Source organism: Salvelinus sp. IW2-2015, linkage group LG26, assembly GCF_002910315.2.
Source record: "Salvelinus sp. IW2-2015 linkage group LG26, ASM291031v2, whole genome shotgun sequence".
In the NCBI taxonomy this organism is placed as follows: Eukaryota; Metazoa; Chordata; class Actinopteri; order Salmoniformes; family Salmonidae; genus Salvelinus; species Salvelinus sp. IW2-2015.
The window spans coordinates 46,700,438-46,772,526 of record NC_036866.1 but is presented as its reverse complement, the minus strand read 5'-3'; the positions used below and the strand labels follow the sequence as shown (position 1 = coordinate 46,772,526).

General features: G+C 43.0%; 3 protein-coding genes across 4 annotated transcripts; 1 reads left to right on the top strand and 2 right to left on the bottom strand.

Annotated features, from left to right (window-relative positions):
* Positions 1-15,906: 15,906 nt before the first annotated feature.
* Positions 15,907-25,570, top strand: LOC111952292 (potassium voltage-gated channel subfamily A member 1-like). Its single transcript, XM_023970852.2, has 2 exons — positions 15,907-16,207; positions 16,731-25,570. Exon 2 carries the CDS (start codon positions 16,963-16,965, stop codon positions 18,439-18,441), a length of 1,479 nt encoding a protein of 492 aa, XP_023826620.1. The 5' UTR covers positions 15,907-16,207; positions 16,731-16,962; the 3' UTR covers positions 18,442-25,570.
* Positions 25,571-42,856: 17,286 nt separating this feature from the next.
* Positions 42,857-60,381, bottom strand: LOC111952459 (CCR4-NOT transcription complex subunit 4). Of its 2 annotated transcripts, none has more exons than XM_023971137.2 (13): positions 60,144-60,381; positions 58,686-58,904; positions 53,265-53,462; positions 51,965-52,051; positions 50,667-50,768; positions 50,217-50,342; positions 49,643-49,770; positions 48,797-49,021; positions 48,168-48,225; positions 47,182-47,443; positions 46,377-46,934; positions 45,782-46,027; positions 42,857-45,641 (listed from the first exon to the last, which is right to left on the bottom strand). In XM_023971137.2, the coding sequence occupies exons 2-13, from the start codon at positions 58,857-58,859 to the stop codon at positions 45,259-45,261; spliced, it is 2,547 nt and encodes an 848-aa protein (XP_023826905.1). In that variant the 5' UTR covers positions 58,860-58,904; positions 60,144-60,381; the 3' UTR covers positions 42,857-45,258. The 2 variants fall into 2 exon arrangements, with proteins under 2 accessions (XP_023826905.1, XP_023826907.1); XM_023971139.2 differs by having other exon boundaries at positions 45,785-46,027.
* Positions 60,382-65,930: 5,549 nt separating this feature from the next.
* LOC111952246 (uncharacterized) lies at positions 65,931-69,759 on the bottom strand. The gene is given in 9 exon segments (XM_070435037.1): positions 65,931-66,266; positions 66,377-66,459; positions 66,530-66,557; positions 66,601-66,712; positions 66,715-66,750; positions 67,064-67,201; positions 67,979-68,126; positions 68,306-68,400; positions 69,702-69,759. Coding segments are annotated over 9 exon segments (873 nt in total). The 3' UTR covers positions 65,931-66,091.
* Between the last annotated feature and the right edge of the window lie 2,330 nt (positions 69,760-72,089).

Here is a 72,089-nt window from a genome sequence, read left to right as displayed (position 1 = left end):
AGGCCGGTTGGGCGTAATGACAAATTCCCTAAAATAACATTGGAGGCAGCTTATGGTAGAGAAATTAACATTACATTCTCTGGCAACAGCTCTGGTGGACATTCCTGCAGTCAGCATGGCAATTGCACACTCTTAAAACTTGAGACATCTGTGTTATTGTGTTGTGTGACAAAATTTTAGAGTGGCCTTTATTGTCCGCAGCACAAGGTGCACATGATCATGCTGTTTCTTGATATGCCACACCTGTCAGGGGGGTGGGTTATCTTTGCAAATGAGAAATGCTTACTACCAGGGATGTAAACAAATTTGTGCACACAATTTGAGAGAAATAAGCATATGGAAAATGTTTGGGATCTTTTATTTCAGCTCATGAAACATGGGACTAACACTTTCCATGTTGCGTTTATATTTTTGTTCAGTGTACTTCCCCAGAGTGAGGTGAATTTGTGGATACCAGTTTTATGTCTCTACGTGTAGTTTGAAGGAAGTTGCTAACTAGCGCTGGCGCAAGATTTAGAGTTTTTTTTTTTTTTTACAGGGACGATGCACATTAATCAACGTTTCAGTAAAAGTGCCGGTTTTAGCCAGCCGGCTAATTTTCAACCGCAGTCCCTGGGCAGGATATCATAAACAATTACAATAACGATACAGACAAACAATGAGCAGGGAGCACATGCAAAGCAACATAGAACAAGCAACAAGTAACAAGCAACAAGCAACTCAGACAGAGCAATAGCACAAAAAGCAACAAAACTAAATACATTGCCTTCGGGAAGTATTCACACCCCTTGACTTTTTCCACATTTTGTTATGTTACAGCCTTATTCTAAAATGGATAATAATAATAAAAGAATGATCCTCAGCAATCTACACACAATACCCCATAATGACAAAGCGAAAACAGGTCTGTAGAAATGTTTGCAAATGTATTAAACTTAAAAAACAGAAATGCCTTATTTATATAAGTATTCAGACCCTTTGAAATGAGACTTGAAATTGAGCTCAGACGCATCCTGTTTCCATTGATCATCCTTCAGATGTTTCTACCACTTGATTGGAGTCCACCTGTGGTACAATTGATTGGATTGATTGGATTGATTGGACATGATTTGGAAAGGCACACACCTGTCTCTATAAGGTCCCACAGTTGACAGCGCATGTCAGAGCAAAAACCAAGCCATGAGGTCAAAGGAATTGTCCGTAGAGCTCCGAGACACAGATCTGGGGAAGGGTACCAAAAAATATCTGCAGTATATTAAAAATAATGGGTCAAAATACCAGCAACAGTGTGTGAAAACCTTGTGAAGACTTACAGAAAACGTTTGACCTCTGTCATTGCCAACAAAGGGTATATAACAAAGTATTGAGATAAACTTTTGTTATTGACCAAATACTTATTTTCCACCATAATTTGCAAATAAATTCATAAAAAATCCTACAATGTGATTTTCTGGATTTTTTTTTCTCATTTTGTCTGTCATAGTTGAAGTGTACCTATGATGAAAATTACAGGCCTCTCTCATCTTTTTAAGTGGGAGAACTTGCACAATTGGTGGCTGACTAAATACTTTTTTGCCCCACTGTAGGTCAAATAGGGGAGAGGTGTTGTGCTGTGAGGTGTTGCTTTATCTGTTTTTTGAAACCAGGTTTGCTGTTTATTTGAGCAATATGAGATGGTACGGAGTTCCACGCAATAATTAGGAAGTGGGATGGGAGTGTCCTTACTTTAAAGTAACTAGTTAATATTGCAAACGACTCCATTAACTTAATTGAAGTGCGACAGTGATATATTAAGTGTATGATATTAATTCATCAATATGGTAGGTCCACTAGCAGCACATCTTAGCAGAATAAACTAAGCAGAGAGAGTGTGGGGGAAAGGGAGGGAGAGAGATAGATAGAAAGACAGAGAGAGAGAGAGAGAGAGAGAAAGAGAGAGGAATTCAAGGAGATCCGTTGTGTAGATAGGGAGGGTTGGAAAGACAGCCCATTCTTTATTAATGATACTAGCAGTTAAGAGCTCACTCCACTTGCTGTTTGGCCCCGAAAATGTCTATCAACGGATTGTCAATGGATCATGTCCAAAAATACCTTCTCTATTGTTGAGTACCCAGTTGACTGTAAAAACGTAAATGGATATTGATTATTTACTTTTTTGGGGGGCACAATAGGTAGCCTAATTGATAAAAAAGTGTAGTAAGCCTAAACTCACATAACACTATTTGGGTTGTAGCATTAATACTAGACTCGTTCCTAATGTCTCATTCATCTCATTAGGTGACATCATTGGTGTTTGCTCACAACTTGTAGACTTGTTTACGTGTTTCTGTGCGTTTTGTTGCCAACCTTACTTTGCTACCTGACAACTTTACGGTTTTTATTTCCGTTTATATTTTTAGTTTTTCCCTCACTCAACTTTTTTACTCCGGACGCTTTATCTGGACATGGTTCGTTAGGACCTCCAACAGCCGAAGCTAAGTAGTAACATTAACATGATGCCTTCTAATTGCAGTCGCTATACAGGAGAACGATCGCCTTACGGCGAGGATAGCTGTGCTGCAAGCCCAGCTTCAGACGCAATCGTTAGGCAAGGGTAATTTCAGTGTAGGAAAGGATGAAACAGCGTCTGTGCCACAGTAAGTACAGATAGTAACGAGTATAATCCCTCGCACGGTCCCGCAGCCGTACAACTTTCTCATGGCTTCTGGAGGAAATGCTGTAGGAAGCTCAACCGGTGTCGCTCATTCAGCCGACAGAAACTTTCAACCAGTTTTCCTCATTAAGCAGCGAGTCGGAGTCTGAGGCCGAGCCTCCTTGTCTCTACTCCTCCGTTACGGTGTCTGAGACGCCGAAGGCTCCCACCATTAGCTCTGACAATTGAAAACCCTAGTCATTGGCGACTCCATTACCCGCAGTATTAGACTTAAAACGAATCATCCAGCGATCATACACTGTTTACAGGGGGCAGGCTACCGACGTTAAGGCTAATCTGAAGATGGTGCTGGCTAAAGCTAAAACTGGCGAGTATAGAGATATTGTTATCCACGTCGGCACCAACGATGTTAGGTCACCAAGCGCAACATAGCTTCAGCGTGTAAATCAGCTAGAAAGATGTGTCGGCCAGGGGCGAAAATCTGATATCAACCTTGGAGGGACAATTACATGACATTTTCTCAGGAGCAATTCCTGAGGGGGACACCAAAGTAGTGCTGTAACACATAGACTATGTTGTATATGTTAAATGTATATTGAGGGACCATAATCACTACTATTGGATAATTGTTTAGGTACAGTAGTTAACTGAAGGGTGTCTCCAACTTGTTTAAACAAAATACTACTAATAATATAATGTTATAGCAGTGTTCCTACTCAGTGCAGTGTTCTCTCTCTTGAAACGTCAACACTCTGTTTGCAAGAGTTTGCGGTTCTATAAATTGGTGTGGCTGATATGGTTCTGTGTCATCACTGAGGTAACTGGACGATGCTGTGCCACTGTCCCCTATACTGGTGCTGCTGGCAACAAGGGTGACACCTGGTCCTGCCGTGGCTGTGACATTGTTCTCTGAAGTCTCTCTCCCTGGCTCTTTCCCTTTCACCACCCTCACTGACTCAGTCTGTCTCCTAGAAAAGAAATAAGGTGTTTGCTGTACTCCTAACTACCGGTACCCAAAACTACACAATTAATCACAACAGCAATACCATTGCCTTAAACAAATCTTAGTTTAGTCACCAGTTTAAGTTGAGAGCTGGGGTATCCATAGCATTTTCCAATTATGTCCCTATTTTACAAGTTAAAAAAATGGAGAACCTTTCATAATGTTGCCAAACAAAGACTCAACAAACTTACCTGAGACTCCCTGTCCCTGCCAGTCTGTCCCTGCCTATCTGTCCACAGCTCTGCTGTCTGTGTGCCATCTGTTGCCTGCTCTGCCTAATGACATCATTGTGAAACATTCCATTAGCATTTCACTTCTTTCTTATGAACATTTTATCAACTGGTCTTTGAGATATTAGGCTACTAGAGTTCTTACTTTGCGTTTTGGTGTCCTGAAAATACTCTGATGTCCGTCTTTTTTCTGACATTTTTCTACCTGGCTGGCTGGCTGGCTGGCTGACCGGTCTAGCTGCACACACACACATTTACACAACACATGCTGCAACGTTTTGAAATTTTAACCTAGTTTGTTTCATATTGGCAGGCTTCCAACAATAGCTGAATTTGCAAAGCTAGCGAGCACCAATTCCGTTTCTGTGGTGTTTGCTATAATCTTTGCTACCTGGTTAAAGGTGGAAAAAAAAATAATATTCACTAGCGACAATTTTGCTTTTGCAACGAGACCATTTAATATATTTAAGACAATGGTATRAGAGAGTGTAGTTCTGTTCAGTTTGGACTTCAGTTTATCGCTAACCTTATCACGGGGACTTTGAAGCACTACAGCTGCATGCTAATCTTGGAATAAACTCACGATAGCAAATATTCCATCTTTGACGACGCCACATAAATGGAATAGGTACTAGCTAGCTTGATAGTTAATGTTTGCTTTAGTTTGCGCGCTAGCTCTGCAAATTCAGCTAGTGTGTGAACCCTGCAACATTAAAAAAATATATACATTGCTATGGCGCGATTGACTGGATTACCTCACGTCAGTTACGTACACTGAGTGCCTTTCGGACAGTAGATACGAACCCTCTATGTCACGCCCTGGCCTTAGTATTCTTTGTTTTCTTTATTATTTTAGTTAGGTCAGGGTGTGACATGGGTATTTATGTGGGTTTTGTAGTGTCCAGGGTGATTGTAAGGTTTAGGGGGTTTATTTAGAGTAGTTGGCTTTATGTTTAGTATAGTTGTCTAGCTGTGTCTATGTCTGAACGTTTGTAGCCTGTGTATGTGCACTACGTTTATTAGCTTCACGGTCGTTTATTGTTTTGGTTAGTTTGTAAGTGTTTTGTTTCGTTTTTTCCTTCTTCTCAATAAAAGGAAGATGGCTTATTTTCCAAATGCTGCGTTTTGGTCCGTCTCTCTTCCACACGAACTTGACACTCTATTACCTTGCAAGCTAAAGAACTGGCAGTGGATCAAATCATTGTGGGGCAAAGGGCGGGGGGGTCGCAATCTTGTGAAACTTAAAAACGCGCTATTAAGTGTCTATAATCAGCACAAGTGCTTTCATTGCGTATTATTAATATTATTGAAATTACATAGTTATGTTTACAGTGATATATTGGGGGGGACAAATCATATTTTTCCCAGGATGGGGGGGTCGTGTCCCCCCCGTCCCCCCTGGGATTTCCGCCTATGGTGTCGGCATCGAGTAATTGTCTCTGTCCCCCTCCCAGTTAGGGGGATTGATTAGCTCTACAGCAGTCTCACAACTCAATCACAGTTTGAAAGCTATTTTCAGCCCCTCCCAAAATATAGAATTTGTAGATAATTTTCCCTCTTTCTGGGACTCACCCACAAACAGGACAAAGCCTGGCCTGCTGAGGAATGACGGACTACATCCTAGCTGGAGTGGTGCTCTCATCTTATCTACCAACATAGACAGGGCTCTAACTCTTCTAGCTCCACAATGAAATATGGTGCAGGCCAGGCAGCAGGCTGTTAGCCAGCTATCCCCATTGAGACGTGTCTGTGCCTCGACTTAGGTTGGGCAAAACTAAACATGGCGGTGTTCGCCTTAGCAATCTCACTAGGATAAAGACCTCCTCCATTCTTGCCATTATTGAAAGAGATCGTGATACCTCACATCTCAAAATAGGGCTACTTAATGTTAGATTCCTCACTTCAAAGGCAGTTATAGTCAATTAACTAATCACTGATCATAATCTTGATGTGAATGGCCTGACTGAAACATGGCTTAAGCCTAGTGACCATATCCCCTGTGCACACTAGTGACCATATCCCCCGTGCATCCCGCAAAGGCGGAGGTGTTGCTAACATTTACGATAGCAAATTTCAATTTACAAAAAAAAGAAGTTTTCGTCTTTTGAGCTTCTAGTCATGAAATCTATGCAGCCTATTCAATCACTTTTTATAGCTACTGTTTACGGGCCTCCTGGGCCATATACAGTGTTCCTCTGAGTTCCCTGAATTCCTATCGGACCTTGTAGTCATAGCAGATAATATTCTAATTTTTGTTGATTTTAATATTCACATGGAAAAGTCCACAGACCCACTCCAAAAGGCTTTCGGAGCCATCATCGACTCAGTGGGTTTTGTCCAACATGTCTCTGGACCCACTCACTGTCATTCATACTCTGGACCTAGTTTTGTCCCATGGAATAAATGTTGTGGATCTTAATGTTTTTCCTCATAATCCTGGACTATCGGACCACCATTTTATTACGTGCAATAATATTTTATTATTGCACAAATTTTATTATCGCAACAAATAATCTGCTCAGACCCCAACCAAGGAGCATCAAAAGTCGTGCTATAAATTTTCAGACAACACAAAGATTCCTTGATGCCCTTCCAGACTCCCTCTGCCTACCCAAAGACGTCAGAGGACAAAAATTAGTTAACCACCTAACTGAGGAACTCAATTTAACCTTGCGCAATACTCTAGATACAGTTGCACCCCATAAAACTAAAAACATTTGTCATAAGAAACTAGCTCCCTGGTATACAGTAAATACCCGAGCTCTGAAGCAATCTTCCAGAAAACTGGAACGGAAATGGCGCCACACCAAACTGGAAGTCTTCCGACTAGCTTGGAAAGACAGTACCGTGCAGTATCGAAGAGCCCTCACTGCTGCTCGATTATCCTATTTTTCCAACTTAATTGAGGAAAATAAGAACAATCCTAAATTTATTTTTGATACTGTCGCAAAGCTAACTAAAAAGCAGCATTCCCCAAGTGAGGATGGCTTTCACTTCAGCAGTAATAMATTCATGAACTTCTTTGAGGAAAAGATCATGATCATTAGAAAGCAWATTACRGACTCCTCTTTAAATCTGCGTATTCCTCCAAAGCTCAGCTGTCCTGAGTCTGTACAACTCTGCCAGGACCTAGGATCAAGAGAGACACTCAAGTGTTTTAGCACTATATCTCTTGACACAATGATGAAAATAATCATGGCCTCTAAACCTTCAAGCTGCATACTGGACCCTATTCCAACTAAACTACTGGAAGAGCTGCTTCCTGTGCTTGGCCCTCCTATGTTGAACATAATAAACGTCTCCCTATCCACCGGATGTGTACCAAACTCACTAAAAGTGGCAGTAATAAAGCCTCTCTTGAAAAAGCCAAACCTTGACCCAGAAAATATAAAAAACTATCGGCCTATATCGAATCTTCAATTCCTGTCAAAAATGTTAGAAAAAGCTGTTGCTGCCTTCCTGAAGACAAACAATGTATACGAAATGCTTCAGTCTGGTTTTAGACCCCATCATAGCACTGAGACTGCACTTGTGAAGGTGGTAAATGACCTTTAATGGCGTCAGACCGAGGCTCTGCATCGGTCCTCGTGCTCCTAGACCTTAGTGCTGCCTTTGATACCATCGATCACCACATTCTTTTGGAGAGATTGGAAACCCAAATTGGTCTACACGGACAAGTTCTGGCCTGGTTTAGATCTTATCTGTCGGAAAGATATCAGTTTGTCTCTGTGAATGGTTTGTCCTCTGACAAATCAACTGTAAATTTCGGTGTTCATCAAGGTTCCGTTTTAGGACCACTATTGTTTTCACTATATATTTTACCTCTTGGGGATGTCATTCGAAAACATAATGTTAACTTTCAATGCTATGCGGATGACACACAGCTGTACATTTCAATGAAACATGGTGAAGCCCCAAAATTGCCCTCGCTAGAAGCCTGTGTTTCAGACATAAGGAAGTGGATGGCTACAAACGTTCTACTTTTAAACTCGGACAAAACAGAGATGCTTGTTCTAGGTCCCAAGAAACAAAGAGATCTTCTGTTGAATCTGACAATTAATCTTGATGGTTGTAAAGTCGTCTCAAATAAAACTGTGAAGCGGACCTACCTGAGCCGTTAAGCTGTGGGCCCTGATCTCTCTTTTTGACGAACATATCAAGACTGTTTTCAAGGACAGCTTTTTTCCATTTACGTAAACATTGCAAAAAATCAGAAATTTTCTGTCCAAAAATGATGCAAAAAATGAATCCATGCTTTTTTTACTTCTAGGTTAGACTACTGCAATGCTCTACTTTCCGCTGCCCGGATAAAGCACTAAATAAACTTCAGGTAGATGTTAAATACGGCTGCTAGAATCTGACTTAGAACCCCAAAAAATTGATCATATTACTCCAGTGCTAGCCTCCCTACACTGCTTCCTGTTAAGGCAAGAAGCTGATTTCAAGGTTTACTGCTAACCTACAAAGCATATACATGTTGCTTGCTCCTACCTAGTTCTTCCGATTTGGTCCTGCCGGTACATACCTACTTATACGCTATGTCACAAGACGCATGGCCCTCCTAATTGTCCCTAAGAAGTTTCTAAGCAAACAGCTGGAGCAGAGGCTTTCTCCTATAGAGCTCCAATTTTTATGGAATAGTCTGCCTACCCAGAGAGACGCAGACTCGGTCCTACCTGTTAACAAGATACTACTACTGAAGACTCACTCTCTGATGAGGATAGTCTGGCCGGAGTGTGAAGGTGAACGGAAAGGCCCTGGAGCGCAACGAACCGCCCTTGCTGTCTCTGCCTGGCCGTATCCCCCTCTCCACCTGGGATTCTCTGCCTCTATCCCTTTTACAGGGCTGAGTCACTGGCTTACTGGTGCTCTTTTCATGCCGTCCCTAGGAGGGTGTGTCACTTGAGTGGGTTGAGTCACTGACGTGATCTTCCTGTCTGGGTTGGCACCCCCCCTCCCCTGGGTTGTGCCGTGGTGGAGATCTTTGTGCTATACTGGCCTTGTCTCAGGATGGTAATGTGGTTGAAGATATCCCTCTAGTGGTGTAGGGCTGTGTTTTGGCAAAGGGGTGGGGTTATATCCTCTGTTTGGCCCTGTCGGGTATCATCGGTCCACAGTGTCTCCTGCCCCTCCTGTCCTCAGCCTCCAGTATTTATGCCTGCAGTAGTTTATGTGTCGGGGGCTAGGGTCAGTTTTGTATATCTGGAGACTTCTCTGGTCTTATCCGGGTCCTGTGTGAGATTTAGTATCCTCTCTTAATCTCTCTTTCTCTCTTCTTCTCTCTCTCAGAGGACCTGAGCCCTTAGGGACCCAGGACTGCCTGGCATGATGACTCCTGCTGTCCCTAGTCCACCTGGCGCCGTGCTGCTGCTCCAGTTTCAACGTTCTGCCTGCGGCTATGGAACCCTGACCGTTCACAGGACGACTGCTACCTGTCCCAGACCTGCTGTTTTCAACTCTCTAGAGACAGCAGGAGCGGTAGAGATACTCTCTAATGGACGGCTATGAAAACCAACTGACATTTACTCCTGAGGTGCTGACTTGCTGCACCCTCGACAACTACTGTGATTATTATTATTTGACCATGCTGGTCATTTGAAACATTTGAACATCTTGGCCATGTTCGTTATAATCTCCACCCGGCACAGCCAGAAGAGGACTGGCACCCCTCATAGCCGCTGCCTCTCTGAGTTTCTTCTAGGTTTTGGAGCCTTTCTAGGGAGTTTTTCCTAGCCACCGTGCTTCTACACCTGCATTGCTTGCTGTTTGGGGTTTTAGGCTGGGTTTCTGTACAGCACTTTGAGATATCAGCTGATGTATGAAGGGCTATATAAATAAATTTGATTTGATTTGATGTTCACCCTGTAGGATATATCGATTAGGCTACGGATATTATATTAAATTACAATGTCTGTGGTTATAAACAAACATAACTGTTGTGGGATATTGCCATTGGTGTATTTATTCCTGCTTGTACAGTATGTACAATCAAACCATGCTTTGTAAATTGTCATCAGGGGTTCACAGTGAAGACAATATTTTTGGTCAAAAAGAGTGGTACCGACTGGCCTATAGGTGGCGTTGTTATAAGCAGTCCATTGAGAATGATAAAGGCCACTAGTGGCCAAAAGTCCATATTAGCATGGGCAGCCATATTATCATGGGCATTGCCATTGAGGGCTTCCACCATTTTAATGTAGTCAACTGGCTGGGACTTCCAACTGAATTGGCTGATCCCTCCTGGAGACCCTGTTGGAGACATGTTCAATGGGGTCATCAGGATGGATCAGCCAATCGTGAAGAAGAAAATTGACTACTTCAAAATGGAGATTGCCTCAATGGCTCTGCCCATGCTGTCACAGACACTATAATGGCACAGATACAGTCCTCAATCTATCTCTATGAAGCAGTCTCACTTAAACCCTCATATCCACTGTCCCATTTCACCTAGAGACTTCAAATCAATGTGTCACATGCGCCAAATACAACAGGTATTTCAACCTTACAGTGAAATGCTTACTTACAAGCCCTTAACCAACAATACAGCTTTAAGAAAAGTAAGTGTTCAGTAAAAATAGATAAGTAAAAAATTAAATAACAAATAGCAAATAATTAAAGAGCTGCAGTAAAATAACAGCAGCGAGGCTATATACAGGGGGTACCGGTACAGAGTCAATGTGCGGGGGCACAGGTTAGTCGAGGTAAATGAGGTAATATGTACATGTAGGTAGAGTTAAAGTGACTATGCATAGATAATAAAAAGAGAGTAGCAGCAGCATAAAAGAGGGGTAGTCAAGAGGGGGTAGTCTGGGTAGCCATTGGATGAGCTGTTCAGGAGTCTTATGGCTTGGGGATAGAAGCTGTTAAGAAGCCTTTTTGACCTAGACTTGGCGCTCTGGTACCGCTTGCCCTGCGGTAGCAGAGAGAACAGTCTATGACTAGGGTGGCTGGGGTCTTTGACAATTTTTAGGGCCTGACACCGCCTGGTATAGAGGTCCTGGAAGACAGGAAGCTTGACCCCAGTGATGTACTGGGCCGCTCGCACAACCTTCTGTAGTGCCTTGTGGTCGGAGGCTGAGCAGTTGCCATACCAGGCAGTGATGCAACCAGTCCGGATGCTCTCGATGGTGCAGCTGTAGAAGTTTTGGAGGATCTGAGGACCCATGCCAAATCTTTTCAGTCTCCTGAGGGGGAATAGGCTTTGTCGTGGCCTCTTCACGACTGTCTTGGTGTGTTTGGACAATGATAGTTTTTTGGTGATGTGGACACCAAGGAACTTGAACCTCTCAACCTGCTCCACTACAGCATCATCGATGAGAATGGGGGCATGCTCTGTCCTCCTTTTCCTGTAGTCCACAATCATCTCCTCAGTCTTGATCACGTTGAGGGAGAGGTTGTTATCCTTGCACCACATGACCAGGTCTCTGACCTCCTCCTTATAGGCTGTGTCATCGGCAAACTTAATGATGGTGTTGGAGTCGTGCCTGGCGGTGCAGTCATGGGTGAACAGCAAGTACAGGAGGGGACTGAGCACGCACCCCTGAGAGGCTCCCGTGTTGAGGATCAGTGTGGCAGATGTGTTGTTACCTACCCTTACCACCTGGGGCCAGCCCGTCAGGAAGTCCAGGATCCAGTTGCAAAGGGAGGTGTTTAGTCCCAGGATCCTTAGCTTAGAGATGAGCTTTGAGGGCACAATGGTGTTGAACGCTGAGCTGTAGTCAATGAATAGCATTCTCACGTAGGTGTTCCTTTTGTCCAGGTGGGTAAAGGCAGTGTGGAGTGCAATAGAGATTGCATAATCTGTGGATCTGTTGGGGCGGTATGCAAATTGGAGTGGGTCTAGAGTTTCTGGGATAATGGTGTTGATGTGAGCCATGACCAAACTTTCAAAGCACTTCATGGCTACAGACGTGAGTGCTACGGGTCGCTAGTAATTTAGGCAGGTTACCTATGGTGGACTATGGTGGTCTGCTTGAAACATGTTGGTATTACAGACTCCAACAGGGAGAGGTTGAAAATGTCAGTGAAGACACTTGCCAGTTGGTCAGCGCATGCTCGGAGTACACGTCCTGGTAATCCGTCTGGCCCTGCGGTCTTTTGAATGTTGACCTGTTTTAAAGGTCTTATTCACATCGGCTCCGGAAAGCGTGATCACACAGTCGTCCGGAACAGCTGATGCTCTCATGCTTGCTTCATTGTTGCTTTCCTCAAAGCGAGCATAGAAGTAATTTAGGTCGTCTGGTAGGCTCGTGTCACTGGGCAGCTCGGCTGTGCTTCCATTTGTAGTCTGTAATAGTTTGCAAGCCCTGCCACATCTAACAAGCGTTGGGGACGGTGTAGTATGATTCAATCTTTATCCTGTATTGACGCTCTGTCTGTTGGAGGGCATAGCGGGATTTCTTATAAGCATCCGGGCTAAAGTCCCGCTCCTTGAAAGCAACAGCTCTACCCTTTAGCTCAGTGCGGATGTTGCCTGTAGGGCTCCCGAGTGGCACAGCGGTCTAAGGCACTGCATCTCAGTGCAAGAGGCGTCACTACAGTCCCTGGTTTGAATCCAGGCTGTATCACATCCGGCCGTGATTGGGAGTCCCATAGGGAGGCGCACAATTGGCCCAGCGTCGTCTGGGTTTGGATGGGGTAGGCTGTCATTGTAAATAAGAATTTGTTCTTAACTGACTTGCCTAGTTAAATAAAGGTTAAATAACGTGATCCATGGTTTCTGGTTGGGGTACGTACGGTCACTGTGGGGACGATGTTATCGATACACTTATTGATGAAGCCAGTGACTGATGTGGTATACTCCTCAATGCCATCGGAAGAATCCCGTAACATATTCCAGTCTGTGCTAGCAAAACAGTCCTGTAGCTTAGCATCTGCTTCCTCTGACCACTTCTTTATTGACGAGTCACTGGTGCTTCCTGCTTTAGTTTGCTTTTAAGCTGGAATCAGGAGGATAGAATTATGGTCAGATTGAGGGCGAGGAGGGCGAGGGAGAGCCGAAAGGCCAAATAGAGGGCGAGGGAGAGCTTTTTATGCGTCTCTGTGTGTGGATAAAAGTGGTCTAGAGTTTTTTTCCCCCTCTGATTGCACATTTAACATGATGGTAGAAATGAGGTAAAACGGATTTAAGTTACCCTGCTTTAAAGTCCCTGGCCACTAGGACTGCCGCCTTTGGATGAGCGTTTTCCTGTTAGCTTATGGCGTTATACAGCTCACTGAGTGCGGTCTTAGTGTCAGCATCAGTTTGTGGTGGTAAATAGACAGCTATGAAAATTATGGATGAAAACTCACTTGTTAAATAGTGTCGTCTTCAGCTTATCATGAGATACTCTACTTCAGGTGAGCAAAACCTTGAGACTTCCTTAATATTAGATTTTGTGCACCAGCTGTTGTTTACAAATATACACTGACCGCCACCCCTTGTCTTACCGGATGCAGCTGTTCTATCTTGCCGATGCAGCATAAACCCTTTTTTGGTTACTACATGATTCCAAATGTGTTATTTTATAGTTTTGATGTCTTCACTATTATTCTACAATGTAGAAAATAGTAAAATAAAGAAAACCCCTTGATTAAGTAGATGATCTAAAACGTTTTACGTGTAGTGTATGTACAGCAATAGTTCAATAGGATAGGCCTTGACTAGAATACAGTATATACATATGAAATGGGAAAAACACTATGTAAACATTATTCAAGTGGTCAGTGTTCCATGTCCATGTACATAGGGCAGCAGCCTCTAACGTGCAGGGATGAATAACTGGGTGGTAGCCAGCTAGTGACAGTGACTAAGTTTAGGGCAGGGTACTGGGTGGAGGTTGGCTAGTGATGGCTATTTGAGATAGAAGCTTTTTTTCAGTTTCTCTGTCCCAGCTTAGATGCACCTGTGCTGACCTAGCTTTCAGGAAAAAAGACATTGGATAATTCTAAATCCAATTTTGACATGTTGCAAATCAAAATATGCATCATGCATTCCATGAACATGTTAGATGGAATAGCTAAGGTCTTTCATGTCTTGCTTGACACTGATTCTCTGTTCTTTGCATCATAAAACACACAACTGTCAGTCCCCTTTTGGCCCATGATGTTACAGACAATTTTTGTATTTTTGGACAAGTGACTTGAGCTTTCAGACAAGTAAAAAATCTGTCCTACTTGTCCGAAGCCCTGTAATGTCAAACCCTGTAAATGATTCCACCATGGGCAACGACTGGCTACTAGAACTGAACTGATGGACATGGGGAAATAAAATTGGGATGTAAACTTGATGTATATGTCCTTAGAAGCTGTGTGAATATAAAGTCACTGCAACCTTAGATGGCTGCACCAGACCAGTTGGTGGCACTAAGTGCAATAAGTATTGATCAAGTGTCTCATGCAAATGAATGTTAGATTTAAATTAAGCAGACAAACAATGTGAAATATTGAGATTAGAATATCGGTATAATCACATCGTGTTGCCCTATTATGTGGTCTGAACGTAGTGAAAGGTAGGATCTTTTATTCTGTAAAATGAGAAACAGGAGGTCCTGCCTCTGCAAGCATATTACAGAATGTGTTGAAGTATTTTGGAATGCTAATTTAGAATGTACCAACTGAGATTTAAATCAACATGCTAATGCTTTCACTGATTGCACGTAAATAAAGATAGTTCCGACATGATAGAGTGCTTGCTTTGGTATCCGACTGATCTTGTGTCCTCTCTGTCATCCTGTGAACCCCGTTCATGGCTGCCCGCAGCTATATATATATATATATATATATATAAAAAAAAAATATATATATATATATATATATATATATATATATATATATATATAAAAATATTCACATCCATAAAAAGGCCCCCTACTTTCCAAAAGTAATGGAAATATATGTTATTGTTTGTTTAGGCCTATTAGACCATTTTAAAAACACATGGCAAATCGATGGGACGAAACACGCAGGTTAGTAAAACAGTGATTTCCATTGTGTTCTATAAAACAAGTGAACAGGTATACTGTAGCTTATCCCTTACGATCATGCACGCAGCCCTTCTAAAAAAGTAATCTCACTTCATTGCCTTTGAAAAGCCCCCTGTCCTTGAATGAACTCAGTGCAGCTTGACGCAAATCAATCTTAAAACAGTAACCTGCGTGTTTCGTCCCATCGATTAGACTGACAGGACAAACAACAACATAACGTTGCACCATGCACGAGGAAGGACAGGGGGTGGAACGTCGGGAGAATGATGATCTAGCGGTCTGTTCTGAGACGCGGTGCTCGCGACCGCTGTCCATGGCGCTGAATCAAGCCACTCCTTGTCGTGGTGAAACGGTCTGCACCGCGGCCGCTCTTTCCGGCCATTGGCCACTCACAGAATTGAGCTGAGTTAGAATATGCACAGCTGAGTGTTGTAATGTAAACTGTATAAAGTAATGACCGTGCCAAGTTAGACTACTTTTTCCAGAATATCAGTTTATAAGTAGCCTGTCATTAGGACCATTGTTGGTTTTTGGGGAAATAATGATTAAGATACCTGCTCATCACCCTCCAGCTGAGCAGATATTGCACCAGTGCTGGCACACACAAATACTCTTGTTTTTGTGGTGTAGAGAGCACTCGTGGCAGCGTGCTTTAGTATAGCCAGTCTGCATTGCGTCGAAACCCCTTCTCTCCCCTCCCTCCCTCCCTCCCTCCCTCCCTCCCTCTCTCTCCCTCTCTCTCTCTCTCACCCCTTCCCGCTATCTCCTCATCCACTCTCCTTGCATGTGAAATACATAAGAACAATATACTGAACATTATTAAGAAATGATTATATCTTCACATAATCGATTCCTCCATCTCCATCTCGAGGTAAAACAAATTCTAAAATGCTCGTCATCTTGTCTACTCGTAACAGGAAATTTCTGCTGATGCGGTAATGTCTTGAAATGGCAAGGGTTCGCTTATTGCCCCTTAATGTATCTCCCCCCTGAGTTGCAGCATAATAATTTATCCTGCTCTAAGCCATTCACACCGAAGTGCCCCACTGCACAAGTGACTATAGGCTACAGAAGTTGCTCACGTTTCTCTGACTCCAGCGTGATTTTACAACGAATGTTAAGCGACGGGATCAAGATGTAGACAAATAAGACATTTAAGTTTACCGATACGAAGGGCTCAGACAGTGATGTCTTGAGTGTTTTAGTCTATACCAGGGCCTGCTCAGAGGAAAGCTCCAATGTGTTGCGGTGGGGTGCGTTGTAAAGTGTTCATGTTTTAACAAATGACAACAAAGCTACGGCAGTCCTGGCTGTCCTAGCGGTTAGATGACTGTGCTGAGTCGCGGACAAGACGCAGGTAAGCCTTGAAACTGGTGCACTCTGTCTGTCTGTCTGTCATAAGAGGGGTCAGGGGGAATAATTCCAAGGCTATTGTTACAATATTACTATTATTTAGAGACTGTGACAGTCAATTGGTATTGCATTCTATATGACTTTTAGTGCATTTAACGCTTAATTATTTGCGTGAGATAGCCTATAGGCCTAGGCAAGTTGCAAACAGTGTTATGCGACAAAACATGCATATAAAGTGTTGCAATAATATAACATTTAATATATATATATATATATATATATTTGCTATATAGGCTATATATAACATTTACCCTGACAATTATAATATGCATATTGGATTGCTTTATGTCTAGATTATCACTAATAAAACAATATAATTTACCCCTTTAGACGCTGATAAATAGGCAGGACATATAGCCTAGAGGCTAAATAAATAAATAAATGGTAGAAATTGCTGAGCTAGCAAATATCTCCGCTGTTCCTTCGATCCAATCTTTTCTTTTTTTCTCTCTAACTGGGTAACATAGGCAGCAGCAGCAGATGCAGCGGAGAGCAGCAATGGTCGAGTCAGCGAGATCCGCAGTGGAGCCGCACTGAGGCAAAGCAAGCCAGCCCCTTATCTGGGGACTAGGACAACACATAGTGGGAGAAAAAGAAGAGGAATTTAGAAGTAAATTGTATCAACCCAACAACTGAATGCCGCCTGTTCAATCAGATTAACCGGATAACCGGAATTCCACAACTCCTTGGACCTACAAGATGACCGTTGTGGCAGGAGATAACATGGATGAGACCGCAGCCGTACCGGGGCACCCGCAGGACGCGTACCCCCCCGACCATGAAGACCACGACTGCTGCGAAAGAGTGGTCATCAACATAGCGGGGATGCGGTTCGAGACCCAGCTCAAAACTCTCTCCCAGTTCCCCGAGACATTGCTAGGCAACCCCAAGAAGAGGATGCGCTACTTTGACCACCTGAGAAACGAGTATTTCTTTGACAGAAACCGTCCCAGTTTCGATGCCATCCTCTACTATTACCAGTCCGGGGGAAGGCTGAGAAGGCCCGTCAACGTCCCGTTGGATATGTTCTCGGAAGAGATCAAGTTTTATGAGTTGGGAGTGGATGCCATGGAGAAATTCCGTGAGGATGAGGGCTTCGTCAGGGAGGAAGAACGTCCTTTACCTGAGAAGGAATTCCAGCGTCAGATCTGGCTGCTTTTTGAGCACCCAGAGAGCTCGGGTCCGGCCAGAGGGATTGCTATAGTATCTGTAATGGTAATTCTGATTTCCATAGTCATATTTTGTTTAGAGACTTTACCCGACTTGAAAGAGGATCCTAAGGGTCGGTTTAAGACTGTAGGGAATCATACCTTTTACTACAAACCAAACATCCTAACTGACCCTTTCTTCATTATTGAAACTCTTTGCATTATCTGGTTCTCGTTTGAGTTGATCGTGCGTTTTTTCGCGTGTCCAAGCAAGGCAGTCTTCTCCAAAAACATGATGAACATTATTGATATAGTGGCCATCATCCCTTACTTCATCACACTGGGCACGGAGCTGGCTGAGGACCCCGAAGACCAGGACGAGGGCATGGGGGAGCAGGCGACATCTCTGGCCATCCTCAGGGTAATCAGACTGGTCAGAGTGTTTAGAATCTTTAAGCTGTCACGACACTCCAAAGGATTGCAGATCCTGGGACAGACCCTCAAGGCCAGTATGCGCGAACTCGGATTGCTGATATTCTTCCTCTTCATCGGAGTCATCCTCTTCTCCAGCGCGGTGTACTTCGCAGAGGCCGAGGAGAAAGGGTCGTTCTTCGGCAGCATACCGGAAGCTTTCTGGTGGGCCGTGGTGTCTATGACAACTGTGGGCTATGGGGATATGGTGCCTGTCACTATAGGGGGCAAGATAGTGGGTTCCCTTTGCGCCATTGCTGGTGTGTTGACGATTGCGCTCCCAGTGCCTGTCATTGTGTCCAACTTCAACTACTTCTACCACAGGGAGACCGAGGGAGAGGAGCAGGCCAAACTCTTAGAAGTTAGTGAACCAAACATTAGTGAAAGCAACTCTAGTCGCCGCAGCTCGTCCACAGTCAGCAAATCCGAATACATGGAAATTGATGGAGACATTAATAATAGCATCGACAATTTTAGAGAGGCAAACCTCAGAACTGGCAATTGCACTCTAGCAAACCAAAACTGTGTAAATAAAAGCAAGCTGCTCACAGATGTGTAGAATCGAATGAGAAAACATGGGACGTACATGATGCCGTCACACGTTGAGTACACCATCCTTTTTGAATGCTTCATTCGCCTCCTATAAGCGCTCTAGCATTATGACAACAACCATGTTCAACAATTCGAAAGGAATTATTTGAAAGGACAAAAATATGAAAATGAAACTGTTATTAGAGAATACGACAGATAGAGTAATTCATTATTTTAAAATGATCATTCAAATACGTATTAAAAAAATATAAAAAATAAACATCAACTTCTATTTAACACGCACACGCATAATCGCGCGCCCCTTGGAGGACGACTAACCAACACCACTTAGACGACATGTCTGTTTTTATCAGACAAAGCCAGGCGTGATAATTAAAACGTTATGCATCGGTACAGATAACATTTTAGCAAGTGCACACTGCATCAAGGATAAAATGCATCATAAATGCCATCTGCTGCAAAGAGAGAGACACGCAAGTCAGGATCTGCAGCACCCAGTCAGTGGTCAGGCCGACCGACACCTGGCCTGAAGTCCGAGGCGACTCCTCTACCCCTCTGTCATCAAAGGATCTACTATCCAGCAAAGCACCTTATGGGAAACATACTGATAACGGAGGATCACTGATCTCCTGGTTTGGATGTTAAAAAGAGGCTGATGATCTACTTGCCTCAGTCTGATAGACCTACGGACATCCGCAATGCTGCTATTTTCCAGCAGTAAAATGCTGTAATTACGATATCAGCAAGTGGTTCAATGTCATTTTTGCCCGTTAGATGCAAGACAGCACAATGATATAACAGAAGAGCTTCACATGAGCATGTTTAGAAGAGACTCCCCATACATTTTGATATTGGCATGCGTGATGATGAGACATAACCTTATAATAATGCTAAAGAATATATATTTATTTAGGATTTTTCCATTCCCCTATGCCTTCATTCGATTCCCCTTTATTATTCGTTTTAACTTAGAGTGCAGCACTGGTTTGAAATAGTTTTTGATTTGAAAATTCCTAATTATTTAGCGAGTGAATGTTAAAAAAAATCTTAAGGGAAACAGTAACTAAACGAAGATCATAGCATGAGAAAAAGTAAACTGCATTACGGCCTATCGACTAAGGTACTGTGTATCCTAGTATATCTAAATGCATGACGTCAGTATTCAGCTTGTTGCAATTACAGACACTCTGAAACGTGTATCATACTGTCATGGAAACGAAACGTGGAAACTTTAAAAAATCTCTGAACCGTTTCTGAAATGTGACAAAATATATCCAAAAACCCAACTCGGGGATGCTGACTTTCTAATTTAAAACGTAGGAGATCAAAGAAGCAGAATAAATACTTATTATCAAAATGCATATACTCATAAAGCACCAAGTTACAGTATTACTTCAATAGTGCAGTGCATGGACCTTTGAACATAGAAAAAGTAAACCTATTATGAGTCAGGCCTTCCATTTCACCACTAAATTTAGGGATGTGTTTGTTTGTTTTCACAAACAAAACAACGGAAACAACTCTTATTTCACTGAAATTAGCCTTTGTTTAATAGATATTGCCAATCATAATTTTGTACATTAGTTGCTAGTGCCTTTACCCAGCTCACCATGCAACAGGCTCAGTGAAAGTGCCTCTGTGTATGTAGCCTACAATGGAAATCCATGACAAGTTGAACAGATCGGATGCAAAAGATCTTGCTTGCTTCAGCACTATTATGCTGTTATTATTGTTGTTGATGATGAGGATGATGATGATTGATGATTCTGATCATTATTAATACAGTCAGAGAATGTTTGGTGAGAACAACCATGGAAGTGCACTACCAACATGATCCGTAGTTGAGTTGACCCAAGACTCTAGAACAAGATTCCCACAACCCCCCCCCCTGTAGTACTTTATGCTTCTCCAAACATGCACCACTTCAAGTCAAAAGTGGATATCCATCGCTTTGCTTTGCTTGTGTTGCTGTTGCTATTGATTTATGTGCCATAAGTCTTTTAAATGTGTCTACCTCAGTGAGGTCACTGCAGAGCTCACTGCAGAGCTGCAAGCCAGGCTATTCTTCGATGCATAAGCATGTAAAATGGCCTCTTAAGTGGAGTAGACTGTGGTCATCAGGGCCTGTGTTTATAAATGGTCTCAGAGTGCTGAGTGCTGATCTAGGATTAGGTCCCCCACTGTCCATGTAATCTTATTCATTATGACCTCAAAGACTAATCTGATCCTAGATCTGTACTCCTACTCTGAGATGCTTCATGAACACAGACCCTGATGTTAAACTCTTAGATTGGCCCCTAAAAGTAGCCTTAGAGAAGCACTTAGGTCTTAGGACATACTGTACCAACCACCCTTACCCCTATCCCATTTTCCCTTCCAAGCTACGCACAATCAAAAAAAAACAAAAAAAAACGCATTACTATAGAAGTAGAGTTGACTAGAGCATAGTGATGTAGACTGACTGATTCTCGAAAAACATGTTGATACAAATGGTTTGGTTTGGATTCTTTAGTATTACAGTTGTTGAGAAGTAAGACAGGTTTGCTACTATTAAATCATAGAAATACCCTGGGCAATTATATCTGTGAATGTGCCACACTTCATTGATGTGCGTATGAATAGAAATAGAATTACTCACATCCATCACAGAACATAGCTACATGTATTTATTTCGTAATTGAGTCTTCCAGCTCTCCGCAAAGCGTACTGATGCAGTGTGAATCTTGTTTCGTTATTGCAGCAAAATTTGTCCTGTAAGTGTGTGAAATGACCAGATGATTTAGGGTCAAGGCATATGTTGTTATGGTAGCGACACAATGTTGGTGACACTGAAGTTGAGGGGTGATACACAAGACAGATGTTATGAGACCACACTTAAACATCGCTAAAGATTCAAAGGCCTTCATGATGGTGTGTCATTTGGTGTAAAGTACTGTACCATGTTTCCTTTCTCTTTTTCCATTTGGCCTTTACTGTATGTATACCCCCTCAACTAAAATGTCTCAGCTAGTGAAGCATTTGCTTTCATCAGTTTGTGCAAAGGCTCCACCTTTTGCGGACTATCAGAAAGCCTCTATGTGCACATTGGTTATGGACGAGGCCTTTTTTGATTCTGTGAATCGAGTTGCTGGTCGTTTTGCGCTATATGTTATCGGCTATGTTCTCTTTATTTGCTCATGGCCGTTCTAGTGTATTGCTGGGGGACTTAGAATGTGTCTGTCTGCAACAGGTCTGGTGTCTGTCTATGCGAGAGCCTTCCTAGATGTCAGTTCATTTGACATTATGAGGTGAATATGTCAGTGGAGTTGACATATGAGTGCAAAAAAAAAAAAATACTTCTGTGTCAGGGATTTTTAAGGTTTCTAACCAAGAGAATGTCATCAGGTCTTAAGAACAGACATATAGAATACCCCAAAATACAACAAATAAAAAGTGATTATCCACAGCAACCTTATCTATACCATGTACAGTAGCTAGCTGACAAACAGGTAAATTATATATTTTTACCATATGTGGTTTCTCTTATGGCCCAGAAGTGTGGTTGGATAAAACAGGTCCTATTCCACCAAATACCCATGATGCAACAGTTCAGAGTGAGGTTGAGGGAACACATGCAAAACCCCTCATGTCACGATACCAGTGCATCCATTGCTCTTGCTGTGAGGGCAATCTATGTATGGTGCTATGCATTCAATTATTCTACAAAAAAAACTAAAAATGCATTCTTATAGTAATAGAATTGCAGTTACCTGTTTCTTAGAAACTTTTGTAAAATAGGAGTTGAATGAATCTGTTTAAAAAAGATGTTGAGGAAAAAGACGATCTCTTGACAAGACATTTACAACAGGGCTGTCTATGCTGTTAATTCTTTGATTTAGTTGTTAAGGACAGTTGGGGTCAAAGGTCAAAGTGTTCATCAGGGCAAACCATAGCAATATTATTTAACATGCTTTGCAACAGAAAACACAAACAAGCATTTCTTACTGGACAAGAAATTGGACAAGAAATGTATTCAATTTCTGAGTGTTTTATTCTATTTGGTGCCTAATGAACCTAATGAACACGACCCTGTTCTTACATTAAACAGATAGCCCCTATGAAGAAACAGACAAGTCCTCAACTGACAGCTTCATTATATAGTACCCGCAAACACCAGTCTCAACGTCAACAGTGAAGAGGTGACTCCGGGATGCTGGCCTTCTAGACAGAGTTCCTCTGTCCAGTGTCTGTGTTCTTTTGCCCATATTAATCTTTTCTTTTTATTGGCCGATCTGAGATATGGCTTTTTCTTTGCAACTCTGCCTAGAAGGCCAGCATCCCGGAGTCGCCTCTTCACTGTTGACGTTGAGACTGGTGTTTTGCGGGTACTATTTAATGAAGCTGCCAGTTGAGGACTTGTGAGGCGCCTGTTTCTCAAACAAGACACTCAAATGTACTTGTCCTCATGCTCTGTTGTGCACCGGGGCCTCCCACTGCTCTTTCTATTCTGGTTAGAGCCAGTTTGCTACGTTCTGTGAAGGGAGTAGTACACAGCGTTGTACGAGATCATCCGTTTCTTGGCAATTTCTCGCATGGAATAGCCTTAATTTCTCAGACTAATGTATAGACTGACGAGTTTCAGAAGAAAGTCCTTTGTTTCTGGTCATTTTGAGCCTGTAATCGAACCCACAAATGCTGATGCTCCAGATTCTCAACTAGTCTAAAGATGGCCAGTTTTATTGCTTCTTTAAGCAGGACAACAGTTTTCAGCTGTGCTAACATAATTGCAAAAGGTTTTTCGTATGATCAATTAGCTTTTTAAAATTATAACTTGAATTAGCTAACACAACGTGCCATTGGAACACAGGAGTGTCCTCTGTACGCCCATGTAGATATTCCATAAAAAATCTGCCATTTCGAGCTACAATAGTCATTTCCAACATTAACAATGTCTACACTGTATTTCTGATCAATTTGATGTTATTTTAATGGACAATAAATGAGCTTTTCTTTCAAAAACAAGGACATTTCTAAGTGACCCCAAACTTTTGAACGGTAGTGTATTTTTACAGCGACCATCCAATCCTCATCAAACTCATAGGTTGATCTGGAGTCGTTTTCTAGTTAGGACCCTATGTTGATAAATGGGGCAAAGTAGCCAGTAGCAGCCTCCCGGAGGGAATTAATAGCCTGAAATGCAATGCACTTACAGCAAGCATCCTGGATGGAATGGCTGTGTGTTTAGTGTGAACTTAGTGTGAAGGAGAGTCAGAGAAGGTGCCCAAATGGGTCCCAAATGGGTCTATTGTTCTTTTTTTTTTCTTTTTTTTTGCATTCATTTGAAATGCTTTCAGAGATGTATGTTCTTCAAAAGGAAGACGTGTGTGAGAAGGTCTTTAAAAAAAAAAAAAAACGTAATTCAGAGAAATGACAACACAAAAACAAAAATATAAGTAAACCGTACCTATCTAAGAATGTAGTAAGAAATCATTTAGCTATAGTAAAAATAGAGTATAGCAAGAACATATATATTGCAAAAGGCCTAAACCAATGATGACTATCTTTTCATTGTGTGTCTTTTTTTCTTTTTTTTCCTGTGGCACTATATTACGATTGTCTGATTGTTTTGAGGAAGAACATGCCATAATATACTGAAATATCAATTACTCTATAATAATGTGTTCCTCTGGCAAGCCATGATAATTAAACTGAAGTAGCCTACTATTATCAATTTATTGTAGGCCTACATTTGAATGATATGGACTACAATCCACTATATTAGCATCAGGATATATGGATCGTCTTCTCATTTTATTTCAAGAGATACTGGAAAATTCATCCTAACAAATCACACCATTTATGCCCATTACTAAAAACCAACTGATAATGTATAGATCATGTACACATATCTCAACGGCAACCTACTGATCACAAAAACTGCATGGTCAACAGAAGACTGCATGAGCTTTTCAAAACGGTGGATCAGATATAATAACAGTTTGCATCACTTAAAAGAAAACCCTTGCTTTCATCTACACCAAAGGCCTTTAAAAAAAATATGAAATACCCTCCTTTATTATACATTTCTGCTTTTCTTTTTATTGAAAAACATGATCGTTTGCTTAAGATATTGACAAACACTTCTATCTCGGATCAGGCGTACCTTCTGGTTTTCATCGTGGATCAGGCGTACGTTCCGACTATTGACATCCCACCATGTTCAAACTAGCCTGGTCTCAGGTCTGTTTGCGCTGTCTTGCCAACTATATGGTCGTTGTCAGGCCAAACATGTTTGGCAATTACCAATGACAACGATCATAGGAGTTGGCTGCACACCACAAACAGATCTGTGACCGGGCTGTACGTTCAAACCTCACTTTAGTTAGAATGGTGATGAGAGGTGACTCGTTTTTGTTTGATGACAGGGAGTGATATGATGGTAGACGTGTGATTACTACGAGTTTGTCGTCCTGTCCATCCATCAGACATGGTTCGCATCCCAAATGACACCCTATTACTTATATAGTGCATTACCTTTGACAAGAGCCCTATGGGTCCTGGTCAAAAGTAGTGTACTAAATAGGCAATAGGGTGTGATTTTGGATACAACCATTGTGCACCTACATGTATATAGGAATGACATCCTATAGAAAACCTTGAAGAACCTATGGAAATGTGACCAAGTGCATTGTATTTAGGGAAGCTGGCTTGCTTTGGAACGAGCAGCTCAGAGGCACGAGGGACTGTTGACTCCTGGGGTCTGTTCGGGAGGGTGCAACGTTACAAGACATTCAGATAGAAATGTATTGTGTAGATGAGATACGACCATCTGTCATGTAGAACAGTGAGTCATGTCAGCTATACCCGTCACATGTCTAACTGCAACATTCTCAAGGTTTCACGTCACTGAATAAACTCCTGCTCTTTTTTTTATTATAAGTAGTCCATTTGCCTACTGAACATTGCAAATGTGTTCTTTTATGTTTGTTCGTCACTGTTCATGTTTTGTTTTACGAGGATTATGCTACGATACGTTCAGTTTGTCAGACGTCTGACAAAGGCATCGTCTGTGATCTATGCAAGGGTATTTCTTTTCTTACTTATGTCACACTTCATGATTTCATCGTACATCAAATACAATAAAAATTTTAAGGATCTCATTGTGTATTTTCATTTGTTACTTGGTATAAAAGGAGGTTTGGCTGTCTAGTCAAGTCTATACTGGCTGACGGTGTACTTGTGAGCCATTAAGGGTTCCAGTTTCCCATTCGGCTTCTATCCAACCTCAACGGTGACCTTTCCCAATGACACAGTCAGTGGACCAGTTTGCACCGTTACTCTCACATTACATTCAGGGGAGTCTCGATCAATTACAAACATCTTAGTACTTCAATATCGATAAACACCTGTATTAATTAATTTGGATTGAAAACGACCCACCCTGCATTCAGGCACTGCCTTAATTAAGAACCTGGCTACAGTCCATGTCACCTCTTGCCTACCTGTTGCTCACACTGTGGTTGTTATGTTGCACAAAGCACGCGACGTCTGAGAACAGCATTACTGTATGTGACATAGGAGAATGGAACTGTGAGTTCACAGGGCTGCAGGAATTGAGCCCTCTTACTCTAAAGCTCAGCTATCTATGTAGCTACCATTGTGCTACACACTTCAAATCCATATGTTATTTTTTCTCCCCAACGGGAATGTTACAGAGAGGGGAGCCAATTTAAAGATGTTCCTTTACACTAATCCCCATATTCAGGAGATGACCTCTCTCATTCTCATCATACTTCACATGTCATTACTCCATTCCCGGGTCTGAAGAGTGCAAATCCCACTTCTGCCACCACTGGGAGAACTGCTAATATAAAACCACTAGTAAATTACCACCCCCAAAAGCCCAACAGCCATATTACAATCCAGACATAGCAATGACAAATAGCATTGCAAATAGTTGACAAGGAGTGTTGTGTTCTGTTGAAATCAAAGTAAACAACACTCATGGTGCATTTCTCAGCATATTTAATAATTCTAGAGTCCCAAACAGCCCAGCCTGTGTGAGAGTGAGATGCGTTGTGTCTGTGCGAATTTAGGGGAATCAAAATGATTCATCCCCACTCTGACTGTCCCCTGCTGCTGTGCCTGTGCTGCAGAGCTTTGTTACTGCTAGTAGGCTTGGTGCTGCAGAGTCATCATAGTAAATGCTACAGCTCTCTCTCTCTCTCTCTCTCTCTCTCTCTCTCTCTCTCTCTCTCTCTCTCTCTCTCTCTCTCTCTCTCTCTCTCTCTCTCTCTCGTCTCTCTCTCCGCTCTCTCCTCTCTCCTCTTCTCTCTCGCTCGCTCTCTCCCTCATCTTTCCTCTCTTCTCTCTCTCTCTCTTCTCTCTCTCCTCTCTCTCTCTCTCTCTCTCTCTCTCTCCTCTCTCTCTCTCTCTCTCTCTCCTTCTCCTCGTCTCGTCGTCTCTCTCTCTCTCTCTCTCTCTCTCATCTCTCTCTCTCTCTCTCTCTCTCTTCCTCTCTTCTCTCTCTCTCTCTCTCTCTCTCTCTCTCTCTCTCTCATCCCCTTCTCTCTCTCTCTCGCGCCTCTCTCATCCCGTTTCTCTCTCTCTCTCTCTCTCTCCCTCTCCTCTCTCTCTCTCCTTCTCTTCTCTCCTCTTCCTCTCTTCTCTCTCTCTCTCTCCTCTCTCTCTCCCTCTCTCCTCTCTCTCTCTCTCCTCGCACTCCTACTCTCTCCTCTCTCTCTACTCTCTCTCGCTCTCTCGTCTCCTTCTTCTTCCCTTCTCCTTCTCCTTCTCCCTTGGTCTCGCCTGCCCTCCATCTCTCTCTTCTCTGTCTCTCTCTTCTCTCTCTCCTTCTCTCTCTTCTCTCTCTCTCTCCTTCTCTCTCTCTCCTTCCTCTCTCTCTCTCTCTCTCTCTCTCTTCTCTCTCTTTCTTCGTCTCTCTCTCTCTCTCTCTCTCTCCTCTCTCTCTCTCTCTCCTCTCTCTTCTCTGCCCCGGGTGTTTGGGATATTGCGACCCTGTGTAGTTCCCTTTCTCTTGTCCTCTGCATTGCCCTCAGGAAATGCAGCACTTCTCTCTCTCTGCCGGCAGCAGTATAGCAGCAGGGGTGGGGTAAGCTGTCTCCTGTCCCATTGCAAAAGGTTTGACCGGTACCAAAGCTCTGCTGTACTGTAGCACAGAGCACAGTATACAGACCTCGGCTCTATGCTACACTGCTACAGCACCAGCCGGCAATGGCGGAAAAAGCCTAATTGTCATACTTGAGTAAATGTAAAGAAACCTTAACAGAAAATGACTCAAGTAAAAGTGAAAGCCACCCAGTGAAGTATTACTTGAGTAAAAGTCTTAACAGTATTTGGTTTTAAATATACTTAAGTATCAAAAGTAAATGGAATTGCTAAAATATACTTAAGTATCAAAAGTAAAAGTATAAATAATTTCGAAATTACTTATATCAAGCAAACCAGAAGGCACAATTTGTTTATTTATTTTATTTATCGATAGCCAGGGGAACACTCAAACACTCAAGACATAATTTACAAACCAAGCATTTGTGTTTAGTGAATCTGCCAGGTCAGAAGCAGTAGGGATGACCATGATTGTTCTCTTCTTCTCTTGACCATTTTCCTGTCCTGCTAAGCATTCAAAATGTAACGAGTACTTTTGGGTGTCAGGGAAAATGTATGGAGTAAAAAGTACGCTATTTTCTATCGGGATGTAGTGAAGTTAAAGTAGGCAAAAATATACAGTAAAGTGACAAGTTTGGACACACCAACTCATTCAAGGGTTTTTCTTTATTTGGATAAGTTTCTACATTGTAGAATAATAGTAAAGACATCAAAACTATGAAATAACACATATGGAATCATGTCGTAACCAAAAAAGTGTTAAATGAATCAAAATATATTTCATATTTGTGATTCTTCAAAGTAGCCACCCTGTGCCTTGATGACAGCTTTGCACACTCTTGGAATTCTCTCAACCAGCTTCACCTGGAATGCTTTTCCAACAGTCTTGAAGGAGATCCCACACACGAGGAGCACTTGTTGGCTGCTTTTCCCTCACTCTGCGGTCCAACTCATCCCAAACCATCTCAATTGGGTTGAGGTCGGGTGTTTTTGGAGGCCAGGTCATCTGATGCAGCACTCCATCACTCTCCTTCTCAGCCAAATAGCATTACACAGCCTGGAGGTGTGTTGGGTCATTGTCCTGTTGAAAAACAAATGATAGTCCCACTAAGCGCAAACCAGATGGGATGGCGTATCGGTACAGGGTCTCAGCAGCAAAGCACCCCTACACCATCCACCTCCATGCTTCACGGTGGGAACCACACATGCGGAGATCATCCGTTCACCTACTCTGCGTCTCACAAAGACATGGCGGTTGGAACCAAAAATCTCAAATTTGGACTCATCATACCAAAGGACAGATATCCACCGGTCTAATGTCCATTGCTCGTGTTTCTTGGCTCAAGCAAGTCTCTTCTTCATATTGGTGTCCTTTAGTAGAGGTTTCTTTGCAGCAATTCGACCATGAAAACCTGATTCACCCAGTCTCCTCTGAACATTTGATGTTGAGATGTGTCTGTTACTTGAACTCTGCGATGCACTTATTTGGGCTGGTAACTCTAAAGAACCTCTGCAGCAGAGGTAACTCTGAGTCTTCCTTTCCTGTGGCGGTCCTTATGAGAGCCAGTTTCATCATAGCGCTTGATGGTTTTTGCAACTGCACTTGAAGGAACGTTAAAAATTCTTGCAACGTTCCGCATTGACTGACCTTCATGTCTTAAAGTAATGATGGACTGTCATTTCTCTTTTCTTATTTGAGCTGTTCTTGTCATAATATGGACTTGGTCTTTTACCAAATAGGGAAATTGGGCTATCTTCTGTATACCACCCCTAACTTGTCACAACACAACTGATTGGCTCAAAATCATTAAGAAGGAAAGAAATTCCACATATTGACTTTTATCAAGGCACACCTGAAATGCCTTCCAGGTGACTACCTCATGAAACTGGTTGAGAGAATGCCAAGAGTGCAAAGCTGTCATCAAGGCAAAGGGTGGTTACTTTGAAGAATCTCAAATGTAAAATATATTTGGATTTGTTTAACACTTTTTGCTTACTACACGATTCCATGTGTGTTTTGATGTCTTCACTATTATTCTACAATGTAGAAAAAAGTCTAAATAAAGAAAAACCCTTGAATTAGTTGGTGTGTCCAAATTTTTGACTGGAACTGTAAATAGTTAAGTAAAGTAAAGTACAGATACTACAAAAAAGTACTACTTTAAAGTATTTTTGCACAAGCACTTTTCACCACAGCCAGCCACACATACACACAAAACAACTGTCTCACACCATGTAGCTGTGTGAGAGAGGGCTGTGTCATCCCTGTGTTGTGTTTGTGTGTGTGTTTAGTGTACAGTTTGTCCAAACCGGAGGTTGTAAAGAGACACTAATTCCATGGAGATACTGTACCTGGTATTTGGGATCACTGTTATCCGCAGTATCCATGCGAGCCTGCGAGAGGAACATTTAATTGAAACTGTGGTGGAAATCACTGTCTTGTCTCTATCTCTGTCTGTCTGCTGCAGCAATTGAGGAACTATCGGTCAAGTCAGTGGTACAACAATCAAACCTCCCCCAGTGTCCATCTCATCCCTCCCTCATGTTAATATCTTTAATGGTATGATATGAACAGTTGTCTGAAAACTGACTGTTGGTCATACACTAAATGGGAAATTAGTCCTGGCTCGCAGTCAGTGTTCCAATTGATCCCAAAGGGGTAGATGGGGTTGAGGTCAGGGCTCTGTGCAGACAAGTCAAGTTCTTTCACACTGATCTCCACAAACCATTTCTGTATGGACCTCGCTTTGTGCACGGGGGCATTGTCTGCTGAAACAGGAAAGGGCCTTCCCCAAACTGTTGCCACAAAGTGTTGCTGGCGGAAAAGAGGCACTCGGAGCTGACTTTTAGTCCGACTCAGGAGGCGCGCACACCACCCACCGCTTCCGAGTATATTACTCACTAATGTACAGTTTCTGGACAATAAAGTTGACGAGCTCAGGGCAAGGATTTCCTTCCAGAGAGACATCAGGGATTGTAACATACTCTGTTTCACGGAAACATAGCTCTCTCGGGATATACTGTCTGAGTTCTTTCAGCCAGCTGGGTTCTCAGTTCATCGTGCAGACAGGAATAAATATCTCTCTGGGAAGAAGAAGGCTGGGGGTGTATGTTTCATGACTAACTACTCATGGTGTGATTGTGATAACATACAGGAACTCAAGTCCTTTTGTTCACCCGACCTAGAATACCTCACAATCAAATGCAGACTGTATTACCTCCCTCTCTTCGGTTATAGTCACAGCCGTGTATATTCCCCCTCAAGCCTATACCACAACGCCCCTCAAAGAACTTCACTGGACTTTATGCAAACAGGAAACCACCATATCCATATTTATTGTAGCTAGGCATTTTAACAAAGCAAATTTGAGGAAAACGTTACCGAAGTTTTATCAACACATTGACTGTAGTACTCACTCTGCTAAAACACTAGACTACTGCTACTCTAACTTCCAGGATGCCTACAAGGCCCTCCCCCGCCCTCCCTTCGGGAAAATCTGATCACGACACAATTTTGCTCCTCCATTCCTATAGTCAGAAACTCAAAAAGGAAGTACCCGTGCTAAGGACTATTAAAGCTGGTCTGACCAATCGGAATCTGCGCTTCAAGATCGTTTTGATCACGTGGACAGGGATATGTTCCGGGTAGCCTCCAAGAACAACATAGACAAATATACTGATACGGTGACTGAGTTTATCAGGAAGTGTATAGGAAATGTTGTACCCATTGTGACTATTAAAACCTACCCTAACCAAAAAACGTGGATAGATGGCAGCATTTGCACAAAACTGAAAGTGCGAACCATCGCATTTAACCATGGCAAGTGACTGGGAATATGACCAAATACAAACAGTGTAGTTATTCCCTCCGTAAGGCAATCAAACAGGCAAAACGTCAGTATAGAGACAAAGTGGAGTTGCAATTCAACGGCTCAGACACGAGACGTATGTGGCAGGGTCTACAGACAATCAAGGACTACAAAGAGAAAACCAGCCACGTCGCGGACACCGATGGCTTGCCGATGCGGCCTGCTACAAAGGACTGTGGGCTCTCCTTCTCCGTGGCCAACGTGAGTAAGACCATCAGACTGTTAAAGAGGCATCACTAGCACATTAGAGGCTGCTGCCCTATACATAGACATTAATAACTGGAACACTAGTCAATTTAATAATGTTTACATATTTTGCATTACTCATCTCAAATGTATATACTGTATTCAGTCCTACTCTACTGTATCTAAGTCTATGCTGCTCTGACATTGCTTGTCCAAATATTTATGCATTTTTAATTCCATTCCTTTACTTTAGATTGTGTGTATTGTTAGATATTACTTGTTAGATATTACTGCACTGTTGGAGCTAGAAACACAAGCATTTCGCTACACCTGCAATAACATCTGCTAAACACGTGTACTGTATGTGACAAATAAAATTTGATTTGATTTGAAGTTGGAAGCACAGAATCGTCTAGAATGTCATTGTATGCTGTAGAGTTAATATTTCCCTTCACTGGAAAATTCCACTGCTCCAGAGTCCAATGGCGGCGAGCTTTACACCATTCCAGCCGACACTTGGCATTGCGCATGGTGATCTTAGGCTTGTGTGCGGCTGCTCGGCCATGGAAACCCATTTCTGAAATAGCCGAATCCACTAATTTGAAGGGGTGTCCACATACTTTTAGCCATGTAGTAGTGTATCTGTTTTTAACACGCAGACACACACACGCCACGCACTCACTCACTCACTCACTCACTCACTCACTCACTCACGCACGCACGCACGCACGCACGCACGCACGCACGACCACGCACGCACGCACGCACGCACGCACGCACGCACACACACACACACACACACACACACACACACACACACACACACACACACACACCACACACCACACACACACACACACACACACCACAGGCCTGCCTGTTTTTCCTGAGTCAGGCTTCTGGCTTACTTGCTATTCCAGATCGATTTCAGTAAAGACAGGCACTCACCCTATGTTATTCCCACTTACATAATCCCAAAAGTTTCTGAAGCTGCATTTTGTGGTGGCCAGTATTTATGAAACCACAGAAATATTTGTGAGGTTTATAGAAATTCATAGACACAGACAGACTTCGCTAGCTTGATTTGTTTTCTGCATTCAAAAATGTTTATATTATATATAATTAGTGCACGTAACCCCTCTTGCATATCTCTAACAGTCCAATCAAGTGTTTACATGTACAAAATCTGCTTTGACTGCGATACTGTAGTACCTCCACTTCCTGTAGAATAGTGTATGGCCCTAATCCCACCCCGCTCACTCTTAGGCCTTTACCCCACCCAACCCCGAAGGAAGGATGTGTGTGTCTGTGTGTGTGAGTGTCTTTGTGTGTATGCGTGTGTGTGTGTATGTGTGTGTGCATGTGTACATACCTTTGTTTATGTGTATGTAACACCCCCACCCCTCCCCCCACATTCATTTCTACTGTGGCCCACTTCCTCGCTGCATTACCTCCATCAAAGAGAGAGGAGAGGCAGCCTGCAGTTGCTGTGCTGCTGACACACTTGCTTAATTATTAAGGACATATTTCCCCTACTTTGTCCTTGTGGAAATCGACGGCCCTGTCCCAAATTGCACCATATTTCCTATATAGTGCACTACTTTGTAGAGCTGTCAGGCTGGCACATTTGTGCCAATGAGCCGTGGTCAAAAGTAGTGCACTATATAATGAATAGGGTGGCATTTGAGACGCAGCAGTCCAAAATGGTTTTTGTTGGAAGTCAGACAGGGCGGTTAAATGTGCCTGCTCTTTACCTCACGCCACTGACAGCTCTACATCCCGGCAGTAATACAGCAAAGAAATAAATGAGGAATAGATGGGAGATTCAGGACAGACCAGGGAGAAAAGGAAAGCAAGATGATGGATAGAATACTAGGCGCGGAGTGGCCTAGAACCACATCTTCATTCATTCATCCGTTCATCTGTTCATCAATTCATTCATCAATTCATTCATTCATTCATCTATATGTGACGACATACGTAAAAGGTCAAACGCTGCTAAAGTTAAAAAAAACATCTGTAACAGCGGCCATCTACGATTCAGCACCATTGAAGCAAACAGTGACTGAATCATAATTCTAAGGTTCAGCACGACATGACAGTGGACAGCGGCCATCTAAGGTGTAAATCTTCCACTCACCTAAGGTAAAAGTCCTTCTGTTCCTCTGCATTATCTTGCCGGTTCTTAAAGCTAGATCCAGTCCAGTCTAGTCCAGTCTGTTCTTGTTGGGTCAGCAAACCAGTCTAGAATGTGTTCTTGTCGATACCAACCCAGGAGGAAGATCTCATCTTACAGTCCCTCTATACATCATGCAGTGTCAGCAGGCCTGTCTGGGGGAGAAAAGCTGAAAGTTAGCATCATCCAACCCAGGCATTTAAATGAATTAACCGATTGGATTACAGCATCGCTGCACATAACACACTGCACCACAGCAGCACATAAGGGGTTAGCCAATAGAAACCACAGAGGAAAAGACAGTTTGAGTGCACAAATGAATGCTGATGTAGGCTGTACAATGTGTGCAGCCATACCATAGATGTACAGTACAGTAGAAAGCTTTGCAAACCCATTACAATCCCTCTAATTGGTCAAGGCACATCTAGACAAGGCCCACAGTTCTTGATTGTATGGCTAAGTCTAGTACTTTGGATAAATCACTGGAGAAAAGGCTCATTATCCACAAGACCTTCTCACTCCCCTCCTTACCCCATCTCCGTCTCCGCCCCATCCACCCTCTGCTCCTCCTCCACCACTCGTCCTCTCACCCTCCTCAACCCCCCCCCCCCCCCCCCTTCTCAGTGCCTCACCCATAGATCACATAGCAGGCAGTCCCATCAGCGCGGCTTGCTCTCTATCTGTCTGGACCGCAGTGTGAAAGTCATTCATCTAAGGTCTCCTCTCCCCCTCTATTGATTTTGTATCGCTTCACATACTTCTGTGGAAAACCTCCGCATTGGGCGACTTTTTCCCAGAGTCCTTGGTCTTGACCTCTCAGAGGGATAGCCACAGAATTAAATATAACACATTATCTTGTATCTCGATGGGAATATTCTCTCTGGGAATATCTTTGTTGTTATACCACAACTCTGGTGTTATGGGGGATAAATAGGGATGAATGTTAGTTGTAATCGGCCAAACGTGATGCGAGGGTCGGATGTTGTGATGTCCAAGATTGGCAATACAGTAGGACTCACCTTATACAGGAAAACCCAGGAGAAAATAGCAAATTCAGGGAAACCGGATATGATTCCCTCTCTGTTACCAGGAACTGTAGGACAGGGCACTGAGTAAAGTGCGGTTAAACATAAACAACTTCCCATCGTGCGTCACAAACAGACCGATAGACTCATTATTACACAATGGATATATGCTGCCAGTGGGGCTGTGGGCCAACGGGAGCTGCATGACTGCAACGCACATTTACAGTAAACCCCTTACACAGGATTATGAGCTGTGAGTTTGCAGCAACAGAGGACTAATCTCTCTCTTTCTCTGCTTTAGAGAGCCTGGACCTGGTCAAAAGTCATGCACTAAGTGAATAGGGTACTATTTGGGAAATAGTCTGTCAGGGCTGAGAAATGGGAAGAGTGCTTTTTTTTGCTAAGATGCTGAGAGAGAGAGCTGTCTGTCCCAACAGGTTTTGCCACCTAGCACCCTGCACCAGGTAATTGTAATCTGGCCGTCATCATATGATCCTGAGATGGATTGTGTGTTGGCGATGCGCGGGTCAGCTGTTTGTTCACCTGCACCCGCCAGCAATTGAAATAATCCATCTGCAACCGCCTGACTGAATGTGATAAAGTGGAAAATCTGAGGCCTGCACCCGACTCTGCACCAAATATAGAATGTGCGCTGTAGTGTGAGAGATGGTGATTTTTTATTTTCTTTCAAAACCCTATGTGTCTGCGTATAATGTCTGACATTTTGCTATGCTATTTGTTAGTCAGCTTGTCTATAATTAGACTAAATACATCCATGCTTACCAGAATAATGGCATACATCGATAGAACGAATGCTTCAATCTAGTTGACATCGGTAAAGTCTGTTTTCCTCTTTCCTCTTTCATCTCTGCTTTTCTCGTGCAGCGAAGACGTTTAGGGACCGGGGAGAAAATGCTACAACTCTAAAAGAACGGGAAAGTTTTAGACCGTTTTAAGACAATTTAAAGCTGTTAAAAACGACCCAACATGTTTTTGATTTCATTTTGGCTTGGATGTTTATTTGATCCTAGGTCTTTTTTCCACTATCAGCTTTTATGACGCTGATGAAGATAGCACCTTTACAGACTATCCCTAACCGCGCATTCGTTCCCTCATGATGCTGAAAGAAAGAAATCCTATTTCTCCACTCCTGTTCCCGGGTCAAAATGTAGCCTACATTTTGTGTATCATTTTACTGCAAGAAATGCTTAATTCTGCAGGAGTTAATATTATATTAGGCTATGAGAGAAGTTATAGACCTACAGCCAGTGTCTAGATTTCAGTTCCGACCACAGTGGTCCTCTGTAGCTCAGTTGGTAGAGCATGGTGCTTGCAACACCAAGATAGTGGGTTTGATTCCACCCATACATAAAACGTATGCATGACTGTAAGTTGCTTAGGGGAAAAGCAACTGCTAAATGGCATATACTGTACAGTATTGGGACAGTGACAAGATTTTGTTGTTGTTTTGGCTCTATACTCCAGCACTTTGGATTTGAAATGATACAATGACTGACTATGAGGTCAAAGTGCAGACTGTCGGTTTTAATTTGAGAGTATTTTCATCCATATCGGGTGAAACAGCACTTTTTGTACATAGTCCCCTTATTTTAGGGGACCAAAAGTATTGGGACAAATTCATTTATAATGTGTATTCAAGTAGAAAGAAAAAAAATATTTGGTCCCATATTCATAGCAAGCAATGACTACTTCAAAATGGTGACTACAAATTTGTTGGATGCATTTGCTGTTTGTGTTGGTTGATTTTGTGCCCAATAGAAATAAATGGTAAATCATGTATTGTGTCATTTTGGAGTCACTTTTATTATAATATTATAATAATAGAATATGTTTCTAAACACTTCTACATTAATGTGAATGCTACCATGATGCCGGATGATCCTGAATGAATCGTGAAAATAATGAGTGAGAAAGTGACAGACGCACAAATATCATATCCTCCAAAAATGCTGACCTTCCCTGTTCTTGTAATGGTGAGAGGTGAGCATGTCTTGGGGCTATGATATTTATGAGAGTCTCACCTTTCCACAGAAGCGTCATATTAGTGTGCAGCCCAAACTGTTCGGACGCTACAGACAGAAGTTGGCAGCTGTACCTACTTCAGACGAGTCCCAAGACGCTTGTGGGGGTCGTAGAGCAAAGCGGAGTACACCATCGTGTAGGTATATACAGTAATATATGGTAGTTTGTAGGCCAAAACGTTCGGACGCTACAGACGATTTTGTGAGAAGACCGATTTTCTGGAATGTCTCATGGTCTGACAAACACCGCTCTAGCTCTGTCACCTTTCCCCGCAGATGCGGAAGTGTGACATCGGCGGATGTGGTGGATTGAGACGCATCCATTGCAGATATCTCTAGCTTAAATTGACAGATTGTTATGGGGATTTTTGTATTATGCTAATTGGATTTCCGCAAGGGGCGGACATCGACTCTAGGGGTTAACCTGTGTGTGTGGGATTCTGAGATGGATTGTGTGTATGTACTGTATGCGTGTGTGTTGATGTGCGTGCAATGTTCTCTCGGTATGTTCCTGTGATGGATTATGGTACCCTCCCCCAGGTACAGAGGAGCATTCAAGGACAGCACAGACATAAGGCACAGCAGCTAGAGAGAATACCCTACACATTCTGCAGCAAGCAGTCCCTCTAGGAGGCAGGAAAACCTGGATGTCAGACCTGTAAGTGACTGCTCTGTGTGTGTGTGTGTGTGTGTGTGTGTGTGTGTGTGTGTGTGTGTGTGTGTGTTTGTGGTGTGTGCTGTGTGGTGGTGTGTTTGTTGTGTGTGTGTGTGTGTGTGTGTGTGTGTGTGTGTGTGTGTTGTGGTGTGGTGTGTGTTGTGTGTGACTGCTACTCAACTCCAGAGCAGAAGCTGCAGCAAAAACAGTACAAATGAGCGCATTACTACAGAGTATGACTCATCACCATGTCCATTACTGTATTCCTGTTCTCACATAGCAATAAGCACTACAGTAACTAGCATGAATACACCATTGCAGCAAAAATAAGGCAATCAATAAGTTAATCGATCATTTTTTTATTTGTTTGAGATTTCTTTCCTGGCCCTGCCAAAGACAGAGCTAACCAGAGGAATCTGACTGGTCAACCCAGCCCACTCACACAAGCTATTAAAAAACAGTATTGGATTTCCTACAGTGACTTTCCCAGTCATGTAGCCCACAGCCTATATGTTCTCTTTTCCACTACAGATTCCAAACTTCAGGCAATACTTGATCTCTACAAAGAATTTCTTACAAAAAATTATATAAAACTATTTATTATTCCAAAATACATATGAGGCCTCAATTGTGCAAAATCACTTCAGCTGTGAATGTGTGAGGTGCTTGTTGTGTGAAAGCACTCTGCTCTCCTGTGTGTGTGTGTGTGTGTGTGTGTGTGTGTGTGTGTGTGTGTGTGTGTGTTTGTCCGACCAGGAACACTGAGCAGAGAGAGAGAGAGAGAGCAGTGCCTCCCCCTCTACTGCCTCTGTGTTGCTGACTCATTGTCACTGCCCCAGAATATGCTGGCTGACTGCATTATTCACATCCTCTGTTAGCTGTTAGTGCCTCCTCAGCACCTGGACGGCCATGGGGCTGCTTGGCCGTGGGGGCTGTGCTGGCCCAGGGGGACTGGGGCCTGGGCTGGGATGAACTCAAAAGGCAATGCAGGAGCGACCGGACTCAGAGGGCTGGGTCACATCTCTGATAAAACGTCAGATTATGTTTAAATTATGGATCTACAATAAACATCATTTTTATAATGAAGAGTGTCCCACCTCACCTTCTAATGCTGGGCCGGCTGTAGGGCAGTGGGGGCAAGTCTCAGAGGGCAGCTTCAGCCTCCAGTCACCCCAACCCTGTTGGACGACGAGGGTTTTTTGTACCGCAATTTCTACCTAAAACCCTTTTCATCACAAGAACAGTTTTTGGAAGAAATGGTTCTTTGATGAGTTTGAAAGGCAAGAAGGATTCTTTGGAAGGCAAGGTAAAGCCTCGCCTTCTTTGCTAGGTAAAGCCACACCTTATCTCAGCTCACTGGTCACCATAGCAGCACCCACCCGTAGCACGCACTCCAGCAGGTATATTTCACTGGTCACACCCAAAGCCAATTCCTCCTTTGGCCGCCTTTCCTTCCAGTTCTCTGCTGCCAATGACTGGAATGAATTGCAAAAATCACTGAAGCTGGAGACTCATATCTCCCTCACTAACTTTAAGCATCAGCTGTCAGAGCAGCTCACAGATCATTGCACATGTACATAGCCCATCTGTAAATAGCCCATCCAACTACCTCATCCCCATATTATTATTTTTTGCTCCTTTACACCCCAGTATCTCTACTTGCACATTCATCTTCTGAACATCTATCACTCCAGTGTTTAATTGTTCAATTGTAAATACTTCGCCACTATGGCCTATTTATTACCGTACCTCCCTAATCTTAACTAATTTGCACACACTGTATATAGATTTTTTCCTATTGTGTTATTGACTGTACGTTTGTTTATTCCATGTGTAACTCTATGTTGTTGTTTATTCTTTATCTTGGTCAGGTCGCAGTTGTAAATGAGAACTTGTCCTCAACTGGCCTACCTGGTTAAATAAATGTGAAATAAAATGTAAAAAAAGAATGGTTCTATATAGAACCCTTCTGAATCGGAATAAACTTTATATTTTTTCCCTTTCTTTTAAATAGTGCCTTGAGCATGAGTGTTTACCTCAGTGTTTAAACTTGAACCCTCGAGAGTTTAAAAAGTTAGGTGTAAGAATGTTTTAAACTGTACCTATATATAAAAAAAACAATGTTGGTGAACTATATTCACCTCTAGTTCACCAACACTGTTTTTTTTACACCACTGAGTGTTAATTTACCACTTTGTTACACTGAAAAACCAACACTTGGTATCACTGGCAGATTTACTCTATGTAAGGTAAAACACTCAAAACCACACACATTGTCACATTTCCCAGCATGCTCTACAGCAGGTTGATTTTTAGAGTTGTTTATAAAACATTTCCCAAACTAATCTAATCTGTTAGTAGTCGGACTTATTGCACTCGTTACTGAGATGGCTAATCCAGTTTACATGGTTATTTTATTTTTATTTCACCTTTATTTACCAGGTAGGCTAGTTGAGAACAAGTTCTCATTTACAACTGCGACCTGGCCAAGATAAAGCAAAGCAGTGCGACAAAAACAAACACAATAACACGATAGAAAGATCTACAGGAATCTCGATTATAAACCTTTCCTACCATGGCAGTCATTCTGAACGCAGAATGAAGGGGAGTAAAAGTTCACATTGTTAAATCCTCTGGCTGGATTGCAATCGGAAGTAAGCATCACTTTGCACACCAGCATAATGTGGCCTGTAAACCAGGTGTTTCTTAGGGTATGACTACGCCCTCAAAAAGGCTTTATGATATACACTGAGTCTACAAAACATGTTTTTTCAATGACATATACTATCAAATCAAACATTATTTGTCACGTGCCGAATACAACAAGTGTAGACTTTACTGTGAAATGCTTACTTACAAGCCCTTAACCAACAGAGCACTTCAAGAAGAGTTAGCATATCTAGTTGATAACTATGATCCTTATTGATGTCATATGTTAAATCCACTTCACATACACAATTCAGTGTAGATCAAGGGGAGGAGACGGACATGGATTGTGTGTGTGTGCCATTCAGAGGATGAAAAAATATATATATTTAAGTCCCTTTGAACAGGGTATGGTAGTAGGTACCAGGCGCACCGGTTTGAGTGTGTCAAGAACTGCAACACTGCTGGGTTTTTCACGGTCAACAATTTCCCATGTATCAAGAATAGTCCACCACCTAAAGGACATCCAGCCAACTTGACACAACTTTGGGAAGTATTGGAATCAACACAGGCCAGCATCCCTGTGGAATGCCTTCGACGCCTTGTAGTCCATGCCCCAACGACTTGAGGCTGTTCTGAGGGCAAGAGGGGGTGCAACTCAATATTAGGAAGGTATTCCTTATGTTTTGTACACTCAGTGTATGTAATGTGTGGTCATAAAGAGTTTAATTTGAATAACTAATTAAAGGCTGGTGGAACCACTCAGATGATTCTAGGGAGATCCTTTAGATGATAAAAGGGTTCTTGTAGGAACCATTTACAGAGGGTTCTAGATAGAACCATTTAGACTAGAGGGTTCTATGACGAACCCTAATTAGAAGGTTCTAGGTAGAACCCTCAGAAAAGTGTTCTACCTAGCAACCAAAAAGCATTCCCCTATGGGGACAAACCAAATAACTCTACATGGAGCTACTTAGCACATTTATTTCTAGGAGTGTAACAGTCACACTGACCAGGCAGACCAGAGGTAAATAGAAGAGAACAATGAGCGCTTTGCCTCAGTGAAAATGATAAATATAGGTAACAGCTCAACTCTGGCAGGTGGGGTGTTGAAGTCCCAGTGGGTAGACCAGAGGTAACGTTATGGACGACGTTGGATTCATAGCATAACCTTGTCTCAGGATGAAACCTCGTATTTAAAATAGGACGTTCATTTACCGCTCTAGGGAAGAGGGTAATCATTCTGGCAACATGGGGTGAGGCATGTTGCCACAGACTGGGAAGAACAAAGGTAACATATGAACATGGTCGAGTTCCCATACGGTCATGATGCAATATAATAACCTTGCTTTAGATTGAATGTCTTTCCATTTGACCGAATTAGTTCATTCAACTCCTATTCAGGCAAGGAGATAAACAGAACATCCTAGCTGCGCGGGATGTGTAAGTCACACAGGGAACAGCAGCGGTAACATTATGGACAAGGACGGGTGGATTCATACCGTCATGATGCATTAGCATAACCTTTTTTCAGATTTAAATAGGAAGACATTCACTAACAGTAAGGTTAACATTGTTCTCCCAGGGTGAGGTGTTGAAATCACAACAGATTTCTGTCACCACAGTACAAAACTGACAATAGTGATGTCACAGAATTAATGTCCCCGTCGTTACCTTTAATCTCTCAGAGGTCCTAGAGGACACAGAGCCCACTACTATTCTGCTGCAGGTAGCTACAGAGCCCACTGCTATTCTGCTGCAGGTAGCTACAGTATACAACATAGGCGGTCTGGCTGCACCGCACAGGGGGAGGTTGAGGACTGCATATGGAATACCTAATACACAAACTACATCCCCCTCTCTCTCACACACACACCACACATATACATATATATACACATATATATATATATACACAAACAAAAAAGTCAGATATCTTCTTAGCTACATACTCCTGCCATCTTTCTCAAAGTCAATAAATCAATTTAGGACAATGTCAATATTATCAGTTGGGACAGAATGAAACAATTCGTTTTACAGGGGAGAATCAATGAAGACAACATTCAGCGTCAACATCCCACCAAACTCTCTGTAACCTTGTCTGGGTAGACAAGAGGTATCATCCCAAATGGCACCCTATTCCCTATTTAATGTACTACTTTTGTCCAGGGCCCTAGTTTAAAAAAAAGTAGTGCACTAAATAGGGAATAGGGTGCCATTTGGGACGTCCAAGTGTTTGGACTGCAGAGCCGGAGCACTGAGTAAAGACAGACTGGCCTCTAGTGGAGAGAAAGCCCGAAGAAATTATTTATTGACTTAGTTTGTGGTGTCAACATTTGTTAAGGTCATTCACATGTTCTACTGGTCTTAAAACGCTGGTCTTCATGCTGTGGAGATCAAGCATATCTTACGTCAGAAACGGGAGCCGGTTTCCCGGGTGCAGATCAAGTCTAATCCTGGACTAGAAAGATTGCTCAATGGAAATTCTCCATTGACATACATTTTTTAGTCCAAGACTAGGCTTAATCTGTGTCCAGAAAACTAACAAGACCCTGGGAGTTGTTGATATAGCCAGTGTTACAAGTTATGACAGTTTAGAACAGCCTGTGTAATACTTGAACTCAAATGAAGAAAAAAAAAAACGTGGGGAAAAAACATTGAAAACGTGAGATAGGGTGAATCTCTGAAACAACAAAAAAGAGCCAACTCGAACACTGGGTTTTTCATTTTATTTAATGTTTGTTTTTCCAGACGGGCAGTGGACAGTTCATTTCCTTTAAGCTCCTCAATGTGTTTTATATCTCAGCATCATGTTAAAAAAAAAAACACAGTAGTATGACTGATTGTTGGTTTCATCCTGGATCAGTTCATGTTTATCGTGAATACTGTTTTAATAGGGGATAGCAGGAGAGAAAGAGAGCGAGTCAGAAAGATGTAGATAAAGATGTAGATATTATGGAGTTAAGACTTAAAAATAAAAGGCCGTGAAGGGAGGTTACTCATTCTCAAGGCCCAGAGAAAGGCAGAGCGCTCCTTGGATTAAATTGCTAACCGTCGTTTGTCGTTGTCTTCTAGCACGTTCCTTTCACACCATCTCCGATATCGCATTACATTATTTAAATTCTCACTCTTTTTTTACAGGTGCACGTCAGGACATCGTGACATGTAGGAAACCTTTCATCATTTACCTGCTGGGCCTTCTTGTGACTTTCCCGATAAGGGTTTAGCTACTGTAGTTGCCACACAGTGGCACTGTGCGTATCAGACCGAACCTTACATCTTAGGACGTCCCATTATTAGCCTACATCTTCCCTACAACAGTCTTTAAAGTAAAATCCCACCCCAAAACATTCAGTCCACTGCTGATACAGTCCCAAACTTTCAAAATACAGAAAAACAGCCGGTATGATGCATTTTGCTTCATCTTATGATAATAAAAAAAAGCATCATAACAGCTGTATTTATGTATTTTGAAAGTTAATCTTAAAAACGTGATTGCTGCCATGCAAAACATTTTTGGGACTTCAACAATCGACTACTGAAATGATATCAAAATATCATTTTGGGGTCTTTTCCTTTAAATATGGTTCTTCATTTTTTTGGCCTCCACTCCAGCCATTCTTAGTTTCCCCAAAACTAGCATGTAACGTGCTGAGGTCTGGTATCTTGAGACTAGCTAGGCCTATTCGTCTTCCAATCTGAGAATAGTCGTGAGACTAATTATTATTCTTCCGACCCCGGCAGTCAGTCCCCCAGTTAGGCAGTGCTCCATCCTCTGATACAGAGGTCGAACTGAATCTTGCCTCTACTACAGGATGGGGCACCATGACCCCTGACCCCAAAGGGAAAGTGGGTTTTAATGACCTGTACAAGACAGGCCATTGGGGTGCATTCCAGGCAGACTACATTGCAGTTGCCTGCCAGATCTCACAATGCCTGTATCTCACAAGGCGGTGTATCAGCTAACTAGTTAATCAGGTATAGCTAATCAGTTATACCAGTTAACCGCATATGATATAGCAGACTGACACCGGTCAGCAAAGTCGATGACCATTGGTTTCTGCGTGAGTGCAGCGTGACTGCAATATTGTCAGCCTGGAACGTGACCATTGTGACCCTGCCTAACAGGGAACCCGAAGCAGATTGGCTTGGCTGTGCCCTCAACTCCCACATCCTAACATTATATCCATCTGTGACCCATCTCTGTCTGCATCATTTTCTGTCATCTGAAACAATTAAAACAAGCCTGAAGTCATTTTTACCCATGCTTTTCTCTAAAGATTCTCAATCCCACCTCCTCTTAATCAGACTAAGGCATTTGGTATAATTTTTGCCTTAAAGTTAAAGTTCGCCTTAAAGCTTCTCTGCATCGCGTGAGTGTTAACCGTTTCATTCAGTCTCCTGTTTTAATCAAAGTGGGGAGGATGAGGGCCCTTGGGGCAAAGCTTTAAGAGCAGATTCACTATTCAGTTTGTTGCTTCATTCTCAAAAGAGTAATTTTTTTCACGCCGATTTACCTACAGGTTTCATATTTAATCATAAATGTACTTCTTAAAAATGACTCCCGTTAAGCTAATCTTGATTCCTGTACATTTGGAGTTATCGTCTTGGGTGTCACAAAATGTATCACTGCTCCTATTCTCTGTGCTCGTCTAGATCACACGGACAGACTCCACGTGAAGCTCAGAGTAGTCAGCACCGGTCTGATCCCAAACAATTCACCTGGGTCGTGTTCATTATGCACCAAACAAAAGAAAACCGCGAGGGACTTACATGGACTTATCTGCCCAATAAGAAACGCTCCTTTCCGTTTGAAAACGTTTGACTACGGTGCATCCTACTGAAGACGAGCCTGACTACTGGAGCTCAGTGGGGTCGGTCAGTAGCAGACAAAAAGGGTTAACAGGTCATTCATGTCATGTGCCACGAAAACCAAAACAAATAGGGCTTTAGAATAGAAAAAAAGGAGGGAGAAAGAAAAAGAAAGGCTTGTTATTTTGTTAATCATTTTCATAATCTGATAATCTGCAGATTAGTGTGTGTACTGTATCTGTATTGCATTGGGGATCGGGATTACGACATGGGTCGGGGGTAGTCTGCTGTAATCTGTCTTTAGTTTAGTGGCGGTCCCCGGCGGCGGCGCTCTGTAGCAACTCTGTGGCGCTTTGGCCTGGGGGTCTGAAGGCTGTCTGGAAGCCTGGGGGAGGGCTGTGGAATTGGCTGGGGTTGGTGTGTGTGGGCTGGGTCAGGCCGGGCAGGTAGGGGGCCCAACCAGAGCCTGCTCTGTGGTGGAGGTGTGGGTGTGAGGAGGCCTGGTCTAGGAGGCCATGGTGGTGGCTGTGGTGGAGGGACTGGTGCTGCTGGTTCTGGGGCTGCTGGGGGAGTGATGGCAGTGCAGGGCCGTCCATCTCAGTCAGGGCCTGGAGGGATTTGAGCCAGTGGGGAGGGTTCTGGTCCTCCTGGAGACAGTCTAAACTGCTGCCTGCTGAGGCTGGGATGCCTGAGGAGAGAAAGAGGTGAATGGAGAGAGTAGATGGTCTCACTTCCAACCAGAATCTACAGACAATTTGAATCAGCTGTGTAGTGCTAGGGCAAAAAACAAAACTTTTGTTTATAATAAACAAATGTAAAGTTACTCACTACCTGTGATGATAGCTGGGTCCATCCAGCTGGCCGTACCGTCCCAGCTGAGACTGTGTGAGAGTCCCCCTGGCCCGTTTAGCCCCCCAGGACCCCCCATGTGGTTCATACTGGAGGAAGAGGAAGAAGAGGAAGAGGAGGAGGAGTTGGGGAGACCCCCGAAGTTGATGTTGATGTTGGGGAGGAGAGCTCTCAAACCGTCCTGCCATTCTTTCACATTGAGGCCGTCTATAGAACTGCTGTTTTCTGCAGAGAGAGAAAAAAAGACATTTCATTAGAGATAAGTGAGAACATAAGGAGTGCTGCTTTGCTTCTGTAAAAAGATAGCAACGGTAGATAAGACGTTTAATATAGATTTGTCTTCACAGGCCAAAACACAGAAATGCATCTGCATGTAATATGTTTCTCGCAAGGTCAATAGGACATGATCAAAACAGGCAAAACGATTACAAATGTTTTGACATTCAATGCTTGTACGTTCATACCGAACAGATTGTGCTAAACCCGACTCAACCGGGGTTAGGGTCAATTCCATTTGACCCAGGACATAACTGACCCCAACACTCCCAGAAAACAGACCCCCAGGGTATCCTACCTGACATGGAGATCCCTCCCAGCCCTGTATTGTGCCTGTGGTGCTGAGGAGGCATGCTCAAGTCCAGGAAGTTGCTATGTCCTCCTCCAGCATTGGCCGAGTGGTTCAAGTGTGAGAGGAGGTGGTTATTGCTGCGTGCCGAGGGAGGCATGCCCATCCAGGTATGCCGAGCTGCAGTGGCCTGGGCAGCCTGACTTCCACCATGATGACTGCTCTGACTCTGGGAACCAGGGAAACTAAAGGAGCTAGAAATGTGCCTGTGGTGAAGCTGAGAGAGGCGGGGTGGAGGTCCAATGCTGCTGGGGAAATGGTTGGGGTTGGAGAGGGGCATGTGGAGGCCGTGGTGGGACCCGGGGTGGTGGAGGCCGAAGGGGCTGGGGGACCCCAGGGGACTGTGCTGGTCCTGGACTGACAGCTCCTTCTCAATGAGGTCAGCCAGGGCCTTCCGTGTCACGTCAAAGGGGTCGAAGCCCAGGTCGTCGTCCTGCTGCTGTTTAGTAGAGGAGCCGAAGCCGAAGGCTGCCTGCCAGTCTGTGGAGGAGGAGACCGGTATTGTGTCTGAGGAGAGCAGGATGGAAGAGTAAGCAAGTGGTTATTGGTTTGAAACCTGATGAAGGCTCTTTAGCTGAAACATTAGTCAAATGAATCCACAGCAAGGAGAGACAAGTGTGTAACTATTGTTTTCATTGGCACAAGGTTCAAACAGTGGAGCAGAAACTGCATTGTTAAATGGAAGCATTGTTTCTTAACCGTGACGGAGTGTGTGAGCTCGTGCATCTGCGAGATTCTGCCCCACACAACCCACCTGATGCGAAGAGGCTCTGTGGTTCGGGGGTCATGGGCCAGTCGGATCCCCCTCTAGGCGAGCTGGCGAAGGGGGGCAGGCCAGACGGGATGGGGTTGGGGTGTCTGAAGTTACTGTTGTCTGAGAACAGGGACTGGGACTCTGCAGCAGCCCCCTCGAAGGGCGAGCGGGCGGTGAGGTCTGCTACAGTGATGGGAACCACCAGACTGCTGGTGGGCTTAGTCAGCCCCGGGGGAGGGGAAGGGGACTCGCGGTTAGGCATCTGGAAGGGGAAATAGGAATAAGGGGACGAAATTAGTGTGGGGACACCGTTAATGTCTAACATTTGTAAACAATAATTCATAATGAAATCAAATCTTTTAAAGACCCAACCAATGCAGCCGTTTTTTAATGTCAATATCAAATAATTTCTTGGTATCAATTAAGAACCTTACTGTGATTGTTTTCAATTAAAATGGTCAAAAATACATTTAAAAAATGCTTCTTAGCAAAGAGCAATTTCCCAATCAAGAATTTTGCTAGGACTGATTGAGGAGCGGAAAACAAGCTGTTATTGGCAGAGTTATTGGAACTCTTATTGGTCTATAACTAATTTACCGCCTGGTGACGTCACCAGGCAGGCCAAAACTCCATCCCACCAAAACATGTTGAAATATCAGCCGGTATTTTCAAACAGCTCTTACACTAAAAAAAGCATTATCATAATTGTCACTGTATTATTCCAACCTCAGTGTGGAAATATATATAAAAAGCAGGAAAATCCCATTTTGGACTACACTGGGCCTTTAAAAATGGCTCAGAGAAGAAACAGTCTAGTCTGGATAGATATGACAATCATTTCTCTAATACCATTCCCTATGTACAACATGTAATAAAGTAATGACCTACACATTCAGAAGAACCTTGAAAAGACATTCAAATGATTAAAACATACTTTACTTCTACATGTTAAAATACCTAAAAAAAGGTAGCAAAAGTCTTCTTACCTGTTGTAAAGTCTCTCCATTCACCATACCTATTGATTCCGGAGGTTTGTCGCTGGGACTAGAGGGAAAGAGAAACAGACCAGCATCAGACTACGCAGCTGTGTGGTTCATGGCCTAACAAAAGGGACCAAAAAAGGTGGCCAGTTTGGCCCGTGAGTTATACCCTTTTCAGTTCACTCCATTGTTCACATTGCCCTTTTCAGCAACTATAGTGAATGTGTAACCTTGTCTTCTCGGTACAGCTTTGTTCAGCTCGACTCCAAGCCGGCCTGTATGTCTGTCACGGTAATAACGCGATCACTGTCACAATTGGAGTAGAAGGGGGACAGAGGCCATCCCTGTGTCCAGTCCCAAGCCCAGCCTCACTAATATAAGACTAATAGCCTGGCGGGTAGGAGCGATGGGTCAGTAACCGAAAGGTTGCTAGATCCAATCCCCGAGCTGACAAGGTACAAATCTGTAGTTCTGCCCCTGAGCAAGGCAGTTAACCCACTGAAGACGTGGACGTCGATTAGGGCAGCCCTCCGCACCTCTCTGATTCAGAGGGGTTGGGTTAAATGCGGAAGACATTTCAGGTGTACAACTGACTAGGTATTCCCATTTCCCACTAATGTACTACTATAGATTACCCGTTGCTGTCACAATTAGAAGAGAAGGGGGACAGGGCAGCCCCCTGGCCAGACCCCATCCCTGTGTCCAGCCCCAGGCCAAGTCCTAACCCTTCTGAGGTCATGACCTCTGGGTCCAGACAGCAGTCTAGCAGCGGAGGAGATTTCCTGTCCTCTGACAGCCCATTGGCCAGTTTGCCACCATACCCCGATAGTGTTGGCCACCCGTCCTTGCCGTTGCTGGGTCTGTGTTGAGAAATTGACAAAAACAAGAGGTCAGCATGGAAGAGAGAGATGTCGTGTGGAAGACTTGGAGAGAGAACTGTGGCCTGCGGTGTTCTAGCTGTAGGTGCCACAGCCTTCAGCGCAAATATTTGCTCTTTGGGTTTGCGGCAAGAAGTTTCACATATGAAGTTTATTTGCCATTCAAATAATGTATTCATTACATGCATCAATGGATCTTACTCACCCAAGGTCTCACAGTAAAAGCACACAACACAAACTGCAAGAAAGAAATATGCAAATACATGGTGTAGACCAGGGTTGGTCCCCCCCCCCCCCCCCCCCCCCTCGGGTGCATGTTTTGTTTTTTTCCCTAGCACTTCACAGCTGATTCAGATCATCGACGCTTGATGAGTCGTTTTATTGAATCAGCTGTGTAGTGTGGTAGGTCAAAAACCAAAACGTGCACCCGGGGGGGGGGGGGGGGGGCCCGGGACAGAGGTTGGGAAACCCTGGTCTACACAACAACCGCCAATTAAATCAGAAACCTAATTTACCGGACAAATAAGGTCAATGTCATCAAATCAAGGGATGCTGCGTGGAAGAAAAAGATAGAAGGGGAGAACCAAAATACTAAAAATGTACCTTTGTGTAGAATTTGAAGATTTGCTTTTGGACTTTTCCCCTGAACACGTTGGTGTTTGTAGAAAGCTGGGGTTCATTTTGTAGAGGTCCTGGAGTAGTTTCTGCTCGTATTCTTGGTGTTTCCCAGCCTAAGGACACAAACATTACATTAAGTCATTTTAGCAGTGAACAATGACACAATGCTCCCACTGTGCACCCAACTCAATTCAACTGTATGGCAGCGACTATAGGAGTTGGCTACACAACAAACAGATCTGGGACCAGGTTAGATTCAAGAAACACTCATGCGGAGGTCTGAAGTAATTTGAAGTAAGAATACGATACAAAATTGTGGCAGATGCAAAAAAAATCTCTAAAGGGAAGAATATATAAAACAGCCAGGCCTATTCCTTACATCTGAATGAATTAACTTTATTGATCCAAGAGAAGAAACTGGATTGGTCACCATCATAAGACACATATGCCCTGGCCTACTGACACCCAGGCAAGTACAATTACATGACGTCAAGTTATCTACCATCTCTATACACCCACCAACAGAACACACAGACAGGGAGAATAAATGTTTGTTCACCTGCATCTCCTCTTTCGTAAAGCTAGCCGCCTCATCCCCCAGCTCATGTAGATACATACAGTCTGGTTTGGGACACTGCATGCTTTTGAGGAAGTAACTGCAGTATTTTGTTGTGCCTAAAGAAGCCTGCAATACAAAAAAACACAGAAAGCTCAGTGAAAATGTACTTGTGATGACATTCTGTTGAATGTTCTCTTCAGCTGAGGTTCCCTCTAATCTATTGCATAATACTCTCTTATCGAAGTCAGAAGTCATATAGTATTCCTTACAAAAAGTCAACAAATCCTTCTAGGACCAGTTTCCCCAGACACAGATTTCGCCTAGTCCTGGACTAAAATGCACCTTCAATGGAATTTCTCCAATTGAGATTTTTTTAATCCAGGATTTGGTTTAATCCGTGTCTGGGGAAAGTGGCCCCGAATGTCTGTTCCTGTGTGTTAAGTCTCACACCTTGAGTGTTCTACCGTCGACCACCACATTGTTCACACATTGTATTGCTCTGAGGGCGTCTTCAGAGCGGATGTAAGTGACGTAGGCACTGGCACTGGGACCCTGTGGATCAGAAAACAGTGAAAATGTAAAGAAATAGGTAGTTCATGTCCCATTTTCCATATTTACATTTGAGAGGAAATCACCTGCTGTTGAATTCAATCCCACGTATATTAGCCAAAGTCACAGGATGGCATTTGAACCAGACAGATGTTTCGAGTTCAATATCATTAGAAATGTGGTGGATTTTTCAGAGACAGCCATGTGTGTATTAACGAATCAATTACACAATCAATTTGACTTTGGTAAAAACAAACTACATAACATAATGCTAATAATTTATTTGAATGGTAAATCTCTATTGATAAACTGGGCAAATGAAAAATAGGCCAATGCCTAGGCCTATTCACAATACAGGTGAATACATATTCAATAGGAGTGTGTGTGTGTTGCATTGAATTATTGCGCATGTTTTGGATGATATCATGGGGCTAACGATTCCCTTCCATTTGGGAATGATTTTATTGTACTGATCAATATTTGCATAGAAGAAACAATCTCTTCTATAAAAGCTCATACTAAGACCTAATGACGTCATTCACACACAGTGAGAGAGACTGGAGAGATGTGACGCCGAGGAAACGAGGAGTTTTTGGCAACGACTATGGTTTTGGGTGAGAATTAGCTTTGAAATCAGCATATTTTTTACATTATGTTTGTATAATATCGCAAACAAAGTACTAGGGCAGTGAACTGATGTTAACTTCAGCTGTAAGCTAGCATGGAAAGCTAGACTACAAAGTTGGAAGCTACCGGTATCTTCTTGTATTGTAAAGTGTTCTCGCCTGTAATGGACCATGTTTTGTGAACAGTTATTTGCAGTTACAACATTTCTACATGCCGTGTTGCATTATTCGAATGTGTTAACTTCTGTGCAGCATGAGAGACGAGCTAGCATGTTGCAGCCCGGCATCGTGTTAGCTCCCCTCTCCCAATCAGTAGACGACGTGAGACGTTTGACAGAAACATCAGAAGTAACACATTCTAACGCCGAACCGTTTTTCATGTTCTGGTACCGAAAGAGTACCAACGTTTCAATAATCCCACATCTTATGATGTGCCACTTAGCAGGTGCTTTTATCCAAAGTGATTTACAGTACAGTCAGTGTAAATATTTTTTTATATGGCATCTCTGCGGGAATTGAACCCACGACCGTCCGTGCCTTTTACCAACTGAGCCACATGGAACCCGCTCTTACCTGTGAACCTGCATATGATGTGCTGTTGTTGATGACCACCTTGTGTATTTTCCCAAACTTCCCAAAATACTCTGGCCTCTTTAGAACCTGTGGAGAAACAGAGACAAATAGAGGGATGGTTGTGCTATGCTCTAGCATTATGGGAAATTGTTCACAAACAGAATTGTATAAATACAGTTGGGAGGGAAGACAAATATACCTTGGTCAGTAGACCAGAAATATGATCAAGTAAGAGAATAGTGAGATGAAATACTATATCGCTCACACTAACTAGGTTATGGCTGAAGCACAGCTGGGGACTTAGATTTAGCATGTGTGTGTGTGTTAGAACAATGTTCTAAATTATTTTGATCTTCACCCACATCTGTGGACGTCAAGTAATCTACGATAAAACTATGTACTCTATGTGCAACAGCTCATTGAAGCAGCAAAACACATTGCCCAGGCAAACAAGCATGCATGGGTTAACTGTAAAGGGAATGGGATAGTAGATCACATGGAATGTACTTCATATAGAACAAGAAACCTATGGCATTTAGCTTAAAACGGATGTGGGAAAATAACACACAAGTATTCCAGAAATCCTAGTTGGAAGCTTCCCAATTTCTGGAAAACCTGAGAATTTTGGAAAATGTTCTTGGAATTTTGCCACCGTAACAACTATAAAAAAAAAAAAATAATAATAATAATACATGCCATTTGAGATGCTTTTATCCAAAGAGACTTAAAGTCATGCCATGCATTCACTTCACGTACAGGTGGTCCCGGGAATCTAAACCACTATCCTGGCGTTACAAGTGCCATGCTCTACCAAATGAGCTTACAGAGGACCACATATTTACCCCTAGGCAAAGAGCCGTGTTTCTCATATCCAGCCTTGGGATAGCCACAGTCAGCCCATAGCATAGACATAAAATGTATGCCTATGTAAGTGGCAGCAGTCTTGACATTTTAGGTAGGAAATTCACTAAATATCTTCATTTTCGGTATGCCAGCGTTTCCTTTGGGCGTGAGGGGGCCTCAAGATTTGCATAAAAGAAAAACTAGAAACCGGTTAGTCATTTTATAAAAGAGAGGGTTAAAAAAAACACGATTCAACCCCCGATTCACTCACTCACACACACACACACACACACACGTGTCTATATTTATGTAGTAGGCTTATATTGTAGAATCAAACACCAGGTTTCTCTGCACCACCCTGACCCTGTGTGTGTGTGTGTACGTGTCCTGTCTCACCTCTGGGTCTGCGAGCCTTTGAGAGAGCCCGNTGTGTGTGTGTGTACGTGTCCTGTCTCACCTCTGGGTCTGCGAGCCTTTGAGAGAGCCCGACAACAAACACCAGGTTTCTCTGCACCACCCTGACGCTGGCCAGGTGTTTCCGATTCTCTGTCACCTTCTGTTTCTTCTCGTTCTGCTTCTGCTTCTTCTCGTTCTTTATCCTCTGAATCTCCTCCTGTGACAGAGGCTTGTACACCGCAGGGTCCTCCGGGTACGGCTGGATAGTAGGGGGCAGAGATAGAAAGACAGGTAAGCTCACCTGTCCGTAGGTACAGTGTATTCATAAAGTATTCTGACCCATTTAATTTTTTCCCACATTGTTGTTACAGCCTTATTCTAAAATGTATTCAATTGCCCCCCACCCCATCAATCTACACACAACACCCCATACTGACAAAGCAAAAACATGTTTAGAAATCTTTACAAATGTATTAAATAAGTAAGTAGTATTCAGACCCTTCACTCAGTACTTTCTTGAAGCACATTTTGCAGCGATTACAGCCAAGAGTCTCCTTGGGTATGACACTACAAGCTTGTCACACCTGTATTTTGGGAGTTTCTCACATTCTTCTCTGCAGATCCTCTCAAGCTCTGTCAGGGTGGATGGGGAGAGTCGCTACACAGCCATTTTCAGGTCTCTTCAGAGATGTTAAATCAGGTTCAAGTCCGAGCTCTGGCTGAGCCACTCAAGGACATTCAGAGACTTGTGCTGAAGCCACTCCTGCGTTGTCTTGGCTGTGTGCTTAGGGTCGTTGTCCTGTTGGAAGGTGAACCGTTGCCCCAGTCTGTGGTCCTGAACACTCTGGAGCAGGTTTTCATCAAGGATCTCTTTATACTTTGCTCTGTTCATCTTTCCCTCAATCCTGACTTGTTTCCCAGTCCCTGCCACGGAAAAACATCCACACCATATGATGCTGCCACCACCCTGCTTCACCATAGGGATGGTGCCATAGGGATGGTACCTGAAACCCCACCTCTTTAAGGAATACCTAGGATAGGATAAAGTAATCCTTCTAACCCCCCCCTTAAAAGAGTTAGATGCACTATTGTAAAGTGGTTGTTCCACTGGATATCATAAGGTGAATGCACCAATTTGTAAGTCGCTCTGGATAAGAGCGTCTGCTAAATGACTTAAATGTAATGTAATGTAAATGTGCCAGCATTCCTCCAGACGTGACACTTGGCATTCAGGTCAAATAGTTCCATCTTGGTTTCATCAGACCAGAAAATCTTGTTTCTCATGGTCAGAGTCCTTTAGGTGCCTTTTGGCAAACTCCAAGCGAGATGTCATGTGCCATTTATGGAGGAGTGGCTTCCGCCTGGCCACTCTACCGTAAAGGCCTGATTGGTGGAGGTCTAGGACAATTCCTTTGACTTCATGTCTTGGTTTTTTCTCTGACATGCACTGTCAACTGTGGGACCTTACATAGACAGGTGTGTGCCATTCCAAATCATACCCAATCAATTGAATTTACCATAGATGTTTCTACAACTTGATTGGAGTCCATCTCAAGGATGACCAATGGAAACAGGATGCACCTGAGCTCAATTTTGAGTCTCATAGCAAAGGGTCTGAATTAGAGGTCGACCAATTATGATTTCTCAACGCCGAAACCGATACAGATTATTGGAGGACCAAAATAAAGCCGACACCGATTAATCGGCCGATTTATTTATCTATTTGTAATAATGACAATTACAACAATACTGAATGAACACTTATTTTAACTTAATACACTGCTCAAAAAAATAAAGGAACACTTAAACAACACAATGTAACTCCAAGTCAATCACACTTCTGTGAAATCAAACTGCCCACTTAGGAAGCAACACTGATTGACAATAAATTTCACATGCTGTTGTGCAAATGGAATAGACAAAAGGTGGAAATTATAGGCAGATTAGCAAGACCACCCCAATAAAGGAGTGGTTCTGCAGGTGGTGACCACAGACTCACTTCTCAGTTCCTATGCTTCCTGGCTGATGTTTTGGCACTTTTGAATGCTGCGGTGCTTTCACTCTAGTGGTAGCATGAGACGGAGTCTGAAACCCACACAAGTGGCTCAGGTAGTGCAGCTCATCCAGGATGGCACATCAATGCGAGCTGTGGCAAGAAGGTTTGCTGTGTCTGTCAGCGTAGTGTCCAGAGCATGGAGGCGCTACCAGGAGACAGGCCAGTACACCAGGAGACGTGGGAGGAGCCGTAGGAGGGCAACAACCCAGCAGCCAGGAGGGCACTGCTAGAGCCCTGCAAAATGACCTCCAGCAGGCCACAAATGTGCATGTGTCTGCTCAAACGGTCAAGAAACAGACTCCATGAGGGTGGTTGGGGGCCCGACATCCACAGGTGGGGGTTGTGCTTACAGCCCAACACCGTGCAGGACGTTTGGCACTTGCCAGAGAACACCAAGATTGGCAAATTCGCCACTGGCGCCCTGTGCTCTTCACAGATGAAAGCAGGTTCACACTGAGCACATGTGACGACGTGACAGAGTCTGGAGACGCCGTGGAGAACGTTTGCTGCCTGCGACATCCTCCAGCATGACCGGTTTTGGCGGTGGGTCAGTCATGGTGTGGGGTGGCATTTCTTTGGGGGGGCCGCACAGCCTCCATGTGTCTCGCCAGAGGTTGCCTGACTGCCATTAGGTACCGAGATGAGATCCTCAGACCCCTTGTGAGACCATATGCTGGTGCGGTTGGCCCTGGGTTCCTCCTAATGCAAGACAATGCTAGAACTCATGTGGCTGGAGTGTGTCAGTAGTTTCCTGCAAGAGGAAGGCATTGATGCTATGGACTGGCCCGCCCGTTCCCCAGACCTGAATCCAATTGAGCACATCTGGGACATCATGTCTCGCTCCATCCACCAACGCCACAATTGCACCACAGACTGTCCAGGAGTTGGCGGATGCTTTTAGTCCAGGTCTGGGAGATCCTCAGGAGACCATCCGCCCTCATCAGGAGCATGCCCAGAGTTGTAGGGAGGTCATACAGGCACGTGGAGGCCACACAACTACTGAGCCTCATTTTGACCTGTTTTAAGGACATACATCAAAGTTGGATCACCTGTAGTGTGGTTTTCCACTTTAATTCTGTGTGACCCAAATCCAGACCTCCATGGGTTGATAAATTTGATTTCCATTGATAATTTGTGTGATTTTGTTGTCAGCACATTCAACTATGTAAAGAAAAAAGTATTTAAGAATATTTCATTCATTCAGATCTAGGATGTGTTATTTTAGTGTTCCCTTAATTTTTTTGAGCAGTGTATAATACATCAATAAAATCAATTTAGCCTCAAATAAATAAACATGTTCAATTTGGTTTAAATAATGCAAAAACAAAGTGTTGGAGAAGAACGTAAAAGTTTAATATGTGCTATGTAAAAAAGCTAACGTAAAGTTCCTTGCTCAGAACATGAGAACATATGAAAGCTGGTGGTTTCTTTTAACATGAGTCTTCAATATTCCCAGGTAAGAAGTCTTAGGTTGTAGTTATTGGACTATTTCTCTCTATACCATTTTTATTTCATATACCTTTGACTATTGGATGTTCTTATAGGCACTTTAGTATTGTCAGTGTAACAGTATAGCTTCCGTCCCTCTCCTCGCCCCTTCCTGGGCTCGAACCAGGAACACATTGACAACAGCCACCCTCGAAGCATTGTTACCCATCGCTCCACAAAAGCCACGGCCCTTGCAGAGCAAGGGGAACAACTACTTCAAGGTCTCAGAGCGAGTTATGTCACCGATTGAAACACTATTAGAGCGCAGCCCGCTAACTAGCTAGCCATTTCACATCGGTTACACCAGCCTAATCTCGGTAGTTGATAGGCTTGAAGTCATAAACAGCTCAATGCTTGAAGCACAGGGAAGAGCTGCTGGCAAACACACGAAAGTGCTGTTTGAATAAATACTTACGAGCCAGTCAGACTGCTCTATCAAATAATATACTTAATTATAACATAATAACACACAGAAATATGAGCCTTATGTCATTAATATGGTCAAATCCGGAAACTATCATTTCGAAAACAAAATGGTTATTCTTTCAGTGAAAAACGGAACTGTTCCGTATTTTATCTAACGGGTGGCATCCATAAGTCTAAATATTCCTGTTACATTGCACAACCTTCAATGTCATGTCATAATTACTTAACATTTTTGCAAATTAGTTCGGAACGAGCCAGGCGGCCCAAACTGTTGCATATACCCTGACTCTGCATGCAATTAACACAAGAGAAGTGACACAATTTCCCTGGTTTAATATTGCCTGCTAACCTGGATTTCTTTTAACTAAATATGCAGGTTTAATAAAATATACCTATGTGTTTTGATTTTAAGAAAGGCATTGATGTTTATGGTTAGGTACATTCGTGCAACGATTGTGCTTTTTTCGCAAATGCGCTTTTGTTAAGTCATCCCCGGTTTGGCGAAGTTGGTCTTCACACAGTTCGCAACGAGCCAGGTGGCCCAAACTGCTGCATATAGCCTGAAACTGTTGCACAGAACGCAAGAGAAGCGACACAATTTCCATAGTTAAAAGAAAGTCATGTTAGCAGGCAATATTAACTAAATATGCAGGTTTAAAAATATATACTTGTGTATCGATTTTAAGAAAGGCGTTGATGTTTATGGTTAGGTACACATTGGTGCAACGACAGTGCTTTTTTTGCAAATGCGCTTGTTAAATAACTGTTTGGCGAAGTAGGCTATGATTCAATGATAAATTAACAGGCACCGCATCGATTATATGCAACGCAGGACAAGCTAGATAAACTAGTAATATCATCAACCATGTGTAGTTAACTAGTGATTAAGTTCAGCTTGATTGTTTTTTATAAGATACGTTTAATGCTAGCTAGCACCTTACCTTGGCTCCTTGCTGCACTCGGCATAACAGGTAGTCAGCCTGCCACGCAGTCTCCTTGTGGAGTGCAATATGGTCGGTGTCCAAAAATGCAGATTACCGATTGTTATGAAAACTTGAAATCGGCCCTAATTAATTGGCCATTCCGATTAATCGGCCAACCTCTAGTCTGAATACTTACGTAAATAAGGTATCCGTTGTTCATTTTTAATACATTTGTAAACAATTTTTAAAAAGAGCGTTGCTTTTTCACAATGGGGTATTTTGTGTGTAGATTGATGAGGGGAAAAACATATTTGATCAATTTTAGAATAAGGCTGTAACGTAACAAAATGTGGAAAAAGTCAAGGGGTCTGAATACTTTCCAAATGCACTGTATATCCTTCTGAGGAGAATTGGGAGCAGAACAGAATAATATTCTACTAGATTGTATGTCACATTTGCATAACACCTATGTTTATTGACAGCACCACCAGCCTCACTTTTGGGCAGAGGCTGTTCTTGTCTGTGTGGAGGCAGTGCCAGCGGAAGGGTAAGGTAAGGGCCAGGGTTAGGGGTAAGATAGGTTATGTACCTTTCTGCAGGCAGGGCAGAGGCCGTTCTCATCTGTGCGGATGCGGTGCCAACAGAAGCGGCAGATCTGGTAGCCGCAGGTGCAGGGAAAGAAGTTCACGTCGTCAATCTCCAGCGGCTCCATGCACAGAGGGCACTCCATGGAGTCGTCCTTTATCTCGGGGCTGTGGGACATCCTATGGCACGGCGAGGGGGAGCAGATGTCACGGCTGGTCAAGGGCTGGGAGGGAGGAGCGTAGTAAGGGATGAGAGGATAGAAAGTTGAGATGGACACAATTGCTACTCAGAAACTCTATTTGGAGTATTCCTGAAGTATATAAATTGTGAATAATGGAGAACATAATAAGTACACACTACCGTCAATGCAAAATGTAGGCCTAAACCGGACCTGTTCACTTAGTTAGTAGTACTGGTAAAGCGGGATGTCCTATTATCATGTAGCCTAAGCTAAATGGTATGAGGCCCATCAATATCTTCTGCCTGTGTTAGCAGTTGTTACAAAGTAGTGGCTTGTGGAAGTCACAAACAAATGAGGTGGTGTTTTGACAGTAGGAGGGCGTTCTATCGTGTAGCTGTCAACTGTATTACATCACAGGTTGATCAAATAAACAGGCCTATCGAATCTTGGGGTTTGTTGAGGTTGCGCTTGTCTGGGATGTAAATTGCAAATGGGATGTTACTGAAACAGAGCTAGTTATTGATTGCAAGTAGGCTAAATCTATCGTCAAACTAGCTAGCTACATGCCAGCTAACGTTAGCTACAAGGGTAACACTAGTTGGTTGAATTGCAATTCAAAATCCGTTGCTAAACTACAGCCTAAATACGAAGGGCTTCGCGCCCCTATCCTCTCTCTGATGCAGCTGTACAAACAAGCAGCAAACGTCAGCTGACTGATAGTTACTAGTTATGCCAACCAGCTTGATAGCTAACTAACGTTAGCATGTTGCTAATGGTTTGCAATGATTCTCTAATGTTAGTTCACGGCATGACATTATGTATTAGCTAGTCAAAGCCGTTCAGGTGCTAATATAAAATAAGACTCAAGTCGATGAGTAAAAGGACAAGCACTTAATGTTGGGTTGAATAAATAGTTAACCAAAGTTCACAAGACATGGAGTCTTGTGAATACAAAGTGACAGCTTGCTAACCAACGAAAGTGCTAATAGGCTAACATTAGCCTACAAGCTAACTTCAGAATCTAGGCTGGCATTCGCAGTTAGCTAACTTGGCTAGCTAGCGGCTGCGGCCTACTAACGTTAGTTTACTGGCTAACAGACGCCGACACAGTAAACCATTGACAGTTCATTAAATCCACAAATAGACAACGATGCAAAGGATGGCATTGACACAGAAAATGTATCAATTCGTTTATGCAACCATGGAGCTAATGCTATTTTGCCACGAAATCAGTAGCAGACAGTTGCAATAATAGTTTGGGCTAGCTTGCTAGCCACTTACCCTGTCCGTATTACAGGGATTCCACTCCAAATGGACAGTCACACCAAATTGGGCGGGGATTGCTAATGTCTCTGAACTGTCCAGATTTGTATAGATAGACACTTTAGATTATGTTAGGTTTATTATTTCGCTATAATTCAAAAGGCTTGATAGATGTTTTGCCCTTTTCTTTCTTATCTGTAGAGACACTTTACGCTCTAACCACCATCTTAACTAGCGTTAAAATAGGGAGGAGGGAATGGGGCAAGCGCTCAGTACGCACTGAGGCTGCGTGGGAGGCTATCAACAATGCATTGTGTGAAATGTAGTTAATTATACTTTTAGTCTGGATACTTATGACGGGCAAATTTCAAATTGGGTGGTTGGTAAACAAAATCCCGGCTCTTCTGGGAATGGGCCTGGTAGTGTGTTTGAATTAGAGGGGGTGCTTTATTTATAATTTTATTTTACCCTTATTTTACCAGGTAATTTGACTGAGAACACTCATTTACAGAAACAACCAGGCGAATAGTTACATGGGAGAGGAAGGGGGATGAATGAGCAGGGATGAATGAGCCAATTGTAATCTGGGGATGTTTAGGTGGCCATGATGGTATGAGGGCCAGATTGGGAATTTAGCCAGGACATGGGGTTAACACCCCTACTCCTAGTGACCCGTCTGCAAGACAGGGCTTAGCATGTCTCTCGAGGAAGCCAAAAATAGATTTTGGCTTGGAAAAGTTGAATATTTTCAGAAGAAGTCGGGTAATTGGTTAAGGGAGGAGGATTGGAGGGAAAGAGAGAGGAGGTTGAAAAAGCAGAGGATGGGTTTGAATCTGTTAAAGAGGGTATGTCGAGGAAGATTGGTGTCAAGTTGCATTGATGGACATAGTTATGATAAAGATACATTCGGTCCAGTGGGAGTGAGATTCTTTTGGGTGGTTTCAGGTTGGGTGGAAAAGATGGTGGGTGCTGTTGAGTCAAGGAACTTAACCCGAAGTGGACTTTCTTCAAATCAGAGGGAGCAGGCGCTCCGTGCGACGCAACTTGGGTGAAGATCAGTTTCTTGCTTTGCTCTTAGGAACAGGGCATCATTGAAAGGAGTGCTTTCTGGGGTAGCGTTAAGTGTGAAGGGGGAGCAATTGAAGTTGAAGATTCACAGTGTTTGTGACGCCCACTGTTTAGTGCGACGCAGACACGGTAGTGAGCGTGGTGAAACAGAAGAGTCACTGTCAGTCCTTTTGAGTTTTCGGTCAACAAGGTCATGTTATGATATATCAGTTATCTTGTTAGAGCGTTTGTGGCGAATGCACTGCACTGTTTCAGGTGCAACGTTTATGGTCATGTCACAGCAGTGTGTAGGAGGGAGATTCCAAGATGTGGGAAGTGTGCAGGATGGCATGGGGTAGAGGATTGTGTAGTTTCGGTGGATAAAGTTTTGTGTGTCAGCTGTAGGGGTGCCCATGTTGGTGGGGATCGGAAGTGTTGGGTGCGAAAGAGGCTGGTTGAGGTGGCTAGAGTCAAAGTAGTGCAGAAGGTATGCTAAGGCAGTGAAGAAAGTAGAGGAGTATGGGTCGAGGGTGAGGGATTCTGAGAGTAACCCTGTGAATAGTAGAGTGGTGCCAGCACAGAGGGATAGGCCAATGAGTGATTTATGCTTCAGTAAGGTTGGGTTCTTAGTATTCGTAGCAATGGTTATCAACTGTACTGCAGAAATGGAATGGAAATCACAGAAAATAGATGTTGTGGTGAAAGCGGCAGGGAAGTAATTTGGGGTCAAAGTGGAATAAGGTGATGGGATTTAATGAGTATAGGGTTAGTTGGTAGGGTAATTATTATTATATTTACATTTCTTATATAAAAAATATATATATACAGTTGAAGTCAGAAGTTTACATACACCTTAGCCAAATACATTTAAACTCAGTTTTTCACAATTCCTGACATTTAATCCTAGTAAAAATGCCCTGTCTTAGGTCAGTTAGGATCACCACTTTATTTTAAGAATGTGAAATGTCCGAATAATAGTAGAGAGAATGATTTATTTCAGATTTTATTTATTTCATCACATTCCCAGTGGGTCAGAAGTTTGCATACACTCAATTAGTATTTGGTAGCTTTGCCTTTAAATCTTTTAACTTGGATCAAACGTTTTGGGTAGCCTTCCACAAGCTTCCCACAATAAGTTGGGTGAATTTTGGCCCATTCCTCCTGACAGAGTTGGTGAAACTGAGTCAGGTTTGTAAGGCCTCCTTGCTCGCACACGCTTTTTCAGTTCTGCCCACACATTTTCTATGGGATTGAGGTCAGGGATTTGTGATGGCCACTCCAATACCTGAACTTTGTTGTCCTTAAGCCATTTTGCCACAACTTTGGAAGTATGCTTGGGGTCATTGTCCATTTGGAAGACCCATTTGCGACCAAGCTTTAACTTCCTGACTGATGTCTTGAGATGCTGCTTCAATATAACCTCATCATTTTCCTCCCTCATGATGCCATCTATTTTGTGAAGTGCAGCAGTCCCTCCTGCAGCAAAGTTCCCCCACAACAGGATGCTGCCACCCCCGTTACGATTGGGATGGTGTTCTTCGGGTTGCAAGCTTCCCCCTTTTTCCTCCAAACATAACGATGGTCATTATGGCCAAACAGTTCTATTTTTGTTTCATCAGACCAGAGGACATTTCTCCAAAAAGTACGATCTTTGTCCCCATGTGCAGTTGCAAACCGTAGTCTGGCTTTTTTATGGCAGTTTTGGAGCAGTGGCTTCTTCCTTGCTGAGCGGCCTTTCAGGTTATGTCGATATAGGACTCGTTTTACTGTAGATACAGATACTTTTGAACCTGTTTCTGTCAGGACCCGGTGTGAGAAACAGTCACTAAATAAATCGGCAGAACCCAGAAGATGAGGCAGACACAGCAGTACAAGAGACGGTGGTTTAATCAAAGAAAAGATCTTCCGGCAAAAATATAAATCCACAACGTCCAAAATAAAGCCAAGAGGCAAAAAATGGATATCTTCCAAAATACAAAGAAAATCCACAAAGTGGTAAGAACAGCAAGGGAAAAAACAAACCTCAAAAGACTAATCCAAAAATACACAAGAACAAAACCAGAGAACCTCTGGAAAATCCAACAAGAGAAAATATATGTTCACAACAAGGCTTGGGCTGGGGCTGGGGCTGGGTGCTAACATACAAACACTGAGCAAAGAACTGAGGAACACACAGGGTTTAAATACTAACAAGGGAACGACACAGGTGCAAACAATAATAGAGCAAGGAAAAAACAAAAGGTACAAAAAAGGTGCAATGGGGACATCTAGTGACCAAAACCTGAACAGTCCTGGCCAAAACCTGACAGTTTCCTCCAGCATATTCACAAGGTCCTTTGCTGTTGTTCTGGGATTGATTAGCACTTTTCGCACCAAATTACGTTAATTTCTAGGAGACTGAGCGGTATGACCTGAGCGGTATGACGGCTGCGTGGGTCCATGGTGTTTATACTTGCATACTATTGTTTGTACAAATGAATGTGGTACCTTCAGGCATTTGGAAATTGCTCCCAAGGATGAACCAGACTTGTGGAGGTCTACAATTTTTTTTCTGAGGTCTTAGATAATTTCTTTTGATTTTCCCATTATGTCAAGCAAAGAGGCACTGAGATCCAAGGTAGGCCTTGAAATACATCTACAGGTACACCTCCAACTGACTCAAAGGATGTCAATAAGCCTATCAGAAGCTTCTAAAGCCATGGCATCATTTTATGGAATAAGTGAAATAATCGGTATGTAAACAATCAATCAGTATGTAAACAATCAAAAATTACTTGTGTCATGCAGAAAGTAGATGTCCTAACCGACTTGCCAAAACTATAGTTTGTTAGTAAGTCATTTGTGGAGTGGTTGAAAAACAAGTTTTAATGACTCCAACTTAAGTGTATGTAAACTTCCGACTTCAACTGTATATACAGTACAAGTCAAAAGTTTGGACACACTTACTTATTCTAGGGTTATTTTTTTTTTATACTATTTTCTACATTGTAGAATAATAGTGAAGACATCAAAACTATGAAATTACACATATGGAATCATTTAGTAACCAAAAAAGTGTTAAACAAATTTTAGATTCTTCAAAGTAGCCACTATTTGCCTAGATGACAGCTTTGCACACTCTTGACATTTTCTCAACCAGCTTCATCTGGAATGCTTTTCCAAAAGTCTTGAAGGAGTTCCCACATATGCTGAGCACTTGTTGACTGCTTTTCCTTCACTCTGCAGTCCAACTCATCCCAAAACATCTCAATTGGGTTGAGGTCGGGTGATTGTGGAGGCCAGGTATTTGGTATTTTATTATGATCCCCATTAGCTGTTGCAAAAGCAGCAGCAAGTCATCTGATGCAACACTCCATCACTCTCCTTCTTGGTCAAATAGCCCTTTCACAGCCTGGAGGTGTGTTGGGTCATTGTTCTGTTGAAAAACAAATGATAGTCCCACTAAGTGCAAATCAGATGGGATGGCATATCGCTGCAGAATGCTGTGGTAGCCATGCTGGTTAAGTGTGCCTTGAATTCTAAATTAATCACTGACAATGCCACCAGCAAAGCACCCCCACACCATCATACCTCCTCCTCCATGCTTCATGGTGAGAATCACACATGTGGAGATCATTCGTTCACCTACTCTGCGTCTCACAAAGACACGGTGGTTGGAACCAAAAATCGCATATTTGGACTCATCAGACCAAAAGACAGATTTCCACCGGTCTAATGTCCATTGCTCGTGTTTCTTGGCCCAAGCAAGTCTCTTATTATTATTGCTGTCCTTTAGTAGTGGTTTCTTTGCAGCAATTCGACCATGAAGGCCTGATTCACGCAGTCTCATCTGAACAGTTGATGTTGAGATGTGTCTGTTACTTGAACTCTGTGAAACATTTATTTGGGCTGCAATTTCTGAGGCTGGGTAACTCTAATGAACTTATCCTCTGCAGCAGATGTAACTCTGGGTCTTCCTTTCCTGTGGCGGTCCTCATGAGAGCCAGTTTCATCATAGTGCTTGATTGTTTTTGCAACTGCACTTGAAGAAACTTCAAGTTTCTTGAAGAAACTTCAAAGTTCTTGACATTTTCCAGATTGACTGACCTTCATGTCTTATAGTAATGATGGACTGTCATTTTCTCTTTTCTTATTTGAGCTGTTCTTAACTTTGTCTTTGACCAAATAGGGCTATCTTCTGTATACTACCCCTACCTATTCACAACACAACTGATTGGCTCAAACGCATTAAGAAGGAAAGAAATTCCACAAATTAACAAGGCACACCTGTTAATTGAAATGCATTCCAGGTGACTACCTCATGAAGCTGGTTGAGAGAATGCCAAGAGTATGCAGCGCTGTCATCAAGGTAAAAGGTGGCTACTTTGAGGAATCCAAAATATATATTTTGATTTGTTTAACACTTTTTTTGGTTACTACATGATTCCATATGTGTTATTTCATAGTTTTGATGTCTTCACTATTATTCTACTAGAAAAGAGTAAAAATAAAGAAAAACCCTGGAATGAGTAGGTGTGTCCAAACTTTTGACTGGTACTGTATATAATTGTTTTTCGGTTCCCCTTTCCCATTTTGTATCACAAAGTGTAATGGACCTATACAATAGTTCAGTTGGGGGTGCTAATGCAACATATTGGATGCCAACCACCATTAAACCTCACAGAAGAAGAACACTTATGGCAGGTCAAGGCTATGGCTAGGTCACTGTAAACATGCATGTTATATTTGCCTAGGCATTTGAAATAATGTAGTAAATAGAAGAATTGAAAAGTATTTTATTTAAAATGTATGCAAATTATCACCAGTCTGTCACTGTGGTAGATGAGGCGTTTTAACTAATCATTGAAAAGTTATTTTGATGGTCAAACAACATAATAAAGATAGTTTGTTCCTCATTTCTCCATCCACATAAGGGTGGGTTAAGGCCAGGGTTGGGGTGGTTGGACCTTGTTTGGTTCAACATAGTCTGTGGTCAGAGTTGGGCAGGTGGGGTGTGGGGAGGGCAGTGACAGGCGTGTTGCCAGGAGCCCCATCTTAACACAGCTTTGAGCGTCTCTGCCCGGGAACATCCCAGCCGTTATCCCACTTGCAAGACTAAGGAGAGGGGAAAGAGGGGTGAGTGAGAAACCTAATTTCACCTATGAAGTCAACTAAGTATTTTTTCATTTCATGTGTTTATTCCCTGTCCCTACATATCTTCATACCAATCTCCTACTCCTGAGACATTCACTGTTTCTTCTGTGGTCTGAGCCAAAGCAGGGTAGTGGATGGCGCATAGCTGACCCTTCTGACAAACAAAAACCATCATCATCATGGTATTCCCATCATGGTATGCTATAGGTATTCCCAACCCTTACCATTGTTCCTCTCCTAGGCGGCAGGTCTCTCCACACAGCAGCACTCCCATGGCCCCCAGGGTTACCACCACACAGTAGCACAGCCATGGCCCCCAGGGTCACCACCACACAGCAGCACTGCCATGGCCCCCAGGGTCACCACCACACAGTGCGGGTGGTCCAATAGGGGGCATGTGGAACCATGGCACAGCTCAGAACCTCCTCCACAGAGCTAGTCAGCACTGCCGCCATAAGACAAGACCACATTCTCATTCATCATATGCTTATCACATACACACACTCTTAAATAATCTGTATTTCTCAACCCAATCCATGGGGACCCCCAGCCTTTCCACATCTTTGTTAAATTCCAACACTAGAAGACCTGATTCAAATGATCAAGGGCTTGATGATTAGCTGACTGGTTAATAAATCAGATAGTGTTGGAATAGTTCAAATATGTGAAGTGGTTGGTGGTCCCCGAGGATGGTGATGAAAAACATACAGGCATTAGAAATGATCCAAGTACAGCATTTGCTGAAGTATTGCAGCTACCTGAAGGTTTTGGAAGGCCTAATGTCTTTTTCATGGTACACAGCTCAGCCAGGTTGGGGGAGGTGTAGGCCAGGGCCTTCTAGCTGTGTGACAGGAGATGATTGTATGCCTTGTCAGAATTAGTTGGCTCATACCACACTGCAACACAAGTTTATCAGATCAGGGTCCGTATGTAGAAAGCATCTCAGAGATGGAGTGCTGTTGATACAGGATCAGTTTTGCCTTTTAAATCATAGTGAATAAGATAATATGGAGAGAGGGAGGGGATCTGATCCTAGATCAGCACTCCTACTCAGATTCTTTGTGAATGGACCCTGATCAAACAGACATGCACTGATTACCACGGCTCAGGCTAAGACCCAGATGCAGACACAGGAGGCAGATAGTACGAGTCTCAGAGTTTATTATAGTTCAAGGGGCAGGCAAAGGGTTGTAATCCAAATCAGAGTCAGGCAGGTACAGGACAGCGGGCAGGATCAGGACAGGCAGAAAGGTCAGAACTGTGAAGACTAAGACAACCAAAGACTAGAGCACAGGGAACACGCTGGTGGGACTTGACGGGACACGCCGAAGTGGCAACAGACAAACAGAATACACAGGTATTAATACACAGGGGATAATGAGGGGAGATAGGAGACACCTGGTGGGGGAGACCAGCACAAAGACAGGTGAAACAGATCAGGGTGTGACACTGATGGTGAAAAAATATGGTGATCGATCACTATTGACGACTGTCGATTGTGGTTGCCATACAGACACACAAGAGAAAACCCATGAAAGGTTTTCCTCAAACTGGGACACCTGTTTGTAGAAATATTTTGACATTCCTTCTAATTTAGTCCTGGGCAAAGTTGTTCTTATTTCAGTACTATTCTCAACAACAACAAAAAATATGTAGACTTTGATGTCTCGTACCTGCTTCAGAAATACTCACATACTGTTCTGTGATTCGCTGGCGGTTGTGCATGTCGCCCAATCCGAGACTCAGGTCACCGTTCTCAGTCATCACGGCACAACAAGTTGCGGTCCTCTGCTCTTGAAGCCTGGCGACGCCACTGGTGCACTTAGGTAAAACAAGAAGAAACAGCAATTTAATGTCATGCCGGGATACTATGGGAGAGGGATTCATTCTGCTTTGCATTTGGTCATAACAAACAGTTGTTACCACTCATTAATAAGGGCCCGCTTTAGAGTTGAAATAAGAGCACACAACACCACTCTTAAACTTCTTTGCATATGTACCATGTGCTGAGAGTAGTTCAGTACAGCATCACTGTGAGAGTCAGTTCCAATGGCTGAGATGAACAGAGGTCTTTGTCCCATTCTGTTCAGAGAGTCTGTTGGGGAAAAACATCCCAATAGAACTCAACATTAAAACTTCCTTAACTCAATGTAATATTTGTACACCATATCCTCATAAACAGTTGAAGTTTTGCAGATCGTGAAATTAGAACGAACCAGCAAGGTTCCTTCCTACTCCACCAAAGGCCAACAATTCCAGTATTCGTCTGTCCAAATGTGAAATATAAAAGTAGTTATGTCTCAATCAAATAAACCCCTTATATTAACATAATCTGAATGTTCAATGTTCTACAGTATACAGTACAGTGTGTTTGATGTAAGCCTATGTGAAGCTTGTGTGAGTTTCTGTGAACATACCACACAAGCTATTCTGTTTTCCCCATTGCAATAAAATCCACGTTCACGCCACCTATGATTTTTTTTAAAAACAAGCCACAGTGGTATTGTACAGCAAGCATGTCACACACTGTCCATCATGCTAAAACTAAAGTGAGAAAAAATGGTGCACTCTATAAGACAAGATAAGAGGGGTTCACCTGCATTTGATGAGGAACATATGACTAGTACTCACAATTTTTGACAGTCAGAATCTTTCTCTTCCTCTTTTACGTGAAGACCAGGAACAGTCCTCTTCTTCTGCATTCATTCAGACAGTGCACAGGCTATCTGCCTGCCCAACCTGGCGCTATTATGCATGAGAGCGATATCTTTGGGAATATGAGGTTAAGGGACCTCAATGTAATGATGACACAAAAGTTCAGACGTATAAAGTAATATATATATATTTTTCTAGAACAACAATATGTCAGATCATTACCTTTTTTCACAATTTCTAATCTCTCTCTCTCTCTCTTCTCTTCTCTTCACCCCCCCACCGGTCAATTCGTTGACCCTTTGAAGGATGAAGGGGACGTCACATCTCTTCTTCTAATACCTTTAGCACTAGAGGGGAAATTAGAAGGAAACAGAGACATAATCGTGTCACTACGGTGAAATACTGAAACTTAAACATTTTTCTCATGTTAGTGCAACCACAAAGAGACTCTGCTAAGGAGACTTCCTGTGATGTCAGCCATGCAAGCAGCTATCTAGAGATCAGGAAATAACCGTTCAGAAAAACAACATGAGCACAGACAGACCATGAGAACCAAAAGACTAAGTGCTCAGTGAATGGGGCCCTATAGCGATACTGACAAAACACAATATCACTATCAAATACCTAAGTAAGGAAAATACATATCCAACAAACATGGGGATTCAGCTATAGGCAACATGAAAAATCATTTTATGTTCTATTTTGAGTGGAACATCCCTTTAAGCCTAATGCCTTCCTTACTTGGCCTCTGCCAGTGCAGCCTGTATAGCGTCCTCAATCGGTTGGCCGGCTGCTGCATGCTCCTGAGGGACGGGCGCAGCTTATAGCAGGTCGCTCTGTAGACCCAAGGACAGAGTACCCGCTGTAGGTCAGGAGAAAGAGACAGGTATGATACATTATGAAGCAGTTGTAATACATTGTACGATTGATGACAATGTAAGATGTATGACTCCTCGTAGTGTCTTATTATCAGCTTATAATGATCCTGACTAAATAACAGCCATTTTGAGTCAGTTGACTAAGACAGGGTTGCCAGCTCTGTATGCTGCTATCATGGTTCCTGATACAGTGGTGCCACCACAGAGACCTTGGAGAACACACACACATGCACACCAGTGCGGCAAGCAAGGTATTCAAACTGAAAAAAACGAAATTGACTGACTTTTCAGTTGTTTGTCCAAACCTTGACAGGTGGAGAGGTGTATCACCTTACTGATGGCATAGGACAGGTTTCGTCTGGACACTTTCAGCGACGTCTTACTCTGGGCTAGGCAGTCAAGTTCTTCTGAGGACAACCCTACATGTACGCTCCCCCCTTACTATGGCCTCTAACTCTTTGGCTGTGCTGAATGAGGCAAAAATGTGATACTTAGCAACTGCCAATACTAACTATGAATAAACAAAGGATACCGGTAGAAATAACCTCAATGAAATAGTACATAAAATACTGAAGGTGCATTTCTTTTTGTGACATAAACAACATGCACAACACCTTTACATCAGGAACTTTGTTAAACAAAATGGTTCTCTTTTGGACATGTTTGTTTGTGTGGCCTCTTGTACTGTACCTCACGCTGTGTGGGTAGGGAATGCCTTGGGGAATAATGGTGCTCTCTAGCGCCGCCACTGGCCTGTATTCTGCCAACGCCTGGAATACTGACGGGTGGACTCTGAAGAGACCATCTAGGGAAAATAATAAGCATGTATTTTTCAGAAATCTAGAGAAAATAAACGTACAACAACAAATTACGATAATTAACTCAAATTCAACATTTAATTGCAACATGACGCATTAGATGCATAATCTATTATGACATGTTGAGATGCTATGTTTCAGGAGTTGAGCGGAAACTCTCCTCAGCAATCTCAACTCAGAATCTCTTTGGGAAACACTGACAGCAGAATAAAGAAATCAGAATCCAGAATCGGAAAGTATTCAGACCCCTTGACTTCTTTCAAATGTTGTTACGTTACAGCCTCATTCTAAAATGTATTAAATATGACAGCCCGCTTTGAGTTTGCCAAAAGGCACCTAAAGGACTCTCAGATCATGAGAAAAAAGATCCTCTGGTCTGATGAAATCAAGATTGAACTCTGTGGCCTGAATGCTAAGCGTCACATCTGGAAGAAACTTGGCACCATCCCTACGATGAAGCATGTTTGTAGCAGCATCATGCTGTGGGGATGTTTTTCAATGGCAGGGACTGGGAGACTAGTCAGGATCGAGGGAAAGGAAAAAGGAGCAATGTACAGAGAGATGCTTGATGAAAACCTGCTCCAGGGCGCTCAGACTGGGGCGAAGGTTCACCTTCCAACCGGACAACGAACCTAAGCACACAGACAAGACAATGCAGGAGTAGCTTCGGGACAAGTCTCTGAATGTCCTTGAGTGGCCCAGCCAGAGCCCAGACTTGAACCTGATCGAACATCTCTGGAGAGACCTGAAAATAGCTCTGCAGCGACGCTCCCCATCCAACCTGACAGAGCTTGAGAGGATGGGATAAACTCCCTAAATAAAGGTGTGCCAAGCTTGTAGCGTCATACCCAAGAAGAATCAAGGCTGTAATCGCTGCCAAAGCTGCTTCAACAAACCACAGAGTAAAGGGTCTGAATATGTATGTAAGTACAGACGTGGCCAAAAGTTTTGAGAATGACACAAAGTTTGCTGCTTCAGTGTCTTGAGATATTTTTGTCAGATGTTACTATGGAATATTGAAGTATAATTACAAGCATTTCATAAGTGTCAAAGGCTTTTATTGACAATTACATGAAGTTGATGCAAAGAGTTAATATTTGCAGTGTTGACCCTTCTTTTTCAAGACCTCTGCAATCCGCCCTGGCATGCTGTCAATTAACTTCTGGCCCACATGCTGACTGATGGCAGCCCATTCTTGCATAATCAATGCTTGGAGTTTGTCAGAATTTGTGGGTTTTTGTTTGTCCACCCGCCTCTTGAGGATTGACCACAAGTTCTCAATGGGATTAAGGTCTCGGGAGTTTCCTGGCCTTGGACCCAAAAGATCGATGTTTTGTTCCCTGAGCCACTTAGTTATCACTTTTGCCTTATGGCAAGGTGCTCCAGCATGCTGGAAAAGGCATTATTTGTCACCAAACTGTTCGTGGATGGTT

Excerpts from the sequence above, each read along its gene's own strand:
- LOC111952459 (XM_023971137.2), bottom strand. The coding sequence starts at position 58,859 with ATGTCCCACAGCCCCGAGATAAAGGACGACTCCATGGAGTGCCCTCTG. Across the intron at positions 48,226-48,796 it reads TCTAATTGTGACAGCAACGG|TCCCAGCGACAAACCTCCGG; the intron begins GTAATCTATAGT and ends CTTTCCCTCTAG. Across the intron at positions 46,935-47,181 it reads ACAGAGCCTCTTCGCATCAG|ACACAATACCGGTCTCCTCC; the intron begins GTGGGTTGTGTG and ends TGCTCTCCTCAG.
- LOC111952292 (XM_023970852.2), top strand. The coding sequence starts at position 16,963 with ATGACCGTTGTGGCAGGAGATAACATGGATGAGACCGCAGCCGTACCG.